This window comes from Salmo salar, chromosome 23 (genome assembly GCF_965601325.2).
Source record: "Salmo salar chromosome 23, fSalSal1, whole genome shotgun sequence".
Taxonomy (NCBI): domain Eukaryota; kingdom Metazoa; phylum Chordata; class Actinopteri; order Salmoniformes; family Salmonidae; genus Salmo; species Salmo salar.
The window spans coordinates 35341006-35404067 of NC_138313.1; the positions used below are offsets into that span (position 1 = coordinate 35341006).

The window sequence follows — 63062 nt, forward strand, 5'->3', positions numbered from 1 at the left end:
CTTGTGCTGTCAGTTATCCATGTACATTCCCATTATGTCAATACAGTCCTCTGTTTGGAACACGTTGGAGGTTGCCTCGTCTCTCTAACAGGAGATAGTTGTCAATAAGCCACAGACCAGCTTATTCTGGAGGCTCCACCCTAAAAAAAAACATTTCCCTCATGTTGACTGATACCCACCTTAATAGCTACAGGAATCAGATGCTCTTTCTCTGTACCATCCCCATTAGGGGCGTCTGTGTAGCTCCTCTCCCTGGTTTCATGATGGCCCTCGTCCTCCTCATCCTCTTTCCCCTTCCACAGCCCCCTAAAAGTCCCCAGGACACCCTTTAGTCCCAGGATCTCCCAGGCCTCCAGCATATCCTCTCTCTCCATCTCCTCCACCAGGGCCTGGAAGGCTGTGTCCTCCACGCTGTCCACCCTGGCCCATCCCCGGTACACCTGAGCCACGCATCCTGACCCCACAGGCTCCCTGCCCTCAAACACAAACAGCCTCCTCCAGCCCTCCCCGAATGCCCGGCGCAGACACTGCTTGGTGTGGGCCCAGCAGTGGGGACGCACATGCACGTGCAACCTGGAAAAACGTTTGCAGAAGTCCTGGGAGAAGATGTCCCTGCGTGTGCTGGCCCACTGGCCCAGCTTAATGAAGGCAGGACCAGAGGTCTCAGTGACCCACAGCAGGGCATCCAGCCAGCGAGAGGCCCAGTAAGAGGAGATGACAGTCAGAGGATAGAGCAACAGGAGCGGGCCGAACTTCAGGATTAACACCAGGGCGCGCAGGCTGAGGCGCAGGAAGAACACCAGCTTGTGCACCTGGACTTTGGCTACAGACTTCCTGTCTGTAGTCTGGGGTGCCAGGGAGGCCTCTTGGCATCTTGCCACACAGGATGTGGCATTCACTGCTCCCCAGCACAGCAGGGTGACTTTTGGCATCTGGGATAAAATCTGGCCTCTTTTGACAAGACATGTTCTGGTGCTAGGTATGAGTCGGACTCTTACAGAACTTCCAACTCTATGGACGGTGTACCTTAGGTTTAAGAGGAAGCTTCTGGCACTCAATGCAGCCATAACTATGATGATAATATCGCTAACACTTAATTTAAAAAGTAGATTTGAAAAAGTCTACAATTATAGATAAAACATTGTCCACAAGTTTTCACAATAATGACTAAACATAGATATTACTGTTTGGAAGTTATCCACATTATGGCTTAATTTGCTGACAGATATTGATAATTGGCTTCCAATCATTGCCCCTTAGAACTGCTTGCTCACAATTCCACAGATGCGTCATAGTTGAGGACAGACGTAGCCCACCTATGTCTTCTTTGAAAACATGTCCCACTGCAAATCAAGAAGAATTCCAAGTAAGTTCAACTAGCCAGTATCAAAGGACTGCAAGGTATATTTTGACATTAATTTAAGGGGCTACAGTCGTTAAGCCTAGGCTATATAGCTGAAATGTGATACAGATGCTTGCTTAGCTACGTTAGCTAGCTATTAGTAATATGACTAGTCTATTGCCATGTAAACACATATTACCTCAAAATGAGTACGTGACCAATCAAACCGTCATGTCCTTTCTTCAGTCAACATGCAGCACGCTCAACCCTAGCTAATATATTATCAAATCATTCAATAGAAGATATCAATCTCAACTAGCATGTATTTTCATTGAAACCATAATTGCAAAACAACCGACAACTTCCGGGTGTTTACGTCACTTTATAGGGGTGTAATCATGAATCCAAATAGTTGCAAATGTTTTCTTTTGCAACAGTAACTAGCGTTTCTATTGGATAGGTTCATCAAACAGGGCGGGACCTAGCCGAATCTGTCCAATAGAAACGCTAGTTTTCGTTGCACGTTTGCAACTGTTTGGCGTAATGAGTATACCCCAGATGCCGACGTCTTAAAGCGATAGGCACCTAACAAAAAAACAGCCACATCCATATAATAATGTAATGGTTTGGGGAAAAATCCTCGTGAGGTAATATACTCCTGACATGATCAAGTTATTTCAATACATTAAGCTTAGTAGATACGTTTAAAAAAAAAAATGATAAAATATATATGTTTTGTGCAGGAATTCACACATTCACTGTGCAGATGTTGGGTTGTCCAAAAGAGGGAGACAGAGGAGAAGGTGAGATACAGACAATGGTTTCAGTGCTTAGAATAGCTGTCCAAGTGTTTGCATTATCATTAGATCAATTATTTAATTGAACATGTTGTCATCGATAGGGCTTCATCTATCAAAAACTGATAGTGTCATTCCTAGTCATGGTGCGTGTCTCTGGACAGAGGGCCTCCACATCCCAGCTGTTGAGTAGAGAGGACAAGGAAACGGGGATCTAGCCACACAAAAGTTAGGAGAAATGCCAAACAGATGTTATTGCCACCATCCTGTCCCCTCAGCCATTGATGGGGAAATACAGGCTTTTCAACTCTCTCCTGCACTTCAAAGGGAGAGGTCAGACCTTGGCCCTGAAGGTCACAGAGTTTGTTTCTCTGGTTCTATGCCATGTTGGAGTCACTGATATTTGTGAAGGGTTGCCTAGGAAAGGGTAAGGTAGTCTAGTTCAACTCATTGAACTCTCTCAGTGAGAACCCAGAGAGACTATACCACACCAGTGGAGGCTGCTGAGGGGAGAATGGAATAGAGTGAATGGAATGGTATCAACCACATGGAAGCCACGTCTTTGATGTGTTTGATTTCATTCCATTGACTCCATTCGAGCCATTATTGGGAGCTGTCTTCCCCTCAGCAGCCTCCGCTGAACCAAACTGATACAATAAAAATACACTGATACAATAAAAATACACTCCTATGCCTTTGTTAGCCTTAGTTGTCATGAAAATGTCAGACTCACATCTAACTTATATTTTCACTCAATCTGTCACTCTTTTTTTTCTGAGACAGTGGGAGTCTCACGTGTCAGTCAACTAGTGAGGGAAGTATAAACTATCTTTAGAACCATTAATTCACCTGTAATTACTGAATTACTGGAAATCAACCAAAACATTGCCATCCCATGTTAGGGCCGAGGAACAGCGAGCCATCTATCGCTACCAAAACACATAGCATTAAACACATCTGTAGCTACCAAAACACATAGCATTAAACACATCTGTAGCTACCAAAACACATAGCATTAAACACATCTGTAGCTACCAAAACACATAGCATTAAACACATCTGTAGCTACCAAAACACATAGCATTAAACACATGATGCTGCTGTGGTTCTATTTGGTGGTTTGTGGACTGGTCACTGGTCAGTAAATTAAAGCTACTATCAGAGATAAAACAGCGGAGGGCAGGAAGAGAGGGCCTTCATAGCTTTTAATTGGCTCCCGGAGGAGGCCCTTATTTATGTTTTCAGTTATTCTCAGTTTTGCCCCTTCCTGCTCCATTCCTCTTTTGAGCAGGACACTCCGTTTCCCTGGAAACCAGGGCTTCATTCTCCCAGCCAGCTGCAGATTAGTTCAGCGGTGGGGGTGGGGGTATGGGTTGAGCTGATGATGGAAATGGAGAGGAGGAGGGAGGGAGGTACTATAGGGAGGGAGAGAGGGAGGGTGCCATGAGAGGAGGGGTGGGAAAGTTTGAGAGAGAGAGAAAGAGAGAGGCAACATCATTGAAAGAGAAGATAGTCCGAGTGAGTGTTTGAGAGAGAATAACTGAAAACATTTAGGCTGAAAGGGGAGGGACTGCCTAGTCCTTTTTCAAACAAGTTTGTGGAGAAACTTGGAGAAGCTCTTTGGCTGCTTGGAAAGAAGAGGCAAGGGGCTATGCTAAGTGAGAGAGCAGCTCTGAGGCAGGGGTAGGGGTGCAAAACCGAAGGAGAAAGGGGATAAAGGACATTTTGATCTAAAGGAAATCATGCGAGTGAATGCTGCCTCATCCAGTGTCAGATTTCACAAAATGAGAAACCAGTGCAAGAGCACTTCTACAGGGCTCATCCAGCTGAGAAAGGTATGGCAAAATAAGCCTTTAAACAGTGTGTTAACTGTGTGTGTATGTGTTTCGGTTTGCGGGGGATTTCCTTTTGTACTTTCTGTGAATCTTTTTTTTTTACTATGGGACTGAAACAGTAACATGCATATTTAATGTGTATTTATTGTAAGTTTGACAGTTTTGTATATTTTGAACTCCACACACTATGCACAGGTATAGTATCTTTGTGTCAGTTGTATGCTTACACGTCAAATCAAATCAGAAAAATGTTCCAAACATTTTCATGTGATTAGTAACAGAATAAAATAACAATAACGATACTATACAAGGAGTACCGGTACTGAGTCAATGTGCTGGGGGTACGAGGTAGTTGAGGTAATTGAGGTAATATTATGTACATGTAGGTAGGGGAAAAAGTGACAAGGCAATCAGGATAGATAATAAACAGAGTAGCTGCAGAGTACAGCGTCTGTGTGTGTGTGTGTGTGTGTGTGCGTGTGTGTGTGTGTGCGTGTGTATAGCATCAATATGCAGAGTTCAGTGAGTGTGCATAGAGTCAGTGCAAGAGAGTCAGTGCAAATAAAAAGGGGGTTAATGCAGATGTGGGTGTGTGCATGCTTGTGTGTGGCTGTGTGCAATGCATGCATGTGAGCTTGTGTGTTTTCACATGTGCTTTTGTATATGTTTATACAGTACTTTGATAGCGGTCATTTCCATGTAAAAGGCCCCTTGAGCACCAACAGGTGAAGTTCATATGAGCATGTCAAATTGGGTATCAAATGAAAGCTGGCATATATAAAAAAATATATACAATTTTCCATCCTAGATATTAAGAATAAGCAAGGGCTTTGATTTCTTGTCAAACAGATGAAAAGGGGGTCTTAGAAAACATCTTCCAGAAAAACCATCTTCCAGAAAGACCAATCATAGACATCTATGTTTCACAAGTTTGGACAGTACAGTACAGTAAAGTACAGTACAGTAGAGTAGAGTACAGTATTGTAAAGAAAGGAAAAGTATAGTTCAGTACAGTACAGTAAAGACAAGTAGTGTATAGTTCGGTACTGTCTTGTACTGTACTGTACTGTAATGTACTGTACAGTAGAATAGAGTGGAGTAGAGTTCAGTAGAGCACACTAGAGTTGAGTACAATAATGTACTGTACTGAACAATACTCTACTTTACTGTACTGAACTCTACTGTGCTGTACTCTACTGAAAGAGAGAGAGAGAGAGCAAGGGAGAGAGAGAGAGACAGCAAGGGAGAGAGAGAGAGAGAGAGAGACAGCAAGGGAGAGAGAGAGAGAGCAGTTCAGCCCTGGCTGTGCATCTCATTCTCTGGAGGAAGAGGTCTGTTGACTTTTCATTAAACCTGTGAAGGTAATCTCTGGGTAGTATAGCACAAGAGTTTGTTGCGATATAAACTGTTTGGTGGAAACAATGGTGGCTGGAGAAGTAGGGTGAACTGAAGTTAACAATGCTGCTACACAATAAAATTACCATAAAACCAACATTTGGAGTTGGGGGCTTCTTCAAGGAAAGCTGGACTGAATTAAAATATTGGCAGTAGAATGGCCTTACTAAAGAGCTCAGTGACTTTCAACATGGCACCGTCATAGGATGCCACCTTCCCAACAAGTCGGTTCATCAAATTTATGCCCTGATAGAGCTGCCCCAGTCAACTGGAAGTGTTGTTATTGTGAAGTGGAAATGTCTAGGAGCTAAGTGGTGAGTTCCAAACTGCCTCTGGAGGCAAAGTCAGCACAAGAACTGTTCGTTGGGAGCTTCATGAAATGGGTTTCCATGGCCGAGCAGATACACACAAGCCTAAGATCACCATGTGCAATGCCAAGCGTCAGCTGGAATGGTGTACAGCTCACCACCATTGGAATCTGGATCCGTCGTAACGCGTTCTCTGGAGTGATGAATCTCGCTTCACAATCTGGCAGTCTGATGGACGACTCTGGGTTTGGCGGATGCCAGGAGCACGCTACCTGCCCCAATGCATAGGGCCAACTGTAAAGTTTGGTAGAGGAGGAATAATGGTCTGGGGCTGTTTTTCATGGTTCGGCTTAGGCCCCTTAGTTCCAGTGAAGGGAAATCTTAACACTACAGCATGCAATGACATTCTAGACGATTCTGTGCTTCCAACTTTGTTTGGGGAAGGCCCTTTCCTATTTCAGCATGACAATGCCCCTGTGCACAAAGCGAGGTCCATACAGAAATGGTTTGTCAAGATTGGTGTATAAGAACTTGACTGGCCTGCGCAGAGCCCTGTCCTCAACTCCATCAAAAACGTTTGGGTTGAATTGGAACGCGGACTGTGAGCCAGGCCTAATCGCCCAACGTCAGTGCCTGACCTTTACCTCAATCATGACTAGGTCGGTTAGTGGAAATAAAAGTATAGGGTTTGTCGCTGGCAATACATTACACATATAAAGAAAAGTAGACGAAAAACGTCTTGGTTTGAAAGATGTACGAGAGACATAGAAAGCTCTGTGTGATGTCATGTCGTACAGTTTACCAGGAACCTCTCCAGAGTTTTTACAGGACTTACCTTTAAAAGATAGCTATCAATCATCATCTTAAATGGTTTTGACCTCCCCCCAGGTCCTCACTAATTCCTACTGTGCAATGTTCCATTTGCTTTTCTATGTTCCTTCATAAACAACAGGATTTTTGTGGAACATTGACAACTGGAGTTCCATCAGACATGTCATGAGTCTTCCCATTGGGCACAGAAGACAATTTAAGGTCTAGTTTACGTTGATTCAACCAGTGTGTGCCCAGTGGGTTGCTCTTTTGTGGTGATGATAGCTAGTTTGATATTTCGAAGGTCTTGATTAGCTCTTTAGTTAATTAAACCTGGAGTTCTGTACTGCAGGGCACGTTTGTACTGTTTCAAGGGTGCATTTTGTTCTGTGGTGAGAAGTACTGTAGACCATTAGTGAGAGAGTCTGTTTTTCTGTTTTGGTTTGTAACATAATATATATAATTTGCCATTTAGCAGAAGTTTTTATCCAGAGCGACATACAGTCATGCATGCATACATTTTAAGTATGGGTCCCAGGAATCAAACCCACTATCCTGGCGTTACAAGTGCCATGCTCTACCAACAGAGCTACAGAGGTCATGGTACTAAATTACCTATAATCCTGTAGTAAGTCAGGACTGTTGGGGAGCAAGAACCTTTTATTTGTTGTTATCAGACAAATACTGCACCAACGGCTGTTTGATTGGAAAGGCTGTTAACATTCTCTGGAGTGGAGAGAGAGAATAGCAGGATGACTGCTATGTGGCGCAATGCTGCTCACTGCTTCCCTTTGTAGATTTGGGTTTTCTCAGCCAGACACTTACTCAATCATTCACACACACTCACACAGATATACTCATGCACACACACACACACACACACACACACACACACACACACACACACACACACACACACACACACACACACACACACACACACACACACACACACACACACACACACACACACATATATAAAACCAAAAGGCAAATAAAAGAGCTCGTGCAGTCTTAAATCCCAGTAGATGTTTGGAGAATGTTTTCTCAATATGCAGCGACATTGTAAACCTATTTTTCAAGGAACTCAAAAGACAGATGTTTAATATCGTGTCAACTGTGTCATATGTCACAATTGAATCCTAGCTGGTTTGTGAAACCATCTTGTATTGGATAAATGGATCTCTGTGTATCACATGTGTTGAGTCATAACAGTGCTGGGCCAGAAGTCATAAATTGTTATCATCGGTGCCCACTGGGACTTAGTCAATGACAGAGCGAGCTGTCTCTTCGCAAGCAGTAGGGTTATGCGGTGCATTTATAGTGTGTGTGTGACATGTGTGGCGTGTCCCCTCTCACCAGAGGTCCATTATTCTGAGTTTAGAACAGTGACAGCAGGTCTCTGAGATGGACACGGCCATATCGCCCTCTTACAGGAACCAGCCTTTGACAGGCACCCTGGAGGGCACCCCCTGTGGCCGAGGACATACTGGGGCCCACAGACTGCTGCCATGGACAAGTTGCTGTGGTTACCATGGCGACACAGTCAGAATGTGTCCTGCGGTGTTAGTGAAGGAATTCCTGATGTGCTTTGGTGTATTGTCTGAGAGGTAGGGCGAGCCCAAAGCTTTAGTCATTATCACACTAAGGCTTCAGAATGATCAATAATGTTTTGTTGTTGAAAGCCCACACTCACCATACACATACATGCATGCAGGCATGCACTCACGCACGCACGCACACACACCATCCAAGACCATATCAAAATACTGTCAGGACAGCGTAGCCTGTTAAGTTCCACAGCGACTCAGTGCCTCAGTGCTGTGTTGAAACGTGCCGTAAAAGGAAGACAGACTGTGGCTGTGGGGAAATTGGTGCTGTGATTTCAATGAGATCATTTAGCAAGACATGACAGCCAATATCGCTTCCCTGCTGTTTTGTTTGCATAGAGTAACTACAGTACATTATAGTAGTGTAGTGTAGCCTACCAGGGGAAAGAAGGCAGAGTCAGGTAAGTCTGTACCGCACCCTGTTAGATGTGGGGTAGAAGAGCTAACCAGTCATAATGTGGCCCATCCAAACCCCAATGTTGTTGGCTGGCTCTGGGCAACTCTGCAGCTTGTGTGTCTACTGGCAGTGTCTCACACACACATGTGCGGACACACACACACACACTTTTTTTCCCTGGGCTTCAGTCCCTTTCGCCACCACCGCCATAGAGGGAGAATTAGAGTATTGGGCACGTTCTTGTTTGGAAGGAATGTGTGTGTTTGGAAGCGGAACTGGCAACTCTACCCAGAGGGTCGTTCTCGTGTTGCTACACCGAGGACACAGCTTGTTGACTTTGGCTGATGTGGCCATGCTCTGCGCTGGGCTCATACTAAAGGTGGAAAATATTACAGAGCATTTTGTATTCCTTATTCCGTGTATAATAAACCATATGTAGCCTACTTTCGGCTCTCAGTTGTTCCAACTACTACAATTAATGGAATATACCATCTTGTTTGGAGAATAGGGGGCATCTTAAGTTATTATTTTTGACACAATTTGTAGCACTTTCTATTCCAATGTTTAAGTTAAAAGATACAAATAAACCAAATATAATGTAAAACTTCTACTTTAAAACCAAAAAAAAACATAAAACAGAAACTGTTGAAAAGAATGCTGCTGACAATTACAGATCCACTGTTTGATGAGAATTCAAAGAATGTCTGGAGATTCACCCAGGTGTAACACCTTAATGAGCTTGGCTTTAGTAGTCTAGCCAGTAGACACACACTGCTGATTGGCACCTTTGATCATGCCTTTGATCGCTTGCAGTGTCTGTCTGTCTCCAACAAGATCACACTACCTGCTGCACAACTATTTTCTTTCAGTTTTCTATGAGTTCTCTTTTGGCTTACACTGTGTTGTGTTTTATTTAGTTTTGTCTCTCTTGAGTTCTCTCTTGGCTTAAGCTCACAGTTACCGGTCTTTGGGTGTGTAGGGGTCAAAATCATCTGCTCTGCTGCGCTTTGTCTCCAGAAGACCATTTTCCCAAGCTCTCACCTCGCACTAGCCCTCTGGGAGCAGCCAGGGAATTATAAAAATCGGTTCTGCACAGGCCTGCGGAGTGGGAATGGGATGGGATCGGGAATTCTGCTGGGAATTCTCAGGCAGAACCCCAGAAATGTGGCCGAAATTTGTCAGTGAGCTCATCTGGGAGAGACTGTGGCTAGGAGGAGAAAACTGATCCTGGACCAGAGAACAAGTGAAGAAGTTCCAATGTACCATATACACTGTTGAAGGGATATGCAGGACTATATCAGGTCTAATTGATTGGCCGTAGTGAGAACTAGCAGCAAGGGGTTTATGTCGGTAGTGTTCTAGTTTCAAAGTAACCCAACTCATTTCAAGAGACAACAGTTCATTGTTAATAAAACTTGTTTTTCCATCAGCTGTTTGATCTTGGGTTAGAGTATTGAATAGCACATTTCCTTTGTGGAGCAGTTGGGTCTTCCAACAATAGGTACTAGCATTATCTGAAATATAAGACATGTTTCTCACTCCTCTCATTGTGGTTGAGGGCAGGTGAAACCTCATCTAGCTTCATCAGGTGTGTGAGTTGCATATTTTCTTACCTGTTGCTGCATAGCGTATCCCACCCCTTGTGAAACCCATATCCACAGCCTCAGCTCCACACAGGAAACTCACAGCCAGGAACACTTCCATAACTTCCAACGCTGCTTTTATTTGGCAAGCCCTTTAGTTAATGGCCTGACTGTCACTGGGGGATTTTTTTTTACAGCCCTATGAACTTTGCACTTTCACTTACATTACAGCTTGATGTATCCACAGCAAAGCATTGTGTTGTGCAATACTTTCTGATTGATGTTGTGCATCTAGAAAAGACACCTCTTGAGTAATTCTGATGCAGGGAACACGAGCAGGATTAGATTAACTAATGCAGCGTCAGACAAAGTTGTAGCTTTATTAAGAAGGCACTGCAGGTTTGGATCAGCTTATGCATGCCGAAGTTGTAGCTAGATGTATTTACAAAGAAATCTCGGATCCACTAAAGAATGCTAGAGTTGTAGGCGTAGGCTATTCAGTAGAGCAAGCTTGGATCATTTAATATAGGCCAGAGCCTGGTTTACAAGCGCCTTTGTAGTGTTCAGATCATCGTCAGAACCTCTTCTAACGATGTATCTTTAGTAGCCGAGTTGTTTCCCAGAGTCTTCGTTAGTGACATGGCTTTTAAAAACCGTCGTACTCTTAGAAAAAATGGTTCCAAAATTGTTCTTCGGCTGTCCCCATAGGAGAACCCGTTTTGGTTCTACATAATACCCTCTGTAGAAATGGTTTTACATGGAACCCAAAAGGGTTGTACCTGGAACCAAAAAGGGTTCTACCTGCAAACAAAAAGGGTTCTTCAAAGGGTTCTCCTATGGGGACAGATTATGAACCAATCAATCAAATCAATCAAATGTATTTATAAAGCGCTTTTTATATTAGCAGATGTCACAAAGTACTTATACAGAAACCCAGTCTAAAACCCCAAAGATCAAGCAATGCAGATGTTTATGCACAAGGTTTTAGATATACTCTTAGAAAAAGAGGTGCTATCTGTCTGACTGACTGCCGATAACTTCAGAATGAACTACATATACAGTTGAAGTCGGAAGATTACATCCACTTAGGTTGGAGTCATTAAAACTCCAACCACTCCACAAATGTATTGTTAACAAACTATAGTTTTGGCAAGTCAGTTAGGACATCTACTTTGTGCATGACACAAGTAATTTTTCCAACAATTGTTTACAGACAGATTATTTCACTTATAATTCACTGTATCACAATTCCAGTGGGTCAGAAGTTTACATACACTAAGTTGACTGTGCCTTTAAACAGCTTGGAAAATTCCAGAAAATGATGTCATGGCTTTAGAAGCTTCTGATAGGCTAATTGACATCATTTGAGTCAATTGGAGGTGTACCTGTGGATGTATTTCAAGGCCTACCTTCAAACTCAGTGCCTTTTGCTTGACATCATGGGAAAATCAAAAGAAATCAGCAAAGATTTCAGAAAAACAATTGTAGACCTCCACAAGTGTGGTTCATCCTTGGGAGCAATTTTCAAATGCCTGAAGGTACCACGTTCATCTGTACAAACAATAGTACGCAAGTATAAACACCATGGGACCACGCAACCGTCATATCACTCAGGAAGGAGATGCGTTCTGTCTCCTAGAGATGAACGTACTTTGGTGCGAAAAGTGCAAATCAATCCCAGAACAACAGCAAAGGACCTTGTGAAGTTGCTGGAGGAAACAGGTACAAAAGTATCTATTGCCAATGTAAAACGAGTCCTATATCGACATAACCTGAAAGGCCGCTCAGCACGGATGAAGCCACTGCTCCAAAACCGGCATAAAAAAGCCAGACAACTGTTTGCAACTGCACATGGGGACAAAGATTGTACTTTTTGGAGAAATGTCCTCTGGTCTGATGAAACAAAAATAGAACTGTTTGGCCATAATGACCATCATTATGTTTGGAGGAAAAAGGGGGAGGCTTGCAAGCCAAAGAACACCCTCCCAATCGTGAAGCACGGGGGTGGCAGCATCATGTTGTTGGGGTGCTTTGCTGCAGGAGGGACTGGTGCACTTCACAAAATAGATGGCATCATGGGGCAGGAAAATGATGTGGATATATTGAAGCAACATCTCAAGACATCAGTCAGGAAGTTAAAGCTTGGTCGCAAATGGGTCTTCCAAATGGACAATGACCCCAAGCATACTTCCAAAGTTGTGGCAAAATGGCATAAGGACAACAAAGTCAAGATATTGGAGTGACCATCACAAAGTCCTGACCTCAATCCTATGGAAAATTTGTGGGCAGAACTGAAAAAGTGTGTGTGAGCACGGAGGCCTACAAACCTGACATAAGTTACAGCAGCTCTGTCAGGAGGAATGGGACAAAATTCACCCAACTTATTGTGGGAAGCTTGTGGAAGGCTACCTGAAACGTTTGACCCAAGTTAAACAATTTAAAAGCAATGCTACCAAATACTAATTGAGTGTATGTGAATTTCTGATCCACTGGGAATGTGATGAAATTAAAGCTGAAATAAATCATTCTCTCTACTATTATTCTGACATTTCACATTCTTAAAATAAAGTGGTGTTACTAACTGACCTAAGACAGGGAATTGTTATTAGGATTAAATGTCAGGAATTGTGAAAAACTAAGTTTAAATGTATTTGGCTAAGGTGTATGTAAACCTTCGACTTGAACTGTACAAGTTGTCAAGTTGTCCCTGTGGCTCAGTTGGTAGAGCATGGTGTTTGCATGAAATGAAATGAATGAAATGAAAATGCATGAAATGAAATGAATGCATTCACTACTGTAAGTCGCTCTGGATAAGAGCGTCTGCTAAATGACTAAAATGGAATGTCAAAGTTTTTGCAATCATTACCAAAAAGGATGAAAGGATAAAATTGATAAAATTATGCTTCAAATGAAAACCGAAATGACTGCATTTCAATATACATAGGCTACATGGGCCTATATAGCCTATTTCAATCATATTGAAATAAACTTTGTGTTCAATCAATTGAGTTCTAGTTTGCGACTAGGCCTGGGACTGCCTGTCATCTTTGCCTCAGTGTCTTTCATGATCAAATCAAATGTTATTGGTCACATACACATGGTTAGCAGATGTTATTGTGAGTGTAGCGAATTGCTTATGCTTCTAGATCCGACAGTGCAGCAGTATCTAACAGATAATAACAGGTCAACAATTCCACAACAAAAGGAATGGGATAAGAATATATAAAATATATGGATGAGCAGTGACAGAGTGGCTAAGTTCAATAGATAGTGTAGGATACAGTATGCCTATATGAGATGAGTAATGCGAGATATGTAAACATTCTTAAAGTGGCTATCACGCTTGTTGGAATGATACCAAGGTGCAGCGTACATTTTACTTTTAGGCGTACATTTTACTTTTATTAAAAATGACACCGGAGAAAAACAACAAAATACAAAAACGAACGTAAAGCTATATGCAGTGCAGAAAGCAACTACACACAAACAAGATCCCACAATCACAGGTGGGGAAAAAGGGCTGCCTAAATATGATCCCCAATCAGAGACAACGATAAACAGCTGCCTCTGATTGGGAACCATACTAGGCCAACAAAGAAATAGAAACATAGATATGCCCACCCAAGTCACACCCTGACCTAACAAAATAGAGAATAAAAAAGGCTCTCTAAGGTCAGGGTGTGACAGTGGCATATTAAAGTGACTAGTGTTGCATTTATTAAAGTGGCCAATGATATCAAGTCTGTAAGTAGGCAGCTGCATCTCTGTGCTAGTGATGGCTGTTTAACAATCTGATGGCTTTGAGATTGAAAAACAGCTTCTATCTCTCGGTCCCAGCTTTGATGCACCAGTACTGACCTCGCCTTCTGGATAGAAGCGGGATGAACAGGCAGTTGCTCAGGTGGTTATTGTCCTTGATGATCTTTTTTGCCATCCTGTGACATCGGGTGTTGTAGGTGTCTTGGAGGGCAGGTAGTTTGCCCCGGTGATGTGTTGTGCAGACCGCACCACCCTCTGGAGAGCCCTGCGGTTGTGGGCGGTGCAGTTGCCGTACCAGGCGGTAAAACAGCCCGATTGGATGCTCTCAATTGTGCACCTGTAAAAGTTATTGAAGGTTTTTGATGACAAGCCATGTTTTTTAAGCCTCCTTAGGTTGAAGAGGCACTTTTGCGCCTTTGCCACACTGTCTGTGTGGGTGGACCATTTCAGTTTGTCGGTGATATGTACACCGAGGAACTTAAAACTTTCCACCTTCTCCACTGCTGTCCCATCAATGTGGATGGGGGGTGCTCCCTTTGCTATTTCCTGAAGTCCACAATCATCTCTTCTGTTTTGCTGACATTGAGTGAGAGGTTATTTTCCTGACACCACACTCCAGAGCCCTCACCTCCTCCCTCGTAGGCTGTCTCGTCGTTGTTGGTAATCAAGCATACCACTGTTGTGTCGTCTGCAAACAGTCGTGGGTGAACAGGGAGTACAGGAGGGGGATGAGAACGCACCCAGTGTTGAGGATCAGCAGAGTGGAGATGTTCTTTCCTACCTTCACCACCTGGGGGCGGCCTGTCAGGAAGTCCAGGACTCAATTGCACAGGGTGGGGTTGAGACCCAGCTTAATGATGAATTTGGAGGGTACTATACTATTGAATGCTGAGCTGTAGTCAATGAACAGCATTCTTACATAGGTATTCCTCTTGTCCAGATGGGATAGGGCAGTGTGCAGTGGAATGGTGATTGCATCGTCTGTCGACCTATTGGGGAGGTAAGCAAATTGAAGTGGGTCTAGGGTGACAGGTAGGGTGGAGGTGATATGATCCTTGACTAGTCTCAAAGCACGTCATGATTACAGAAGTGAGTGCTACGGGGCGATAGTCATTTAGTTCAGTTACCTTTGCTTTCTTGGGAATGATGGTGGCCATCTTGAAGCATGTGGGGAAAGGCAGACTGGGATATGGAATGATTGAATATGTCCGTAAACACCAGCCAGCCAGCTGGTCTGCGCATGCTCTGAGGACGCGGCTAGGGATGCCTTCTGGGTCAGCAGCCTTGCGAGGGTTAACATGTTTAAATGTTTTACTCACGTCGGCCACGGAGAAGGAGTGCCCACAGTCTTTGGTAGCGGGCCGCATCAGTGGCACTGTATTATCCTCAAAGTGGGCAAAGAAGGTGTTTAGTTTGTCTTGAAGCAAGACGTCGATGTCCGCGACGGGGCTGGTTTTCTGTTTGTAATCCGTGATTGTCTGTAGACCCTGCCACATATACGTCTCGTGTTTGAGCCGTTGAATTGCGACTCCACTTGGACTCTATACTGACACTTTGCTTGTTTGATTGCCTTATGGAGAGAATAACTACACTGTTTGTATTCAGCCATATTCCCAGTTGTCTTGCCATGATTAAATGCGGTGGAACGTGCTTTCAGTTTAGCACAAATGCTGCCATCCATCCACGGTTTCTAGTTAGGGAAGGTTTTAATAGTCACAGTGGGTACAACATCTCCTATAGACTTCCTTATAAACTCGCTCACCGAATCAGTGTATACGTCAATGTTAGGGCCTTCCCTGTGGCTCAGTTGGTAGAGCATGGTGTTTGCAACGCCAGGTTTGTGGGTTCAATTCCCACGGGGGGCCAGTACCAAAAAAAATGTATGAAATGTATGCATTCACTACTGTAAGTCGCTCTGGATAAGAGCGTCTGCTAAATGACTAAAATGTAAATGTTATTCTCTGAGGCTACCCGGAACACATCCCAGTCCACATGATCGAAACAATCTTGAAGCGTGGAATCCGATTGGTCAGACCAGCATTGGATAGACCTAAGGGCGGCGCTTCCTGTTTTAGTTTCTGCCTATATTAAGCGAGCAACAAGATGGAGTCAAAAAGAGGGCGGAGGAGGGACCAGACATCGCGGAAGTTAGAGTGTGTTACTCGCTCGTGTACTGCATTCAATATGCTGATAGAATTTAGGGAGCCTTGTTCTCAAATTAGTTCTCAAATTAAAATCCCCAGCTACAATAAATGCAGCCTCAGGATATATGGTTTCCAGTTTGCATAAAGTCCAGTGAAGTTCCTTGAGGGCCGTCTTCGTCTTGGTTTGAGGGTGGATATACACTGCTGTGACGATAACCGAGGAGAGTTCTCTTGGGAGATAATACGGTAGGCATTTGATTGTGAGGAATTCTAGGTCAGGTGAACAAAAGGACTTCAGTTCCTGTATGTTGTTACGATTACACCATGAGTCGTTAATCATGAAACATATACCCCCACCCTTCTTCTTACCAGAGAGATGTTTATTCTGATTTTTGTCTTAGCGAATTAATTTAGTTTTTTGCTGAATTCCTGGGGGCAATTAAAATCCCTTCCTGGACAGTTTTGGCCTGCGGGCTGCCTGGTTTCGACCCCTGTTCTAGAAGCTGATCCATCATCAGTATTGTGGAATAATTCTAATGTTAAGGTAAGATTTGAATGGAGAAAGCTGATCCGAGAGCAGCGCTGCTTTTCTTTCGATCCTATCACTATCTATACATCGTCTAACAACGCACTTAGCGAACATTCTTTCTATGTGCTTGTTTGGGAAACACTCTAAACATGCTCTGGTACAATCATTATAACCCTTAAATTACATTGCAACTGGGAAACGAGGGCCAGATTTGTAGCTAGCTAGATGTACTCAGTAGAGCAGGCTTTGTGGTTGGCTGGCATTGGCTGTGGTCAGTGGAGCCAGGAGGGTAATTGATATCAGATTGAGATGAGTGAGGAGCAGCACATGCAGGAGTCTCTGCCTGCAAGGAGGAGGGGAATACAGGCCTGTAGAGGAGGAGATGGAGGGAGTGTGTAGGAGTGTGATCCAGATGGGTTGAATAGGGATCGTTTACTTCTCTGCTTCTTTCTCTCACCAATTCATCTTCTTCTCCTTCTCTTGTTTTCTCTTCCATTCTCTTTCTATTCTCTGTTCTGTCTCTTTTCCCTTGTTCTGTTCCTCTTGTCACCTCTCCTCTTGTCACCTCTCCTCTCTGCTCTCAAGATAACTCTTTCTATTTGGGATGAGGGTTTGAAATAATTTCCCTATTCGAAAAGTAGAATTCATTTTTGTCTGATATCTGAATATTCGAAATAGATGTGTTTTTTTTAAACGTAGCTATGTTTTTAACCTGAGCACTGCTGTACGAGGGAGAGGCTGGTGCTCTATTGCTGCAGCTGGCTGTGGTTATATAGGGTGGTGTGTGTAGCGAGCAGACGGAGGGAGAGCCAAGACTAGCTAACTTTGCCACAGCCAAGACTAGCTAACTTGTAGCCACCACAATGTTATTTGTAATCTCATATAGCATTGCCTGTCTTAACTGGAGTACCCTAGAGAAGCTAGCTAGCTAAGCTAACCAACTATAGCTAGTTAGGCTAAATGAGGCCACATGCTGTGCTTTCTCCCCAACCCCATTCAGATAGCCTACTCCTTCTCATTTTGCTAACTTTTAATTCCGTAATTTTATTCTCACTTCACTTGCTACACATTGAGCCTCTTTGCCACGTTGATTGGCAAACATAAACAAATCAAATAAAACTTTATTTGTCATGTGCGCCGAATACAACAGGTGTAGCCCTTACAGTGAAATGCTTATTTACAGGCTCTAACCAATAGTGCAAAAAAGGTATTAGGTGAACAATAGGTAGGTAAAGAAATAAAACAACAGTAAAAAGACAGGCTATATACAGTAGCGAGGCTATAAAAGTAGCGAGGCTACATACAGACACCGGTTAGTCAGGCTGATTGAGGTAGTATGTACATGTAGATATGGTTAAAGTGACTATGCATATATGATGAACAGAGAGTAGCAGTAGCGTAAAAGAAGGGTTGGCAGGTGGTGGGTGGCGGGACAAAATGCAGATAGCCCAGTTAGCCAATGTGGGGGAGCACTGGTTGGTCGGCCCAACTGAGGTAGTATGTACATGAATGTATTGTTAAAGTGACTATGCATATATGATAAACAGAGAGTAGCAGCAGCATAAAAAGAGGGGTTGGGGGGGCACACTATGCAAATAGTCCGGGTAGCCATTTGATTACCTGTTCAGGAGTCTTATGGCTGGGGGTAAAAACTGTTGGGAAGCCTTTTTGTCCTAGACTTGGCACTCCGGTACCGCTTGCCATGCAGTAGTAGAGAGAACAGTCTATGACTGGGGTGGCTGGGGTCTTTGACAATTTTTAGGGCCTTCCTCTGACACCGCCTGGTGTAGAGGTCCTGGATGGCAGGCAGCTTAGCCCCAGTGATGTACTGGGCCGTACGCACTACCCTTTGTAGTGCCTTGCAGTCAGAGGCTGAGCAATTGCTGTACCAGGCAGTGATGCAACCAGTCAGGATGCTCTCGATGTTGCAGTTGTAGAACCTTTTGAGGATCTCAGGACCCATGCCAAATCTTTTTAGTTTCCTGAGGGGGAATAGGCGTTGTCGTGCCCTCTTCACGACTGTCTTGGTGTGTTTGGACCATTCTAGTTTGTTGTTGATGTGGACACCAAGGAACTTGAAGCTCTCAACCTGCTCCACTACAGCCCCGTCTATGAGAATGGGGGTGTGCTCCTTTTCCTGTAGTCCACAATCATCTCCTAAGTCTTGGTTACGTTGAGGGATAGGTTGTTATTCTGGCACCACCCGGCCACCTCTGACCTCCTCCCTATAGACTGTCTCATCATTGTCGGTGATCAGGCCTACCACTGTTGTGTCGTCTGCAAACTTAATGATGGTGTTGTAGTCGTGCCTGGCCATGCAGTCGTGGGTGATCAGGGAGTACAGGAGGGGACTGAGCACGCACCGCTGGGGAGCTCCAGTGTTGAGGATCAGCGTGGCAGATGTGTTGCTACCTACCCTCACCACCTGGGGGCGGCCCGTCAGGAAGTCCAGGATCCAGTTGCAGAGGGAGGTGTTTAGTCCCAGGATCCTTAGCTTAGTGATGAGCTTTGAGGGTACTATGGTGTTGAATACTGAGCTGTAGTCAATGAATAGCATTCTCACAATAGTGTTCCTTTTGTCCAGGTGGGAAAGGGCAGTGTGGAGTGCAATAGAGATTGCATCATCTGTGGATCGGTTTGGGCGGTATGCAAATTGGAGTGGGTCTAGAGTTTCTGGGATAATGGTGTTGAAGTGAGCCATTACCAACCTTTCAAAGCACTTCATGGCTATGGACTTGAGTGCAACGGGTCTGTAGTCATTTAGGCAGGTTGCCTTTGTGTTCTTGGGCACAGGGACTATGGTGGTCTGCTTGAAACATGTTGGTATTACAGACTCAATCAGGGACATGTTGAAAATGTCAGTGAAGACACCTGCCAGTTGGTCAGCACATGCCCGGAGCAAACGTCCTGGTAATCCGTCTGGCCCCGCAGCCTTGTGTATGTAGACCTGTTTAAAGGTCTTACTCACGTCGGCTATGAAGAGCGTGATCAAACAGTCGTCCGGAACAGCTGATGCTCTCATGCAAGCCTCAGTGTTGCTTTGCCTCGAAGCAAGCAAACAACTGATTTAGCTCGACTGGTAGGCTCGTGTCACTGGGCAGCTCGCGGCTGTGCTTCCCTTTGTAGTCTGTAATAGTTTGCAAGCCCTGCCACATAAGACGAGCATCGGAGCTGATGTAGTATGATTCAATCTTAGCCCTGTATTGACGCTTTGCCTGTTTGGTGGTTCGTCGCAGGGCATAGCAGGATTTCTTGTAAGCTTCCAGGTTAGAGTCCCGCACTTTGAAAGCGGCAGCACCCTTTAGCTCAGTGCGAATGTTGTGTTGCCTGTAATCCATGGCTTCTGGTTGGGGTATGTACGTACAGTCACTGTGGGGACGACGTCCTCGATGCACTTATTGATAAAACCAGTGACTGATGTGGTGTACTCCTCAATACCATCGGAGGAATCCCGGAACATGTTCCAGTCTGTGATAGCAAAACAGTCCTGTAGTTTAGCATGTGCTTCATCTGACTATTTTTTTGTAGACCGAGTCACTGGTGCTTCCTGCTTTAATTTTTGCTTGTAAGCAGGAATCAGGAGGATAGAGTTGTGGTCGGATTTATCAAACGGAGGGTGAGGGAGAGCTTTGTACGCGTCTCTGTGTGTGGAGTACAGGTGATCTAGAGTTTTTTTCCTCTGGTTGCACATTTAACATGTTGATGTTAACAACAAGCTACACGCCAGTTGGCTACCGGGCTTTTTTATGGTTTGCATCGTGCACATCATAAAACTACACTGAAAAGTTTGCTTTATGAAATGAATCATTAGAAATGACATGGTATTTTTTATTATTTATTTTTTCACCTTTATTTAACCAGGTAGGCCAGTTGAGAACAAGTTCTCATTTACAACTGAGACCTGGCCAAGATAAAGCAAAGCAGTGAGACAACAACATCAACACAGTGTTACACATGGAATAAACAAACATACAGTCAATAACACAATAGAAAAAAACTATATACAGTGTGTGCAAATGTAATAAGATTAGGGAGGTAAGGCAATAAATAGGCCATAGTGACGAAATAATTACAATATAGCATTAACACTGGAGTGATAGATGTGCAGATGATGTGCAAGTAGAGATACTGGGGTGCAAAAGAGAAAAAAAGAACAACATGGGGATAACGTAATTGGGTGGGCTATTTGCAGATGGGCTGTCTACAGGTGCAATGATCGGTAAGCTGCTCTGACAGCTGATGCTTAAAGTTAATGAGGGAGATATAAGTCTCTAGCTTTCCGTTCCAGTCATTGGCAGCAGAGAACTGTAAGGAAAGGCGGCCAAAGGACGTGTTGGCTTTGGGGATGACCAGTGAAATATACCTGATGTATATCCTTGTATGTAACAATGTCACATGGATATTCAAATTTCATTTAGAAAAAGCCTTTTCAGTGTTAAAATCTATAATAGGCTAGAATTTTTTTTCTCGCAAAAAATTATGTTCACACAAAAATTGGAATACTAATGTCCGTTCAGATATTCTAATATTCTAATAACTGTACACATCCCTACTTTCTATACTTACGACCAAGGAGTAGAGTTGAGCCTACACCAGTTTTCTTCTTCTTATTATTATTTTCTCTGCTTATCAGACCGTGATGTCAGTAACTTCACCCTAAACCTCTGCATCTGGAGCCTAGTCTTTAAGCACATTGTTAGCCTGCTAGCCACACCATTTTCAGCGCCAGTCGGATGTGGAATGGCTGCACTAGGAACAGAAGAGAAGCCCTTACTATTAAAAGCCTGTTACGGTTTCCTGGCTGATAACTGTGGGGTTTTCTGCACATTTACAAGCTCAGCTCTGACAGGTGGAGAGGAATCAGGCCTTTTTCATCGACCATGGAACCTCCTTCTGTATCCTTGTGGAGAGCAGAGCAGAGGAACTGTCCCATTTGTCAAAAGAGGTCTCTGAGTTCTCACTGCGGGAGTTTATCTGCCTACACCATAGTGAGGTGGGATGGCGAGGGCACAGGAAGTAGTGCCCTTAACCCACATCCTGCCATCCACACTTCCTCTCTGTCTAAGTGTCTGTCATCAAAAAACACAAGGACAAACAAAACAATACATGGCTTCTGAAATGGCAGAGTGGTTAGTCTCTGGGGTTATGGCTGTTCATTATAATTACTCTACATCCTGTGAGGTTGGCTATTGGGGACCCATTGTGGTAATGTTTCATTCACTCTTACAGTTTTTTTGTGGGGTAGACACTAAACACTCTTGTCATAGAAGGGACTACTTACAGTTGTATGCAGGTAGCCTAGTGGTTAGAGCTTTGGGCTAGTAGCTGAAAGGTTGCTGGATCAAATCCCACAGCTGACAAGGTAAAAATCTGTTGTTCTGCCTATGAGCAAGGCAGTTAACCCACTCTTCCCCTTTTCGCCGTAGATGTCGAATATGGCCCCCCGTACCTCTCTGATTCAGAGGGTTTGGGTTAAATGTGGAAAACACATTTCAGTTGAATGCATTCAGTTGTACAACTGACTAGGCATTCCCCTTATACATTACATGCGGTACTTGGGTGTGAAAAATACATGTCAAGGTTATTTTTAGATTGGATTGAAACATTGTGTTGTTTATGCTATCCTCTTGAGTTCCTGTCTCATTCTGTGGCGAACCTAGTTTTGTTTCTGTCTGCTGTCCATCCTTTACCAATGGCTAACAATGGAGGGAGGAGGCAGAGGCGACAGGGCTGAGCAGGGGCACTACATGCTAGGGGGAGTCCCGCTGGGCCTGGGCAGCGGGGGGGGGGGGGGGGGGGGGGGTGTGTGTGTGTGTGTGTGTGTGTGTGTGTGTGTGTGTGTGTGTGTCCTCTGAGTTCCCTTGGGTCGCCTAATAGGGATGTTTACTACATCCAGTTAGGAAATGCAGGGATGGTTGGAGAGGGGTAGATGGCAAGGGAGAGAGAGAGAGAGAGGGAGAGAGAGAGAGAGAGAGAGGGAGAGAGAGAGAGAGAGAGAGAGAGAGAGACGGGATAAAAAGAGTGAGAGGGGGAAGGACAGGGAGAGAGAAGTCCAGAGGCCTGTTGCACTTACGGTCGACCTGCTTGGCTGCTAGCCAGACCCCTGCTATGGAATCAGCTTGGGAAAGAAGCTGGGGCCCAGGACAGGACAGGCAGTAGAGAGGGGGAGGAGGGGAGAGAGCGAGACTGACTGAAATTCCATTGTTTATTTGCCCACCCCCTCTTCCTTCACTCCCTCATACAGCCTTCACCTTCACCAGCCTCTCTCCCCCCTCTCATGAATCTCTGTCAGACTGAAGCAGGTCAAGTCAGCATGTGATCCGGTGAAATCCCCAGCACATCATTTGAACCGGCACATCGTGTCATATCTTGCTTGTGATCCTGCAGGGCTGACAGCAAATTGGCTGAGCATTACCTCTGGCATACTCTTGAACGCTAGGAGTAGTTCCTTCAGAGTAAAAAGAAAGACAGGATTAGAAATCCCTCTATCCCTCCATCCCTCCCTCTCTCTCCCACATACATCCCATCATATTGCTTTCCTACAGTGAAGGAAAGGGATGGGAAGAAAGAAAGAAAATCATGTTTGCAAAGTTCACTGTTCCGCAGAGAGCTTGCTAAATGTGAAGTGGTGCGTTAAATTGATTGCAGACGAGGCTTTAGCATGTGTTAAAGAAAACCACATCGTGTGAGGATGTATAAGGCCCTACACTGAGAGAGAGAGAGAGAGAGAGAGAGACAGAGAGCGAAAAAAACCTGCAAATCTCTTCTGCAGTTTTGAGCAGCTCTCTCCATCTGGCTCTGCTGCTCTGCTACTGTAGTCCGTCTCCTTGGGGCAGCAATTAGAGTTCAACCACTATAGTGAATCATCATCCAGGACAGTCCCTCTTTGGCGTAGTGGCCCTTCTGGCTAGCTGGGATATCTGGGGCCTTGTCCTTTTTAGGTATGTGGAAATTACTGGGCGCTCCCCTATTCTGGAGGCTCCCTGAGAAGAGAGGTGATGTCATGGCGTTAGTTCCTACGGGACAGGACGGTCAGTAGGATGAAATCTTTATGTGAAGCAGCTGTGAAGAGCTCCAGGCAGGCCTCCAGAGCTCTAAGACACTGGCCATGCAGATAAAACTGACAACCCTACTCACAATAGCGAGACTTATCACTGGCAATATTACTGACAACTCCACTGACCACTTCAAGACTTCACACTGACAACAGAACAGACAACAGCAAGACTCAACACTGACAACAGAACTGAAAACAGCAAGACTCAGCACTGACAACAGAACTCACAACAGCAAGACTCAGCACTGACAACAGAACTGAAAACAGCAAGACTCAGCACTGACAACAGAACGCACAACAGCAAGACTCAGCACTGACAACAGAACTGACAACAGCAAGACTCAACACTGACAACAGCAAGACTCAGCACTGACAACAGAACCGACAACAGCAAGACTCAACACTGACAATACAGGACCTTTTATTTATTTATTTTTATTTAACTAGGCAAGTCAGTTAAGAACAAATTCTTATTTGGGGCAGAACGACAGATTTTTATCTTGTCAGCTCAGGGATTCAATCTAGCAACCTTTAGGCTAGTGGCCCAATGCTCTAACCGCTAGGCTACCTGCCTCCCTCAGCACTGACACTGAACATCACTTCAGGGACCTTCTAGATAATTTCACTGACATCACCAGAGCTCATCACATCAAGTCATAAATGCTGATTCCACACCAATAAACACACCAGTCATACTGGCAACTGACAAAATCACTGACAAGCCCATGGCTAACTCACTGTGAGGCGCCGGGAGGTTCCGCGAGGCAACAGGAATGCAGACTCGTATTTAGTCAGATGTCTTGAAAATCAGGAATCTGAAGTTGACAGTGGAGAGTCTCAATTGTGCTATTGTTGTGGAATGTCATGATGCCTCCTCTTTGCTATTATTGTCTGTTTCCTTGACCTGGCTGCATGTATCCTGGGTTGTATTCACTATGACCCGGTTTTGTTCGTGTCTCATGTAAAGCAGGACAAGTTCCTCTGTGAAAGGCTGTCCAGGCCATCAGTGGGTTAGCTAGTCAGTGTGCCGCTGATATTGTCCACATTGCTCAGGCAGGTCAGGCCCAATAGTGTGATTTGTGTAGGTTACAGCAGTGTTTGTCTGCAGCTCTTTGTGTAACAGGGATTTACAACATCAACGCAGATGGTCACAGTCCCCCATCTCTTCTTTGAACACATCCTATGCTCCCCTTCTCTTCCCTCTCTTTTCTACACACATGTACCAGTGAATATATCACCCGCTCATACAACACTCAAACATTTTTGTTTTTCACAAACACACTTGAATACATCACGCACAAACACACATGCAGTACGAGTCAAAGGTTTGGACACACCCAACTCATTCCAGGGTTTTTCTTTATTTTTACTATTTTCTACATTGTAGAATAATAGTGAAGACATCAAAACTATGAAATAACACATATGGAATCATGTAGTAACCAAAAAAGTGTTAAACAAATCTAAATCTATTTTATATTTGAGGTTCTTCATAACAAATCCAACAGGACAGCAGGAGATTCCGATCAGCGGATGGATGGTCACTGGGTATCTGGAGGCGGCTACAGTTACATAAACAACACAGGAGTGAGCCTAGTAGGAAACTGCAGGGGGTTGGAGTCACTGTAAGACAAGGAAGATGGTATGTGAATGTTAATATAGGGACATAAGGTCGATAACATGTATTTAGTATGTATGTACAGTACCAGTCAAAAGTTTGGACACACCTACTCATTCAAGAGTTTTTCTTCATTTTTACTATTTTCTACATTGTAAAATAATAGTGAAGACATAAAAACTATGACATAACACATATGGAATCATGTAGTAACCAACATTTTTTAAACAAATCAAAATATATTTTATATTTGAGATTCTTCAAAGTAGCCACCCTTTGCCTTGATAACATCTTTGCACACTCTTTGTATTCTCTCAACCAGCTTCATGATGTAGTCACCTGGAATTCATTTCAATTAACAGGTGTGCCTTGTTAAAAGATAATTTGTGGAATTTCTTTCCTTAATGCATTTGAGCCAATCAGTTGTGTTGTGACAAGGTAGGGGTGGTAAACAGAAGAGAGCCCTATTTGGTAAAAGACCAAGTCCATATTATGGCAAGAACAGCTCAAATTTGGCGCTCCCGAGTGGTGCAGTGGTCTAAGACACTGCATCTCAGTGCAAAGGCATCGTTGCAGTACCTGGTTCAAATCTAGGCTGCATCACATCTGGCTGTGATTTGGAGTCCCATAGGGTGGCGCACAATTGGCCCAGCGTTGTCCGGGTTTGGCCAGGGTAGGCTGTCATTGTAAATAAGAATTTGTTCTTAATGGACTTGCCTGGTTAAATAAATAAAAAAAGAAAAGTTGTTATGCAACTGATGGGTCCTGATACCCTGCTGCTGACCCTATCTCTCTTGCTCCAATGGATTTAGTTACCACAGTAACAGCCCAGGCACCAATACAACTGCCTGGCAACACTGTCAGATTTACAGCATTATTAGGTATGGATTCACTGCCTGTCACATTCAGAGTGAAGGGGAGTTTCATATGGAGCTGCCTGCTAGTGCCAGGTTTGATGACTCATTCAGAAACCTGGAGCCTGTAATGGTCAACATGAGTTACACTCAACATTCAACTCAACAATAAAGTGTTGCTCAGGGTCCATGGAACAAGTTCAACTGTAGGGAATACTGTGCTTCAGTGAGCCAAACAGAACTCATAGAACAGCACTTTGTATTCTCACCCTGGGGCTCAAAACAATGAATGACAGCTGGAACCCTCAACTTATTCACAGTGTAACATTATACTCATAATATTCTTCACAATATCTACTTTCCTTCCCTCTTTCCTCTCTCTCTCCCTCCATTTACTCTCTCCTCCCCTCTGTTCTCCTCCTCTGTGATGCTCACCCCCCTCTTGCTGACCCAGAAAATAAATTAAATGTAAAACTACACTTCATTTTTCTGAGGTTACATACATTCTTCTTATGTCCCCTCCCCCCATCCCCGTCCACTGGAGTTCTATTCTGATTTTTTCCCCTGTTTGGTTTCAGTAGAGAAAGAAGAGGCAGAAGAGAGGGAAGGGGGGAAAAATGTTGATGTTTCCCCTCAAACATGTAACCAGTGCTTAGCTCACAGCTGAAAATAATTTGGGTCTGCAGGCTGGCAGGCGAGGGGCTGAAACAAACCTCCTCCTCTCTCTCTGGGGGCTAGCCCAGTACTGCTCCAACAGATACCAGAGAGTGGGAGAAAGGGAGGAGAGAGGGAGGGAGGAGTAGAGAGAGAAAGAGAAACTGAAAGAGAGACAGACAGATAAACCTCTTAACCATAACCAAGTACATTTTATCAGCCAAAAGCATAATTTCTCCACAGTGTCAAGTTATAATTACACACTTAAGTGAAGAAAAAAAAAACAACCCCTGAGCTGTGCAGTTTCAAAAAGCTGGACAGACCCACTGGGCCAATTACACAGTTGACTCAGCCAAGGAATAGTTCAGCGAGTCAACAACTTTAACGTAATTCAGCCAAATTGTGACTTGTTCAGCTGTTCTGGGGACAGCAATGTGTGGAATTTGACCCGACTGGGGAGGCAATCGCTGCATATTGAGGGTTGGGGAGGGATGGCAGCAGGGTTAGCTGATGCATATTTATTGGGGGTTGAGGGAGCGTTTGTTGGAGTGGGCAGTGCTCAGGAAATGTTTAACGGCCCATGGATGCCTTGAAGCCCTCTAGCACATCTGTTCACGCACGCACACACACACGCACATTCCCCTATCTGTTGGACGCTGTCTTTCCAGCTACGTGTGTGTGTGACATGCGTGCGTGCATGTCTGTCCGTCCAGCTGTCTGTCTGTCCGTCTACCCGCCTGTCTGTCTGTCTCTGTCTGTCAGTGTTTACTCACACCAGACTTGAAGACAAAGTGCTAACAGGCGTTTGCCCAGACTCGTCCCCTGCCATGTTAACACCTGGGCCAAATCAGGGGCCGAGACCTGGGGCCAAATTCAAGCCAGGTCACTTTATCAGTGTTTATGGGCCTAGTTGTTGAGTGCTCTGCTTTGGCCAGGTCCCAAATAGCACCCTTTTCGTAATTCCCTATGTAGTGCACTACTTTTGATCAGGACCCATAGGGCTCTGGTCAAAACTAGTGCACTATATAGGGAATATGCTACCATTTAGGACATATCCCCAGTCTGCATTGGGACTGGGAGCATAGTAACTGTGAGATGAGGGACTTAGAGCTTGTGTGGTTACGGCCCAACAAGTCCTGGCTTCATGCTTTGACTAATGGACCAAGTAATGATTTCAAACTGGCTCAGCATGTCTTTCACACTAACCTTGGCACTGTTTTTTGGATGGAGGGGTAACAAACTAAAACAATATGGGTCAGAACCTCTGTTAAAAACATTCCAGGTCCTTGCTTGAGAGATTTTGGAGAGGTAGTCAGTGAAGAGGATAGATTGTGTGATACAGTAGGTTATCAAGTCAACAACGTTCCTCTCAAGTTGAACTGAATTCCCCTTCTTCTGGGTTGGAATGTTGCTGACGTTTTCTTAATTGGCCTTAATTGCATTACAGTACATGGGGGAATTTCCAGTATTTTCCAAATGTTTCCTTCTGTGTGCCAGATGGACTCAGAGTCGTCTCTTTTGTTTACTCCTGCAGGTTCAACATCATTTAAATCTTTATTTTCAAGTGTATCCTCCAATTACTAATCAAGTAGGGATCTAGGAACTGCAGTTTGGGGCGATGCCTCAGAACCCGTGTGGTCTGTTCCTCTGCAGTCTGGGATTAGGGGAGTTTCATGGCTCAGAAATCAGCTAGAGGCTTAAAACCAGTATACACCCCATTATTCTGTATGACTCCTAGTATTTACTTATGTCTCAAAGGAGGCGTGACAACAACGTGATTTGGAGGTATGGCTATGCAAGACTAGTCTCTGGGTGACAGGACAATTCTTTGACTGACTTGACTTAAACTCTTTTAAGGTACTCATGGGGAGCATACAGGTCATCCACAACACTCTGTTATTTAACAGATCAATAGCAAATAAAATAAAATGTTATTGGTCGTGTATACATATTTTGCTGATTGTAATCACAGGTGCAGAGAAATGCTTATGCATCTACCTCAAACAGTGCAGTATACCTAACAATACAAAACAATAAGCCAAATACCAGAAGTGAAGAAATATCAGAATGAACAATGTCAGAGTCCGGAATATAAATATGTATACAAGTGCTTTCAGAAAGTATTCATATCCCTTGACTTATTCCACATTTTGTTGTGTTACAGCCTGAATTCACCTATATCCCATTATGGCAAACTGAAAACATGTTTTTAGACATTTTGGCCAATTTATTGAAAATGAAATAAAGAAATATCTAATTTACATAAGTATCCACAACCGTGAGTCAAAACATGTTAGAATCACCGTTGGCAGCGATTACAGTCTTTATGGGTAAGTCTCTAAGAGCTTTGTACATCTGGATTGTACAATATCTGCAAGTTATTATTTTAAAAATTCTTCAAACTCACATTATAAGCGTAGCAATGCGCACACACTAGTAGCCTATAAGCGCAAATGTTGTAAAAGGCAATTAATTAGCGGAAAAACACTATTCTCAAGTGACCACAAATGAGCTGCGTATGTATGCCAGTTAGGCTCTACAACCGTTGTACAGCGTTTAGTTGTGATACAAACCTTATCAAAACATATAGGCCGATGGCCGGTTCGACAATGATTTGAAAAAGTCGCAAAAAAAAGGCATGCACTGTTTCTTGCCTTACTGCACACAAGCTGGGCGTCATTCACAAGTGATAATATATACATCACAAGTGATAGGTTAATATTGTCACCCATCAGACCGTTGTTGATTTAATCTTGTCTTTACATATACTAAATAATATATGTGTGAAATGTGTTTAATTTAGAATGGACCATTATCATGCACCGGTCTCGAAACAGGGGCAGGAAAAAAATAAAATAATTTTTTCGGGTACAGGAGAAAGAAATACAGCGAATGGAGGACGCTTTTCCTGTGGTTCACTTTCATGCCAGCCAGGCAGGCTATACTCCTGTTTTAAAGAGAAGCAATGTGCTTAATGTTAGGAAAGTTGAGATATAAATATAGCAGGCCTAGCCTATAGAAACCTGATGGGATCCTCCTCTTTTTTTGTATAGTTTTCTCATGCACATAGAAATGTTAGCCTATAGAAAGGTTGCGCAACATGAGCTCATGGGCTCTCATGAAGTGTTTGATTACAATTTTTATTACATTTTCATTGATGTCAGGGTGATGATAGGGACAATAGAGTGCTGAGTACCAGGCAGTTAGCAAGTTTGGTAGGCTACTAATGACCATCAGCAGCATCAGACCTTGGAAAATCCAAATTAGCCTACTGACTAGAATACAGTATATACTTTAAATATGAAGTGGGTAAAACAGCATGGAAACATTATTAAAGTGACCAGTGTTCAATGACTCTATGTACAGTGCATTTGGGACTTTTTCCACATTTTGTTGCATTACACCTTTAATCTAAAATATATATTTTTGTATCCCTCATCAATTTACACACAATTCCCCATAATGACAAAGCAAAAAAAAAAAATTGCATTTTTTTTCCCCATTTAAATAAAATGTAAAAAATAAATATCACATTTACATAACTATTCAGACCCTTTATTCGGTACTTTGTTGAAGCACCTTTGGTAGCGATTACAGCTTAGAGTCTTCTTGGGTATGACGCTACACCTCTGCAGATCCTCTCAAGCTCTGTCAGGTTGGATGGGGAGCGTCGCTGCACAGCTATTTTCAGGTCTCTCCAGAGATGTTCGATCGGGTTCAAGTCCGGGCTCTAGCTGGGCCACTCAAGGACATTCAGAGATTTGTCCCGAAGCCATGCCTGCATTGTCTTGGCTTGGTGCATGTCTCGCCCCAGTCTGAGGTCCTGGGTGCTCTGGAGCAGGTTTTCATTAAGGATTTCTCTGTACTTTGCTCTGTTCATCTTTCCCTCGATCCTGACTAGTCTCCCTGTCCCTGCCATTGAAAAACATCCCCACAGTATAATGCTGCCACCACCATGCTTCTTGTTTCTCATGGTCTGAGAGTCTTTTAGGTGTCTTTTGGCAAACTCCAAGTGGGCTGTCATGTGCCTTTTACTGAGGAGTGGCTTCCGTCTGGCCACTATACCATAAAGGCATGATTGGTTGACTGCTGTAGAGATGGTTGTTCTTCTGGAAGGTTCTCCCATCTCCACAGAGGAACTCTGGAGCTCTGTCAGGGTGACCATTGGGTTCTTGGTCACCTCCCTAACCAAGGCCCATCTACCACGATTGCTCAGTTTGGCCGGGCGGCCAACTCTAGGAAGAGTCTTGGTGGTTACAAAATCCCTCCGTTTAAGAATGATGGAGGTCACTATGTTCTTGGGGACCTTCAATGCTGCAGAAATGGCTTGGTACCATTCCCCAGATCTGTGCCTCGACGCAATCCTGTCTCGGAGCTCTACGGACAATTCCTTTGACCTCACGGCTTGGTTTTTGCTCTGACAGGTGCTGTCAACTATAGACAGTTGTGTGCCTTTCCAAATCATGTCCAGTCAAAAGAATTTACCACAGGTGCACTCCAATCAAGTTATAGAAACATCTCAAGGATGATCAATGGAAACAGGGTGTACCTGAGCTCAATTTCGAGTCTCATAGCAAAGGGTCTGAATAATAAAATATTTATGTTTTTATTTTTAATAAATGAGCAAAAATCCTATTTTCACTTTGTCATTATGGGGTATTGTGTTTAGATTGATATTTAAAACAAAATGTTTCATCAATTTTAGAATAAGGCTGTAACGTAACAAAATGTGGAAAAAGTCAAGGGGTCTGAATACTTTCCGAGAGTACCGGGTGGTAGCCGGCTAGACCAGTGTCTAAGGATCAGGACAGGGTACTGGCCGGAGGCCGGCTAGTGGTGACTGTTTAACGGTCTGATGGCCTGGATATAGAAGCTGTTTCTCAGTCTCTTGTTCCCAGCTTTGATGCACCTGTACTGTCTCCACCTTCTAGATGGTAGACGGGTGACCAGGCCCTGGCTCGGGTGGCTGAGGTCCTTGATGATCTTTTTTGCCTTCCTGTGACACTGGGTGCTGATGATGTCCTGGAGGGCAGGCAGTGTGCCCCCGGTGATGCCTTGGGCTGACTGCACCACACTCTAGAGAGACCTGCGGTTGCGGATGGCACAATTGCCGTACCAAGCGGTGATACAGCCCGACAGGATGCTTTCAATGGTGCATCTGTAGAGGTTTGTGAGGTCTTAGGGACCAAGCCGCTATTGTGCCTTCTTCACCACACTGTCGTACACGCCAAGGAACTTGAAGCTTTTCACCCTCTCCACTGCGGCCCCGTTGATTTGGAAGGGGGCGTCCTCTTTCTGCTGTCTCCTGTAGTCAACAATCAGCTCCTTCATTTTGTTGACAGTGAAGGAGAGGTTATTTTCCTAGAACATTGTTGGCAATCAGGCCTACCACTGTTGTGTCGACAGCAAAGTTGATGATTGAGTTGGAGACTTGCGTGGCCACGCATGGGTGAACAGGGAGTATAGGAGGGTGCTGGGTGTTGAAGATCAGCATGGCAGAGGTGTTGTTGCCTACCTTCACCACCTGGGGTTGGCCCATCAGGAAGTCCAGGACCCAGATGCACAGGGCGGGGTTCAGACCTAGGGTCCTGAGCTTAGTGATGATCTTAGAGGACACTATGGTGTTGAAGGCTGAGCTATAGTCGATGAACAGCATTCTTACATTGGTATTTCTATTGTCCAGATGGGATAAGGCAGTGTTCAGTGCAATGGTGATTGCGTCCTCCATGGATCAGTTAGGGCGGTATGCAAATTGTAGTGGGTCTAGGGTGTCAGATAAGGTGGAGGTGATATGATCCTTAACTAGCAGTCCAACTCTGCTAACTGGACTGTGTCGGTCTGTCTGTGTCTCTCTCTCTCTGTCATTCCAGGATGCCAGCTGCTAGCACAATGACTGGTGGGAGGGCCCTGCTGCTCTGTACCAACACTGACAACTGTATCTACCAATCAGTCAACGGGTATGTATTGCATTGCTACTGCCTGTATACATTTTACAATCCACTCCATGGAACCCCTTAGAAACCGTCTGAGGCCAACAGTGCCAGGCAGACTGTCCCATGTGGTGTTCCAACAATGGAAGGGCAGCAGGGCAAAGGTTTCCATCTGGCAGCTGGATACTGTTACTGGGCACCCTGCTGTCACTAGTGCTAGTGAAGCCCTTAGCCATAGATGGCACAGCTTAAAGAAATACCAAAATATTTGAAAAGTCCAATCAACAGAGATCAATTTTTCCCCCTCATGCAACTCCTCTTCACCCAGTTGAACCTGTTCCCCTTGTCTCCTCCTCTGTCTCCTCATTCTCTGTTGCTCCGCACCCACCTTCTGCCTCCACCGTTCCCCTCCCCACCCCTCCTTGTCTGTGGGTGAGAGGAAGTCTTCCCATAGTTCCCTGCTCTTAGCCAGGCTCTCTTTATGAAACTGGCCATTCCCCTGCCAAGAAGAAGAGAACACTATTGATCCCCCCTCCCTCCCTCCCTCCGTCTGTTGCTCTTCAACCCTCCTCTCCTCCCCTCTACTCGCACTCTCTTTCTCTTTTTCTTGGCTTTGCAGATTGACTTAGTTTCCCCCCTCTGCTGCTCCATGCTTCATAAAAACTATAGCCTCAACTGAAGGCAGAGAAAGCAAACTACTAATAAAACTATGAGAATCTGTCCCCCCCAAAATCAGTCACCTTTCCTTGTTGTCCATAATCGTAATTTTGTAATATTTCAACACCCTTTATCATTCAAATGTAAGGGAGTTGAAGGGAAATTGTAATATAGTTATGTTTTTTCACGAAGGCTGGTCTGAATGCTTGTCTAACTTCATCCAGTAATACAAACAAATCATCATCATCAGCATAGCTTCCTGTTTCTTCTCCTCTTTCCTATTAGCCATGTGTGGAATGTCATTCACCTATTTACCTTATAGCCTATAAGCACGGCACAAAAATGCACATTCCTCACGCTTGTTGTTCAACCCTGGGCTCACTCTTGGAATTATCACCTTCCTCTCTCTCAACCAATGGGCGTAAATCTTGGGATGTACTGTGTTCATATGTCAACTTACCCTTATTCTCTCATTTGCCGTTTTTCATCAACAGTTATTGACAACTATCCACCACCAGCTACCTTAAGCTCCGTCATTGGAACTCCTTTCCCCAAAAATTCCATATTGCCTTCCATCTTTGTTGTTCATTCAGTTAAGCCTGTACTCGATTGAACAGTCCGTTTCCTTTAAGTTTCCCTCAAAATTGCAGGACTTTTCATTTTCATATATACAATAATGCAATATCATCAGAAATTGCAGTCAGAGGCCATGTTTCCTCCGTCTGTTTTAAAGCCAAATCATTTGAACTGGCTTTGATCCAAGATGGAGTCAGTTAGTGGTTTAGCTTTAGTTTAGACAAGATGCATGCCTCTACCCCAGCCTCTCCATTTGCTGTGTACACTTTCATCCTCCCAGAAATGGCTGTGCTGCTTGTAAACTTTGACCTAAAACCTTGAGTTCAAACTGTCAGCACCCAGTCATCATGCAGAAATGACACAAATTGAGTTCTACTGGGGGTTGTAGTTTTACGAGAATTCCTACTCATTTACTCCATAAAATCAAGTTGTTTTGTATCTTACGTGGCGAGACAGTTATGACAGAGATATTATGTGGATATCCAGAATTAGGAGCTGTCAATAACTACAGTACTTTGTGTACTCAAATATATGTCCTTCTGAAAGCTGTCATGCACACTAATAACTCAATATTAAACTGATTAGGGCAGTAGGCCGAATATGGAAATAGTCCTGTAAACACCTTACTCTGCTTATCTTAATTGGCATAAGGTCAAAATCAAAGTGAGCATACGCCGGTTAAAACACCTGGTTTTCTGAGCAATCTTTTGAATTATTAGGACACGTAAACAGCATAATCGTGTTCCAGCGGAGTACTTGATCTGTGGATGTACCAGCAGCCGGTAGCCTCTTATTTGCGAGTGAAGTCAGTTCGGAAAAACTGAAACTTTGCATCATAGTTTTCACATACAAACTTTATATGTCCGACCTCAGAATCAAATAGGCTAAGAAAAAATGTCATGGTCATTGTGGTAGAATGTTTATTTTGATTGGTGATTTTCTACATTTATCAAAATGTATGATTTCAGATGTGTCCATGTAAACAGGATTATTAGGGAAATCGTTCTTGCAAAGCATGTAAATGTTTTAAACAAACTATTATATTAATCTGACAATCCACAATTGTATTCTTGTGTGCATTTAACCGTGCTCAGTAATTATATGTCCACTCATATGATAAATAGTGTGGTGCTCACTGTTATTTTCTCCAGGAAGGGTTTGGCACTGCTTTCTCTAATCTCTCTCTCTGTGTGTGTGTGTGTGTGTGTGTGTGTGTGTGTGTGTGTGTGTGTGTGTGTGTGTGTGTGTTTGTGTGTGTGTGTGTGTGTGTGTGTGTGTGTGTGTGCAGGCTTCAGTGCTGCGGCTTGAAGGTTGAGGCTCAGTCTGTGGTCCCCCAGCGGCCAGACGTGGTGTGCGGGGACAGGGACACCTCCAAGCGGCCCCTCTCTCCCCTTGTTTCCTCTCTGGACGGGCCAGGCACCATTGACACAATGCTCGCTCACAAAAGAACCACCTCAGACCCCCGCACCACCATGGAGAATGGACTGGGCGGCTGTAGCAAGCTCAACAAGACCCCGGCGGGTCTGAAGACCAGCGCCAGCATCCGGGACAAGATCTCCCAATGGGAGGGAAAGAAGGAGACCGCCCCTACCTCCTCTACCTCCCCTGTAGTTGGAAGTGGTCCATGCCCGCTGAACACAGCACAGAAGGAACCAGAGACTGTGCGAAAAAAGGAGACCACCAATACCTCAGAGGTCCACAGGTCCGACAGTAAGTGGTTGGCCAGCTGGGATGGGCAGGACTCTGGGAAGGAGAACTCAGGAAAGCTGGGGGATTTACGGCCTAAGTCTCCTGAGGGCCCCACTACCAGGGACAGAGAGGTGATACTGGATAGAGGACCCCTCAGAGGCAGTAGTAAATCCACTGAGACAGCCAAGGACAAGAAGTCTGTTTTGACTCACATTAAGAAACTGGAGCAGGCAATGAAAGAGGGTTCCACCAAGCCCTCCTTGGTGTTGCCTGGGAACTATTTCTGCCCCCCTTCCCAGGAGGAGCAGGAGGAGGCGGAGAGGAAGGGGAACGAGCCCATATTTGGGACGCTGGAAGTTGCGGGGTCAACGCGCCGGCGGAGGTCAGGTGACCCTGAGAACGTGTACACTGAGCCTGGCGCTGCCAGTCCCTCCATCAACCCCTTACCCAAACCCCAGCGCACCTTCCAGCACCACACCCCACCCAGCACCCCCGCCTCAGGCCTGGGCCTTGGCAAGGGGAGACGTAACCTGCCCCCTCTGCCCTCCATCCCCCCGCCTCCCCTACCCACCTGCCCCCCTCCAGGAGTCTGCAGGAGACCCTGGGCAGACAGAACCAGAGACAGCAGCAATAGGTAAGAGACCAGACAGAGATGAAATGAGACGGAAATGGGAGGGAATACAGCCCCCTCAGATTCAGATTAATTCATTGCTACACATCAAAAGGTTGGTGGTACAGTATTTTCTATCCGTGCAGCATTTTAAGTAAACTCTGACAAAGTTCTTAGTGACATCTTTGCCCGTACATGTTTTTCCCCAACCCCACATACTTTATCCTGTCATCCAGTTTAGCTTCTCATTCTGCACATCTGCAATGAATCAGAGGAGGGGGTGATGATGTCATCCTCATTCTACTCATCACAGCATTCTAGATGATGAGGTCATTGGTTGGAGCTGTGGAATGTACACATGGACCAATGAACCATGCCAAGAGTCTCCTGGCAGGAAACAATAACATATAACATTGTGTGTCTGTGGTCAAGTGGCCCTTGGAATATCAATGGCTTATGTTTGAGTAGTTCTATGGCTCTATCATAACATTGCATTAGAGCACCTTCCATTTTCACCTATGAGCAGCTAGCCATGAAGTGTCCGTGTGTAATGTGTGTTCGTAAACTGTCCTAGAAGAGACCCAAAAGGCGCATGTTGGCATTTATTTGGATGACTCATGTATTGGAGGCAGCTCTGAAAGGTAGTCACTAGCTGGCACAGCCACAAAGTCATAAAATCTGATTTGAAACCTAACCCTAACCTAAACCCTAACCTTAACCACAATGCTAACCTTAGTCCTAACCCTATATGTAAAATTAAAGACAAAAAGCACATTTTGGTTTTCAGGAATTTTGATAATACATTGCCAATTCTGACTTTATAGATGGCCTATCTAGTGGAAATCATTCATCCCAATAAACTCAACCTGCAAAAACAAAAGGCTTCTAAAGACACAATACATGTTTTCAAGTATCCAACGAAAGTACAAATGTGGATTCAAATGTTTCAATTGATTTCTTCAGTAGACTGCATTATTGTTAGCCCAAGTCTGGCTGTGTAACATTCCAAACCATATGTGGAGGCTTCACACTGCTGAGGTCTGTATTTTCCAAAAACTTTGTGAAGTCAACCTCAGTCATAGTGTTCCCAAAATGGCACCCTATTCCCTAAATAGTGCATTACTTTTGACCAGAGCCTATTTTGGACTCTGGTCAAAGGTAGTGCACTATACAGGGAATAGGGTGTCATGTTGGGTGCAGCCTTAGTCTTTCTCTAGGAGTTTTACAGTACAATAGCTGGGCTATTGGAAGAGATGCTGTCTGTTTCCCCACTGGGCCAGACTGTTAGGCAGCTCTGGAGAACACACAGAGACGGGCATTCAGAGCTGTCCAAGAGAAGAGTCTGTCTGTCTGTCTGTCTGTCTGTCTGTCTGTCTGTCTGTCTGTCTGTCTGTCTGTCTGTCTGTCTGTCTGTCTGTCTGTCTGTCTGTCTGTCTGTCTGTCTGTCTGTCTGTCTGTCTGTCTGTCTGTCTGTCTGTCTATCTGTCTCTTACACACAACACACGCATGCATGCAGGCACACACTACACACACACACACAAACACGCTTGCGCTCGCACACACCTTTTCCATCTACATAGATGGGTATTTATTCGAGACAGAAATAGGTGTCTTTCTTAGCTCTTACCCAGGTCCCAGAAGTAGAGAGAAAATATGCAAACAGTTCATCTTGCGTTTTCACCACGAGCCAATACAGTTGAGCCAGAGCCAGATTATTTGTGCAGGTTAGCCTTTTTTTCATGAATCTTGTTCCGAAGGCAGCTCTGCAGTGTGGTCACTAGTTGGCACAGCCACAAAATCATAAAATCTGATTTTAAACCTAACCTTAACACTGCTACTTTGCAACTGGCCTATCCAAGGGGAAATTGCTCAGTTCTGCCTCCAGGACAACACTCATGACAATAAACGCCAACCTGCATTATTTGTGACCCTTATAGTAAAATATTATGAATAATAATAATATAAGCCATTTAGCAGATGCTTTTATCCAGAGCGACTTACAGTCATGCATGCATACTGGTAGAGCACATATGGGTGGTCCCGGGAATCAAACCCACTACCCTGGCATTACAAGCAGCATGCTCTACCAACTGAGTTACAGAGGACAAGAGATAATGACTCACGCTTCCGCAATTATATATCTCCCACCTGGTTGATCTGTGTGTGTGTGTGTGTGTGTGTGTGTGTGTGTGTGTGTGTGTGTGTGTGTGTGTGTGTGTGTGTGTGTGTGTGTGTGTGTGTGTGTGTGTGTGTGTGTGTGTGTGTGTGTGTGTGTGTGTGTGTGTGTGTGTGTGTGTGTGTGTCTCCTACAGGAAGTCCTATGAGTTTGAGGATCTGCTGCAGTTGTCGTCAGAGAGCAGCAGGGTGGACTGGTACGCTCAGTCCCGACTTGGCCTCACACGCACTTTATCAGAGGAGAACGTCTATGAGGATATCCTAGGTAACACACTCTGGTCTTAAATATATGTTTGTATAACATGGGCTTGATGGCTCAGTTGGTTGAAGTTGTTGGTTGGTTTGCAACACCATAGTTGTGGGTTTCCTGCATGGACCACATGTGCTGGTATTCCTATATGTTCCTAACACTGTAGAACAGTAGAAGCCCTCTGTAAGGGTTGACTTGGGCCATGGGCCCCTCTGCTCAAAGAGTTCAGAGAAAACTCACTGCCACAGAGTTCGAGGTCATGTTCAGTAGGGTACACCGTAGCAAAACACTTTGCAGTGAAAAACAAAAAAGCTGTGTTTTTATTGGACATGTTTAGGCAGCACCTCCCCATTTCACTCTGTATCAAAATGTTTTCTACCTACTGAACATGACCCAGGTGTAACTAAGGTTATGTTTTCTTTTGTGCATGTTCTTTTTGTGTTTCTGTAGCTTTTTCATTTAGAAGAGGCACGCTGCTTCAGAATTGTTATTAGTAATGGCAGGTGGTGCGCTTAACTACGTTCCTGCATTATTGTTTTCTCTGTTATACTAACCCCACCTTCTGCCTTTTCCATGTTTTGTGAGGTCTTAGGTGAGCTGGTCTGCGGTGTGATTGTCTCTGAGGCTGCTGTGGGGGGCATATTTGCGTGACTTAGTCCCCCGGGGAATTTTTAGCAACATGATCCATATTTCTATGGTTTTCATCACTCACACTGTTGTGTTATGAGGATTGCTTGTTACATGTAGGGTATATTCAGGTCAGTGCTGTAGAGGTTAACCATAACAATCAAATGGTGTTTTTAATTGCATTTAGATGATGCCTATACTTAGTCTGTCGTTTCTTACAGTGTCACAGTGAAGTACTTAGAGTGAATTCTCAGACATGGTCCACCGAACCCCCAGCCCCCCATGGGTAAAGTAACTCATAAGTGCCAATGGGAGAAAGAGCTAGAGCTGGAGCTACAGAGAGAGAGAGACAAAGGCGGGACAGTGCATTTCAATAACTGGTCTAGGTCTGAGTGTTTTCTCATAGGGCTGTCTATAGTCTACACCATACATACTCCTAACAACTCTACACAACTCCAGTCTGCTGTTTCAGATAAAGAGAGCAACAACTGTCACTAAGTTAAATCTCAGTAGCACAGACTTCGAGTAGTATAGTCAGTCAGTGATATTAGTCACTTGAAACAGTCATTGATATAGCTGATTCCTTGATTTTCTGAGAGGAGAGGAGGGGAGGAGGAGGAGAGGAGAGGAGGGGAGAGGAAGGGAAGGGAGAGGAGCGGAACTGGCTGTCGCGGTCCCTGTCTGATGTCCCCCTCCAACCGGTCCATCTGGTGGATGAATTGACAGGAGAGAGAGACAGGGAGAGAGACAGGGAGAGAGACAGGGAGAGAAGAGATGAGCCCCGGCTCTGGAAAATGGGCCTCTCTGTCCCTGCCTCAATCTTATCTGCACACACAGCCATGGTTAGAGTTACTGGTAGCATCAGTCGGATACTGATGCAGTTTATCCTGGTGAAATATTAGCTTGGTTGCAAGCAAGCACTGCTGCTGGCAGGTCTGTACATACGCACATCTGGAGCAAACAACCAAAACATACCATCAATGAATTAGAGCACTCATCTGAGAAGATTACCATCAAATGAATAACGTTGGACATTAGAACCGTGTAGGATCACAGTGTGTCGCTGAGTGAAGAATGGAGGTGACAGTTGCTGTGTGTTAATGGGATGTTTTCTGTTCTGATTCCTCTGTAGACCCTCCGTCAAAGGAGAACCCTTACGAAGATATAGAGTTGGAGAGAAGTTGCCTTGGAAACAAGTGGTCTTTACCCATCTCCTCCCCGTCATGCCCAGTCCCCGACACACCAACCAAGGTACGTAAGACGTTACACTAGAATGAATTCTCCTTGCTAGTAATGTGCATTCTGCGAATAGTGAATGGGGTTACAGCATAGTGATAAACCTCTTATAGTGATTAGATTGTGAACTAATCTTCAAAGGCAATAAAGGCCCACTATACAATTTCAGGAGAAGTGAACAAACATACATATTGATACATGTCTCCTCCTCCTGCTCTTCCTCCTTTATCTCCCACCAGCTCTCCTCAAAGCCAGTTTTCTTCAGGCAGAACTCAGAACGTCGCAGCTTCAAGCTCCTGGACCCGCGCAAGGCCAACCGGGACACCGGCATTTCCTCACCCTCCCGCATCAGCCCCCCCTCCACCCCCAGTAGCCCTGATGACACCCCAAACCTCTCAGGAGACCCCTACAACCGCAGGCGCAGGAAGATCCCCAGGGTAAAGGAGGGGGAAACTAGGCTACTGAAACTTCCCCCCATTCCCACTGATATCCAGGCAGTCTACTACTCTCATATGTCCCAATCTAGTGCAAAAGTACAGAGACAGTTAAAATGATGTGGTTAGACAGGAGACAGACAGTTAAGAAGATTTCTTTTGATAATATATTTCCTCTAGAGAAAATGTCTCCCAAAAGCTCTGAATAGCATTATGTGGTTCCTGCCAGTCTGGCTGCCAGTCTGCTAATGCCTCTGCCAACAATACCTCCGTAATTGCCTTTTTTGGCATGGTAATGACAAACGAGCTGGCTAATAAAGCAGAACTAGCCTGGCACCCAGTCCCAGGTTAATTATGTAGTGAGTGGGTGGTTCTGAGAAGCTAAGATTGCTGACTGTTGTTGTGCTGCTTCTCCTCAATACAGATGGTGCTGAAAATCAACAGCATCTTTGAAGCAAGGAGAGGGAAGAAACGCATGAAGAGGGTGTCTCAGTCTACTGAGTCCAACTCAGGGAGAGGTGAGGCTGGGGGAGACCTTCCAGGAACATCAAGGGGGATTTCAAGTTAACAAGAGCTATACCCCCCCCCCCTCCTCCCACCCATAATCCTACCCCCTAGGCACTCATTTCACTGCAGCCATCACTACACAGTTTGGACAGCCATGCCTCATATCTCCATAAAAGGAACAACACTCCGCCATACTGTATGTGTCCACTTGTCTTTACAGGCACATGTACATTTTGGGATCAGTTGTGTTTGACCCATTCTTCATTGTTGTGTTGCTTTATCAAACACAATGTGGAATGAGTGTATTGTGTATGAGTACTATGCTGTGTGTGGAAACTTTCTGGAATGCCTCAAATGTTCTCGTTCACATTGTTTACCGTGTGTTTGTATTCTCACTATTTTTTCTCTTTGATGCAGTGACAGATGAGAACAGTGAGTCGGAGAGTGACACAGAGGAGAAATTGAAAGGTGAGGAGATCTCAAATATCTGTGTGTGTGTGTGTTTTTGGTTTTACTATCCTTGTGGGGAACAGAAGTCCTCACAAGGATATTAAAACAAGGAACATTTGGACAAGTGGGGACATTTTGCCAGTCCCCACAAAGAAAGTTACTATTTTAGGCTTAGGGGTCAGGTTTAGGGTTAAGGTTAGGAGTGTCGTGTCTTTGGGTCACCATTAAACTGAAGATATGTTTATCAAAATAACTCTCTGTAATTATTATCACGCGATTAAACTGATTAATCGTTTAACTATAATTAACTAGGAGATCGGGGCACCAAGGAAAATATTCAGATTACAAAGTTATAATTTTCCTAATATAACTTTCCTATATTATAATATTATAGTATAGGCCGATTATCTTCTGGTTTAAATGGTGTATTTTACCTCGCGTCCAGTCTCATTCCAAACGTCGTAAATTGTTGTATCTGCACGAATCCAGCCTTTACTAAAGTCATCCATACATCAATTGTCTTAAAATCATTTATTTACTAAACTAAGTAATTCACAGAAAGCATACAAACAGTAATTATCATCACAAAGAATTGGTAGAGTAATGTGCCCTAGTGGGCTAAACAGGCATGGCTGGTGTCTTGTTAAACAAAGGGTCATAAATGGTCAGCTGAGGAGGCACACAGAGTTCATTAATATTAACAATTGATATGCTAAGCCTTTGCACATGAACGCTCACTCATTTGGGAACAATTGCAATCAATATATATTTACGCTCAGTGTGTCGTCAGGATCCTTGTTGGAGAGTCGTTCTCTCTCTCTCTCTCTCTCTCTCTCTCTCTCTCTCTCTCTCTCTCTCTCTCTCTCTCTCTCTCACTCTCGGTTAGAATGGATCTTTCAAAGCGACATTCATTAATGTCGTTATAGAATGGATGTTTCGTTGGTCTTCGCGTTCAATGATATAATTTACTTAGCTGCAGACTAATAATTAATATCAAAGACTTGTTCTTATTCTGTCGGTATCGATAGTCTAAAAGTTAACCACGTGGTATAGTTCACTTTCAGTATAGGAATTGGATGGTCAAACCTATTGGCCAACTCGCAATGGAGTGGAGGCCTGGTCTAAAGAAATAACTTCTAGGTGGGGTTTTATATGTGAACGTAGAACAGGCTTGTCACATGACGCCTTGTCCTGTCTGTGTCCCTGGGGGCGTGCCGATGACTGATTTAATCTTTGAACATAAATACATTCTATCACCTTAACATCAGTACACAGCATCTCAATGTATCACAAATAGCTTTATCCTTATTAATACATTCTATACAACCATTTGGATGCAAGTCCCATAGCTGAGGCTATTATATAAACAGTTTTATGGTAATATCGCTATATTGTCTCTTCTGAGTATCACAAAATTGTACCAAGCGGACCAGTTCGTAGCTGGATTCTTCACCAATCTTCCATACCTTCTCCAGAACATAAATGTCATTCGGTTCCCCAATTCTGTGAGTTGGAAGGATGTCCTTCCTTTGGTTAAAGTGTATGTTTTTGTTCCAGCTCACAGCCAGCGTCTGTCGTCAGTGCAGTCCATGTTGAGGCAGACGGGGCGGTACCGGACCCTGGAGAGGGACCTGATGGACCTACAGGACAGGAAGCTGTTTGAGTACTTCATAGTGGTGGCCCTCCATAAGTCCAAGGCTGGAGCTCCTTACCTACCAGAAGTCACTCAGCAGTTCCCCCTCAAGGTAGACAGAGCTGACACTTAGTCCTCAACCAACTGGATATGTATTGTTCATATAATCAGTGAAAAAATGATTTATAAAACAAGTAAGTGTCAGGTGTTTTTGTATGTGACCTACCAGACCAGAATGTGTCTTTGTGGGTTTTGCACATGCATCTCTGTAGTTGTGTTAGATTGTGTGTGCTCTCTGTCTAGAGCTTGTGTGTGAGATAATATCAGATGTGGTATTGCAGCTGACCTGTTATTCTCCCTGTGTCAGCTGGAGAGGAGCTTCAAGTTCATGCGGGAAACAGAGGACCAACTGAAGGTCATCCCCCAGTTCTGTTTCCCTGACGCTAGGGACTGGGCCCCCGTTGACAACTTCCCCAGGTCAGACACAAACACACACGAACTCAGCCCATAAATAAGGTCTTGACTAATTCTGAATGGTAGGCTAGTGAGCTGCTAATAGTGTGTATTAGTCCCTTACTCCTCGTATTAGGAAAGCACCAGTCACTTCTGCATTACCCAGTAGCACCTAGACCCAGGTCAATCTCTCAAGCACTGCTTTGTTCCCAGAAGTGACATTGTGTTTTTGAGGGGAGACAGATAATAAAATCCCTCTAGTATATACTTGAAGGGTACGGGTCCTACAGGGGCCATTGGAATGTTAGCACAAGCAGACAGACTGCATCCCAAATGGCATCCTATTCCCTGTACACTGAGTGTTCAAAACATGAAGTACACCTGCTCTTTCCATGACATAGACTGACCAGGTGAATCCAGGTGAACGCTATGATCCCTTATTGATGTCACCTGTTAAACCTATTTCAATCAGTGTATAGATGAAGGGGAGTAGACAGTTTAAGGAAGGATTTTTAAGCCTTGAGACAACTGAGATATGGATTAAGTGTGTGTGGCATTCAGAGTGTGAATGAGCAAGACAAAAGATTTAAGATCTGCCTTTGAACAGGGTATGGTAGTAGGTGCCAGGCGCATTGGTTTGAGTGGGTCAAGAACTGCAACGCTGCTGGTTTTTTCACGCTCAACAGTTTCCTGTGTGTACTAAGAATTGTTCACCACCCAAAGGACATCCAGCCAACTTGACACAACTGTGGGAAGCATTGGAGTCAACATGGGCCAGCATCCCTGTGGAATGCTTCGACACCTTGTAAAGTCCATTCCCCGACAAATATTTTGACCATAGGGCTCTGGTCAAAGTAGTGCACTATATAGGGAATAGGGTGCCATTTTAGATACAGACAGAGCCCCCTCAAACACACACCTGCAGGGTAAAGACATTGAGCTGGCTGACACACTGCCTGTCAGAGAGCCAGCGTTGGTCAACGCACACCTGTCAGGCAGACTGGTGCTGTCTTTGGAGTTGTCTTTGTGTGGGTGCTTGCAGAGTAAGTCTGCCCTGAGAGTAGGACTGAAGAACAAAGTAGGGTCTTATTGGTTTTAACGACATCAAGCAACGATTGGCAGAATGGCGCCGGAGGAGATGGCTGCCATTTTATGGGCTCCTAACCAATTGTGCTATTTTGTGTGTTGTTTTTTGCTTTGTTTGTAACTTATTTTGTACATAATGTTTCTGCCACAGTCTCTTATGACCGAAAAGAGCTTCTGGATATCAGAACAGCAATTACTCACCTCGAACTGAGTCGGACGCAAAAGATTTAACGCTTGTACCAGGCCAGGCCCAAATCCCCGTCATTCGCTTGAAGAAGAGAAGCCGATACAGGGGACGCAGGTCCGGGTGCCTTGTGAGAATTCGTCTGCGAGTGGGTAACCCGCCTCTACCATTCGTCCTATTGGCCAACGTGCAATCATTGGAGAATAAACTGGATGAGCTCCGTTCAAGACTATCCTACCAACAGGACATTAAATACTTTAATATCTTATGTTTCACCGAGTTGTGGCTGAACAACGACATACATAATATACAGTTGGCTGGGTTTTCCATGCATCGGCAAGACAGAACTGCCTTTGGTAAGACAAGGGGTTGCGGTCTGTGTCTATTTTTCAATAACAGCTGGGGCGCGAAATCTAATATTAAGGAAGTCTCAAGGTTTTGCTCGCCTGAGGTAGAGTAAATCATGATAAGCTGTAGACCACACATAGATGCATACAAAGCTCTCCCTCCCCCTCTGTTTGGCAAATCTGACCATAATTCTATCCTCCTGATTCCTGCTTTGAATCCTACTACACCGGCTCAGACGCTCGTTGGATGTGGCAGGGCCTGCATACTATTACGGACTACTAAGATAAGCCCAGCCGCGAGCTGCCCTGTGACACGAGCCTACCAGACGAGCTAAATTACTTCTATGCTCTCTTCGAGGCAAGCAACACTGAAGCATGCATGAGGGCACCAGCTCTTCTGTATGACTGTGGGATCACGCTCACCGTAGCCGATCTGAGTAAGACCTTTAAACAGGTCAACATTCACAAGGCTGCAGGGCCAGATGGATTACCAGGATGTGTACTCAGAGCATGCGCTGATCAACTGGCAAGTGTCTTCACTGACATTTTCAACTTGTCCCTGACCGAGTGTGTAATACCAACATGTTTCATGAGACCACCATAGTCCCTGTGCCCAAGAACACCAACGTAACCTGCCTAAATGAATACCAACCCGTAGCACTCACATCTGTAGCCATGAAGAGCTTTGAAAGGCTTGTCATGGCTCACATCAACACCGTCATCCCAGAAACCTTAGACCCACCCCAATTCGCATACCACCCCAACTGATTGTCAGATGATGTAATCTATATTCCACTCCACACTTCCCTTTCCCACCTACGTGAGAATACTGTTCATTGACTACAGCTCAGCGGTCAACACCATAGTGCCCTCAAAGCTCCTCACTAAGCTCAGGACCCTGGGACTAAACACCTCCCACTGCAACTGGATCCTGGACTTCCTGACTGGTCACCCCAGGTGGTAAGGGTAGGCAACAACATATCTGCCATGCTGATCCTCAACACAGGGGCCCCTCAGGGGTGCGTGCTTAGTCCCCTCCTGTACTCCCTGTTCACCCATGACTGTGTGGTCAAGCACAACTCCAACACCATCATTAAAGTTTGCCGACGACACAACGATGGTAGGCCTGATCACCAACAACGATGAGACATTCTATAGGGAAGAGGTCAGAGACCTGGCAGTGTGATGCCAGGACAACAACCTCTCCCTCAACATGATCAAGACGAAGGAAAAGGAGGGCCGAGCATGCCCCCATTCTCATCGTCGGGTCTGTAGTGGAGCAGGTTGAGAGCTTCAAGTTCCTTGGTGTCCACATCACTAACAAACTATTATGGTTCAAACACACCAAGACAGTCGTGAAGAGGGCACGACAACACCTATTCCTCCTCAGGAGACTGAAAAGATTTGGAATGGGTCCTCAAAAAGTTCTACAACTGCATCATTGAGCGCATAGTGACTGGTTGCATCACCGCCTTTTATGGCAACTGATCGGCCTCTGACTGCAAGGCGCTACAGAGGGTAGTGCGTACGGCCCAGTACATCACTGGGGCCAAGCTTCCTGCCAACCAGGATCTCTATACCAGGCGGTGTCAGAGGAAGGCCCTAAAAATTGCCAAAAACTCCAGCCACCCTAGTCATAGACTGTTCTCTCTGCTACCGCATGACAAGCAGTACCGCCAAGTCTAGGTCCAAGTCTAGATCTCTTAACAGCTTCTACCCCCAAGCCATAAGACTGCTGAACAGCTAATCAAATGGCTACCCAGACTATTTGCATTAACCCCCCCCCCCCCCTTTTTTTACACTGCTGCTACTCGCTGTTTATTATCTATGCATAGTCACTTTACCCATATCTACATGTACATATTACCTCAAGTACCTTGACTAACCTGTACCCCCGCACATTGACTCAGTACATTGACTCTACACCTGTTTTATCTACACCTGTTGTATGTGACAAATACAATTTGATTTGGTTTGATTTTAACAGGGTGGTTGGATTTTTCCTCAAAGCAAGGTCAATGAGCTGGCTATGTAGCCAACTGTTCTAGATATTAAAAAACTCAATGTTTAGTTGATGAGTAAGATCACCATAAAAGAGGTGTGCTGTAACTGACTCAACACACACAGTCAGTGACCTAAATCAGAAAAAGCAAGGAGTACATTTTTCAAAGTTGGCTGGTTGAGGTTGTTTTTTGAAATACAACCCTGACAGTGGTTTGAGTGCTCTATTCTCAACACACAACTCACTCCATTTCTTAGCAGGTTTATTGTTCCAATATATGATTAGTTTCCAACCTGCGTGAATTATGTTATTTTCCAGTGAAACGTTCTCCTTCGTCCTGACCGGTGAGGACGGGAGCAGACGGTTTGGATACTGTCGTCGTTTACTGGTAGGCAACTAAAAATGGCTACTTTTTGAATTTCCACCTTATCCACTTCCATGTGTAGGCCTGTCACCTACCTGAGTGATGATAGTGATTGGAAAGGCAGTGTTACTCTATTTATCTGAATCAGTTCTTGACATTTTCTACTGCTTGAGCTCCTGTTCCTCTTTTAGAATATTAGCTCAAAAGTATTGTGGAGCTCCTGCACCTAAATAGAAATACTACCGGTACCCAAAATGAGTACCAGCATCTACAGTATTTCAGCCCAGGTAAAGCACTGATATAAGTTCAGCCTTATTTCCACAGGTTTAATCCAAGTATTGTCCAGGTACTCGTGTCTTCTGATGTGCTGTTATTTCTGACCCTGTCTAACTATCTGTCTGTGTCCTGCTGTGTGTCCACAGCCCACAGGGAAAAGCCGGAGGCTGCCAGAGGTTTACTGCATCGTCAGTCGGCTGGGCTGTTTCGACCTCTTCTCCAAGGTACAGTATACTATGCATACACAGCAAATTGGCCAGTTTTACATAGTGTTGATTTTCCAATGTAACATTTATAGTGTTGATTCAAGAGTTAAATTAACTCTGTAAATGTTAAATTAACATTCATTGGTTTAAAAGAACCCCAGTGGTGTTGTTAATAAACAGAGTTGAACCAAAACCAGGTCCATCATTATTATATTTCCCAGCATGCTTTATTGCAGGTAGATTTAAAAAATATATATAAAATTATCTATCTATATATATATAAAATTATCTATGTTTTTGCATGTACATTGGACTTATTGCACCCGTAACTGAAATGTTTGTTCCAGTTTAGATGCTTTAGGTAGTCTTTTATCTTAGTCTTCCTAACCATGGCAGTCATTCTGAATGCAGGTTGAGTTCAGAAAGACGCCCAGGCTGGATACCAATAGGAATTACACTTTACAAGCCAGCATATGGCCACTGTATTAGGGTATAAGTAGGCCCTCAAAATAAGGCCCTATGAAATACGTATTGTATTGTCTTAAATAATTATATTTTAATTATAAAATATTTGCCTAGGATCTCACTTGGTGAAGGCCACACTACTGAAAATGAATGAATGCAACAACCATGTCTCTGCCACTAACAAATACAGTCAGTCATGGGTGGTAACTCAATTCACTCGAAAGGCGCACTGGGAAATATGCAAATAAGGCTTTACACTAAGCAGTGTTTTCATTTAACACTGAAAAGTGTGGACCTGTATAGACCCTGGAACACTGTTACATTTAACACCCTCAGTGTTGATTTAACACTGGAAATTTGCTGCGTATAGGTCTATGGACCTAGGTCAAAGAGAGAGAGTTTTTCCTGGTCAGGTCACATGGTCAGGCCAAACTCCTGGGAAGATCTCAATTGCATACTCATCGCATCCTCTCTCCATGCCTCCTTCTCAAAACCCATTGGAGGAGATGGACCTCTGGCTTTCTCCTCCAATGGGTTTTGAGAAAGAAGTGAGGAGACAGGACGCGAGGAGTATGCAATTGAGATTCTCCCCTGGCCTTCAGGATAGCCACCCACAGCCTCCCACAGGGAGAGGGACTGGAGCCAACATAAAGGACCCCACAGGGAGGGACCACCCTATGCATCCACAGAGCCCCACCCTCCCTCTCCCTGGTTGCCACTTTCCCACTGCGGCTTTTTGGGCTGCTGCCCTGGCCCCAGTACACAGACACACATATGAACCCCAGCTGAAGTGGTTACCGCAGTGGAATAGTGGGATAGGCTCCCCTGTAATGAGCTACTGATTCATCTGTGTGAACGTGCATGTGCAAACATCTGTGGATGTAGGGGAGGGTGTGAGTGTATAGTGTATACAGTATGTATTGAGAATGCTTAGTTTACTTTGTAATGTACTCTATTCCATATTGAATTATGTATATGTTGTGTCTGACTCCACAGATCCTGGATGAGGTGGAGAAGAGGAGGGCCATCTCTCCAGCCCTTGTGCAGCCCTTCATGAGGGGCATCATGGAGGCTCCATTCCCAGCCCCAGGAAGAACCATCACTGTCAAGAACTTCCTGCCTGGCTCAGGCACTGAGGTGAGGGGGAATAGCTGTGCACAGCAGGGTTGGGGGGCTAGAGCACAGACCTCAACTGGCCATGTCACTTTACTGTATTCAAAACATAATTGACTTGAGGTCTTCTTTATCTAGTTAGTATGTCACTTTGTCTATGTATGTGTATTAGGTGCTTAACCCTGTGTGTGTTTATGAATCCTGTCTAGATGTGTATAGGGTGTTTATATAGATCTCTCTCTTGTTCTCCATCCCTCTCTCGCTCTCTCTTCATCCCTCTCTCCCTCCCTTTCCTCTCTCTCTTTCCTTCTGTCTCTTGCAGGTGATAGAGCTGTGTCGTCCGTCAGACTCTCGTCTGGAGCATGTAGACTTTGAGTGTCTCTTCTCCTCTCTGTCGCTGCGTCTACTCCTCAGAGTCTTCGCCTCTCTGCTGCTGGAGCGCAGGGTCCTCTTCACCGCTGACAAACTCAGGTGGGAACCCCCTAGCCCCTTCCCCGCTCCCTCTCCCCTAGACCCTTACAATAGCCCCTATATAAGGAGGAGCTATTACCATATACCATAGCTTACACCTACCCAGCTCATTCAAATCTTTAAAAAACGGAAACTTCTGGGGGCTATTGGGACAGGGATAGGAACAAGGGGCTTGGGGGTTTATGACCAGGCTATGGATCAGTCAACCTTCTCTAGCTTCTCCTCTACTGACTTGGGACCTGTGAGGTGGGATCAGGTGAGAGGCAGAGGACAGTGAAAAGGATATGACAGAGACACACAAGACAGACGGACGGTCAGACATGCAGACAGACAGACAGACACACGAGACAGACGGCTCCTGGACGAGAGACAGAGAGACAGAGTGTGTTAAGGAAGGAATGCTGTTGTGTTATACAGTTGTCTAGGGAACAATAATTTCTCTCTGGAAATATGTCATGGAAGCCAGAGACAGGGTTAGTGTAGAAAGTTAAGCTGTAAGAATGGCGTTTGTGCAACCAATTGACACACTAGCATCCACTAATCACCTGCTATTGATGGGTGCCTTGAGATAAAACCTTGAATTGCTACGCTGGTCTTTCTTGACATGCTAAATACTGTAGGCTTTCTTGGATATACAGTACATTGCTCTGTGTAGAGTGTACTACTTCATTGCTTTTTAAAAGCCCACCTGAAATGCCTGTGAATCCACAATAGATTGTGTGTCGTTCCACTGTGACATTTTTCTACTGTTGCATTGAAACGAGTGGAAACCTGGCCACGCAATCACTGATTGTTTTTGAATTAATTAAATGAAAACAGACACACATATTGGAGGCATTAAGTTAACAGTGTGGGGTTAGTTCATTCGCTCCCGCGGTATATATTTTATAGTTTTAAATCCCGCTCCACTTTTATAGTGTTAAATCCCATTTGACTAGATTTTAGTAGTTGACACCCTGTTCTCTCTCTCTTTCCATATATACATCTCCCATCTCTCTCTCTCAATTCAACAACTGCTTTATTCGCATTATTGGGTGGTTGCCACAGCAATATATATGAAGTATTACAAATGAGCAATGTGTTTGATCAACAATAGTCATCTCTCTCCCCTCTCTTTCCTCTCTCTGCAGTACTCTGTCTCAGTGCTGCCATGCGGTGGTTGCTCTACTTTACCCTTTCACCTGGCAACACACATACATCCCCGTGCTGCCCCCTGCCATGCTGGACATAGTGTGTACCCCCACACCCTTCATTGTGGGTCTGCTATCCAGCTCCCTGCCCAGCCTCAAAGAGCTGCCCATAGAGGAGGTGAGACCAGACCCCCGAGCCCAGCTGACTGACTGTGTGTGTGTGTGTGTGTGTGTGTGTGTGTGTGTGTGTGTGTGTGTGTGTGTGTGTGTGTGTGTGTGTGTGTGTGTGTGTGAACCCCTGACCTCAACTCTTTCCTCCATTAAACAATGGTCTCTTTGGCTCTACTCTGAGAAAGGGCTGAGGCTGCCAAACTGACAGGAAATGACATCACCCTGCCCTTTGCTCTCTCCTTAGGTCCTGGTGGTCGACCTTGGCAACAGCCGCTTCCTCAGACAGGTATACACCTCTAACAACAGTACCTATAGCAACAGACCAACAACATACGGTATATATCTTAAACAGTTGTCTACAGCTATAGATGTAGCAACACCTCTGTGCTCATGGGACAAGGTCATCCTTTCCTCTCACACCTCGGTCTTTCCTCTCCAGCTGGATGACGAGGACTCCATTCTGCCTCATAAGCTGCAGGCTGCTCTGGAACATGTTCTGGACAAGAGGAAGGAACTGGCCAGTGAGATGCCCACCGGTAAGTCAGTGCTACTATATTAACACGTCTCGCAGAAGGGTCTTGTTGTGACCGATACAGCCTTGACGAAGGTCTATGTGACTACTGATATTTTTATTATGCATGCATATGACCTCCGTGTTGAAAAGCTCTCTTTCTCTCTCTCTCCCCCTCCCTCCCCAGACTCAAGCTCCCTCAGTACTGTGGTGTCGGAGGCCTTTGTATGTTTCTTCGTAGAAATGGTGGGCCACTACCCTCTCTTCATGGGCGGGGGGGATCGAGAGGATGAGTCTGGAGCCCCCTCCCCCACGCCGTCCTACTTTCAGCGCGAGGCCTTTCGCAAGGCTGTCACCTCAAAGAGTCTGAAGAGGTTCCTGGAGGTCTTCATGGAGACCCAGATGTTCGCTGGGTTTGTCGCAGAGAGGGAGCAGCGCAGGCAGGGTCTAAGAGGTACGGAGAGAGGGGGTATAGCCAGGCAGGGTCTAAGAGGTACGGAGAGAGGGGGTATAGCCAGGCAGGTTCTAAGAGGTACGGAGAGAGGGGGTATAGCCAGGCAGGGTCTAAGAGGTACGGAGAGAGGGGGTATAGCCAGGCAGGGTCTAAGATGTACGGAGAGAGGGGGTATAGCCAGGCAGAGTCTAAGATGTACGGAGAGAGGGGGTATAGCCAGGCAGGGTCTAAGAGGTACGGAGAGAGGGGGAGCAGTACCTGGTTATGGGCACCGCCATAAGTCTGTCTGAAATGCATAATTATATGACAATTTTGCACAATTGTCTAACAGTTGTATGTGTTCTCATTATTCTACTGTTGTTGTTGTGTGTCCAGGTCTGTTTGAGGTGAGGTCACAAGACTACCTGGACTCTCTCCCAGGGAGCGAGCAACGTGGAGTCAACAAGTTCCTCAAGGGTCTAGGTGAGGCCCAAGTCCTCTCCCATACACCCTATCCACTCTAGTACCTACATAGATCATATCCCAAGTCACTCTGCATAATAGTTTCTGATTCAATTGTCATTGTAAATTGTGATACATTAGTGAAACTACATTCCTCCTCAATGTATGAAAAGGTTGCCAGAACTTGCCTCTCACACCAACGTTTTTTTGATTCGGTTCTGTTGCCTGTTTTCATTTTCAGGAAATAAGATGAAATTTTTGTCCAAGAAATGATGCATCGGGAAGGAACTCCATGAGAGAGAGAGCATGTTCAAGAGAGGTAGAGGAACAAACCACTTCGCCTAAAGACGTCTAAGGACCCAAACTCCCTGTGGAAAGCATGGAGTAGGGGATTGTGTGTGTCCACAAGCTTATGGACACATACTGGGCAAGGACTGAACACTCCCGGCAATATTTGGACTGAACGTGAAGGACTTGAGGGTGTTGGGGTTTAAGAATCGGACCAAAAAACATGAATATTGTCCTAGCCTGAAGACACAGACCCATTAAGGAACATCGTTCTCCATTGAGGTTACTGAGTGTCTTTCCGTTGCCTCTATTGTGGAGAGCTTACTTTTGTGAAGCGGTCAGTCTTTATAGTGTACATTGATGTACTGTATAGCACAGCCCATTTCCCTTCCTAGAGTTGGTATATAGAGTGTCCTCCCTCTATGTCACTCAGGAATGACTGACTCCACCCTCGATCCCAAAAGGCATCAATGAGAACATGAGGATGTTGCTGGTGGCTTAAGAATAATTCAATTTTGTACAGTAGCTTTTAAACATTCCACATATTTCTTTAGTCTTTTTAAAAATAGTACAACTTCTTTGTTAACAGGAGGCTTATACGTTAATTTATACTGTATAGTTTCTAGAATAACTTTCTCTTCCTTTTTATCTCCTTCAAATGAAAGCAAAGAAATCTGTAGTTTGTGATGGACTTTATGTAGTCTGATCAGACGATCGATTGTAGAGCACTCTAGGTTACTATTGAGGAAATGTACCACTGTGATAGGAGAGTGAACTATGGATTGGACTGGGTGTACGCCAAAAAGAGGAAAAAGAGAGGGGAATGATTGGAAAATCATTCCTGGATGAAGGAAAAAAATGGATCGAGTGGGAGAAGTGTGAAATCAGATCTCATGAAAAGAGGCGTGTTTAAGATGGACTTGATGTTGAAGAAAAATATGTTCAGTATGTCAATCTAAAACACCACTAGTTTCACCATAAACGTGTATTATTTTTAATTAAGAAATACCCAAAGTTTATTTGATTGTTTGATCTTGCAGAGGATGTTATAGACAAAACAGCTATCACAATGTTATAAACTGCTTATTCAAATATGTTATGTGTTTTATAGGTCACATAATTGTTTTCATTTTTAACAGACATGCAATAGGTTACTGACTTGATTTCAGATGGAACTGTACAATGCACAACTGAAACCTTACCTGTTAGGTAATTACCTATATTATCCACTGGAGGGCGCTCTATTATCTATTTAATTCAAACCTGACAGGCTCCAGTTGTTCAGAGTTCAGTTAACCGTCAGTGCTCAATTTATTATGCTTTCTGTAAAGATGAATTGCACAATCGATTTTCCTCGTTTGCTATAAATAAATGACTAATGATATCGAACGAAAAATCATTATGCTAAACATATTTTGCCAAAGGTCATTACACATTGTTTTTAAGTACACGGCCTAGTTATAGGTAAAACCCTAGTAATGTGTACTATTTATACCACGTATTATTCGAATAGTGTCATATAAACAAATAAAATAGCCAATAGGGGTATTTTAAATCTTTATTTAGGGTTATTTCACAACTTTAGATAATTATAAGAGGGCTGATAAGGTTTCGCAATAGCTTTGTCCCTTTGTCCCTCTCCTTACAGCGGCAATGATAATCCACCCGTTTTTCTTGATGGATTTCCTTTTTCCCTTCCGAGGCTGGCTTTCTTTTGCTTTTCGGAGCCCTGGCCCTCCCCTCTGATCCCCCTCCCTCATTACATGTTGACCGGTCAGTCCTGCCTCCTTCTTTCCCCTCGTCTTTTTCTCTGCCTTCCAGGCTTCATGTCATACCACAGCTAATTCCTGAAATTCCAGCCCTCCATAGCGCTTCCAAGGGGGTACAAATACTGATATTTCTTCACAGAAACCTGCCCCAAAAATTCCACTTCCCTGCCTGACCCACCCACCGGCATTGTCTGTTGCTTGACCTTCAACAGGTAAGTTTCCAAAATATTCTGTCTATTTGTTTTGTAAGTGAACATACATCAGTGTTCTTTAAAAAGCAGTACATTGTGGGTGACCAAACTTTCTGTTTCAGCGTTAGACTGGTCAGTTGTATTCTATGTACAGTTGTCTGCTGGTTACGTTGTTTCTAACACGCTTTCATTCACTGTACGAGGTAAACATTCTTTACATTTCTGACATTTTTCTCTCGAATTCCCACATTTTTATCCCTGCACTACTTCCTGCGTTTCGGCCGGAACTTTTTAAAGGAAACTAATAACGTCATAGGCACGCAGTTAAATATTAGCGCTCGTCTGGGTGAGGCGACTAATATGTTTACGAAATAGCTGTTTCAATTGCATCATTTTTGAGAATGTCACATGTCAGAATGTCAGAGAATGTTTCCGAAGTAATAGCCACATGTGTATGAATTGTTTTGGAGTTTTTTTGTGCCATAAAATAAAATATCAGCCTATTAATAATAACAACTATGAATGACTGATACTAATAATAACTACAGTTATTACTAGTCATATAATACATGAGATATATTATACTCAATAAATATACTTAATGTGCATTTTAATTATGGTTATTATGATTAGGCTATTATTATTGGTATTCGTTATTAATATTTTTTATTTTATTTGTTATAAGCCTATGACATTAGTTCCCATGATCATACATGTTAATATATTGTGTGAAAAGTCCACATACCATACATTTATAGAATGCCTGTTACATAAACAAAATGTGTTTAACTGTGTATTGTATCTGTGTCCAAGCAAAATGTATTTACTGTATATCAGGCTAACGTTTTTCTAGAGTTTTAAAACGTCCACATTTAAGCATCATTTTATTTTTGCTTGGTTCATGATGTAAGGTACTTGGTATGTTGTTTTCGAGTCACCAATCCAACCACTGCTACCTGGCATATGTGTGTTTGTGTGCATTGTGTGTGGGCAGTGAGAGACGATCGGCACACACACACACACACACACACACACACACACACACACACACACACACACACACACACACACACACACACACACACACACACACACACATGGGGTTTGGTAGTGGAGTGAGTGGATAAACTGTGTAGATTTGCTGGTCATGGTGGTGCTGTGGTGTGTGAGGGAGTATTTTTGGTCCGTGTGCAGGGTTAGAGTGGTGTGTGTGATAGTCTGTCCTCCCGCGGGACAAGGGACAGGGTGTGTATTCCACAGAAGCAACAGGTGGATTGGGCCAGGGGAATGGCCAGGTAGGGGCAAGATGAGGTAGGGGGCATGGACAGGTAGGGGGCAAGAAGAGGTAGGGGGCATGGACAGGTAAGGGGCAAGAAGAGGTAGGGGGCAGGAAGAGGTAGGGGGCAGGAAGAGGTAGGGGGCAGGAAGAGGTAGGGGGCAGGAAGAGGTAGGGGGCAGGAAGAGGTAGGGGGCATGGACAGGTAGGGGAAAAGCACACACCCTTTAGTGCACTCTCTTAAAACTAATGTATGACAGCTAAGGGATGTTGATTTTCTTTACCCTTCCTCACTTCTTTGTTTTTCTGTCTTGGGGTCTCTGGGTTCACTCTGTCCTTGTCTGTTTTTACCATACATTAGCCTACTAATGATGAGGTTAGGAGTGAAAGGTATTGCTAACTTGCTTTGTGTGCCTTGTGTCTGTGACTGCGACATTGTAATCAATTTATCAAAACTCATTTTGTGTGTGTGTGTGTGTGTGTGTGTGTGTGTGTGTGTGTGTGTGTGTGTGTGTGTGTGTGTGTGTGTGTGTGTGTGTGTGTGTGTGTGTGTGTGTGTGTGTGTGTGTGTCTGCCCTGAGACTGGCCCTGTGCTGAGGAGACTGTTCAGTGTGCTCATCCCACATAGCGAGCATTCCTCCACCACTCGCATGACAGAGCAGAATAATGTCCTAGATATGAGTCCTACAGGACAAACAAATCCCCTGGCCTCCAAGCCCCACCAACTCTACCAACCATCCTCCTCTCTAGGCTGTACATACTGTATGTCCAACAGGTCATCGGGCTGTAGTAGTATACGTTCATATTAGCCAGAAGTGAACATCTCTCTTTAGGGATTATCTTGGACTGATCTCATGCAGACCAGTCTCCCTCTTGACCTTTAACCCTGTACCCTATGTGATTATTATGAGGTATGACTGGAATATAGTGTAGGATTTTCATTATGGGTTAGGTGTTGGGTTAGTGGAGGTACATGGAGGGTTGGGGTGTTTACATATAATAAAGGTGGGCAATGTCTTTGATTCTGATCAAATCAAAAGTTTATTTGTCATGTGCGCCGAATACAACAGGTGTTGACCTTACAGAGAAATGCTTACTTACAGGCTCTAACCAATAGTGCAAAAAAGGTATTAGGTGAACAATAGGTAAGTAAAGAAATAAAACACCAGTAAAAAGACAGGCTATATACAGTAGCGAGGCTACATACAGACACCGGTTAGTCAGGCTGATTTGAGGTAGTATGTACATGTAGATATGGTTAAAGTGACTACGCATATATGATGAACAGAGAGTAGTAGTAGCGTAAAAGAGGGGTTGACGGGTGGTGGGTGGCGGGACACAATGCAGATAGCCCAGGTAGCCATTTGATTACCTGTTCAGGAGTCTTATGGCTTGGGGGTAAAACTGTTGCCTTTTTGTCCTAGACTTGGCACTCCGGTACCGCTTGCCATGTGGTAGTAGAGTGAACAGTCTATGACTGGGATGGCTGGGGTCTTTGACAATTTTTAGGGCCTTCCTCTGACACCGCCTGGTGTAGAGGTCCTGGATGGCAGACAGCTTAGCCCCAGTGATGTGCTGGGCCGAAAGCACTACCCTCTGTAGTGCCTTGCGGTCAGAGGCCAAGCAATTGCCGTACTAGGCAGTAATGCAACCAGTCAGGATGCTCTCGATGTTGCAGCTGTAGAACCTTTTGAGGATCTCAGGACCAATGACAAATCTTTTTAGTTTCCTGAGGGGGAATAGGCTTTGTCGTGCCCTCTTCACGACTGTCTTGGTGTGTTTGGACCATTCTAGTTTGTTGTTGATGTGGACACCAAGGAACTTGAAGCTCTCAACCTGCTTACCACTGTTGTGTCGTCTGCAAACTTAATGATGGTGTTGGAGTCGTGCCTGGCCATGCAGTCGTAAGTGAACAGGGAGTACAGGAGGGGACTGAGCACGCACCCCTGGGGAGCTCCAGTGTTGAGGATCAGCGTGGCAGATGTGTTGCTACCTACCCTCACCACCTGGGGGCGGCCCGTCAGGAAGTCCAGGATCCAGTTGCAGAGGGAGGTGTTTAGTCCCAGGATCCTTAGCTTAGTGATGAGCTTTGAGGGTACTATGGTGTCAATGAATAGCATTCTCACATAAGTGTTCCTTTTGTCCAGGTGGGATAGGGCAGTGTGGAGTGTAATAGAGATTGCATCATCTGTGGATCTGTTTGGGCGGTATGCAAATTGGAGTGGGTCTAGGGTTTCTGGGATAATGGTGTTAATGTGAGCCATTACCAACCTTTTAAAGCACTTCATGGCTACAGACGTGAGTGCTACGGGTCTGTAGTCATTTAGCCAGGTTGCCTTTGTGTTCTTGGACACAGGGACTATGGTGGTCTGCTTGAAACATGTTGGTATTACAGACTCAATCAGGGACATGTTGAAAATGTCAGTGAAGACACCTGCCAGTTGGTCAGCACATGCCTGGAGCACACATCCTGGTAATCCATCTGGCCCCGCAGCCTTGTGTATGTTGACCTGTTTAAAGGTCTTACTTACGTTGGCTATGGAGAGCGTGATCACACAGTCGTCTGGAACAGGTGATGCTCTCATGCATGCCTCAGTGTTGCTTGCCTCGAAGCGAGCATAGAAGTGATTTAGCTCGTCTGGTAGGCTCGTGTCACTAGGCAGCTCGCGGCTGTGCTTCCGTTTGTAGTCTGTAATAGTTTGCAAGCCCTGCCACATAAGACGAGCGTCGGAGCCGGTGTAGTATAATTCAATCTTAGCCCTGTATTGACGCTTTGCCTGTTTGGTGGTTCGTCGCAGGGCATAGCAGGATTTATTGTAAGCTTCCGGGTTAGAGTCCCACACCTTGAAAGCGGCAGCTCTACCCTTTAGCTCAGGGCGAATGTTGCCTGTAATCCATGGATTCTGGTTGGGGTATGTATGCACAGTCACTGTGGGTGACTGATGTGGTGTACTCCTCAATGCCATCGGAGGAATCCCGGAACATGATCCAGTCTGTGATAGCAAAACAGTCCTGTAGCTTAGCATGTGCTTCATCTGACTACTTTTTTATAGACCAAGTCACTGGTGTTTCCTGCTTTAATTTTTGCTTGTAAGCAGGAATCAGGAGGATAGAGTTGTGGTCGGATTTACCAAATGGGGTGCGAGGGAGAGCTTTGTACGCGTCTCTGTGTGTGGAGTACAGGTGATCTAGAGTTTTTTTCCCCTCTGATGTGTGTGTGTGTGTGTGTGTGTGTGTGTGTGTGTGTGTGTGTGTGTGTGTGTGTGTGTGTGTGTGTGTGTGTGTGTACATGAGTCTGTGTGTGTGTGTGTGTGTGTGTGTGTGTGTGTGTGTGTGTGTGTGTGTGTGTGTGTGTGTGTGTGTGTGTGTGTGTGTTGATTCAGAGAGCAAAGTTGCTCTGCTCCTTTCAGGGCAACACAGTGGGACACCGTGTCAGAGACCATGTGCTCTCAGCAGAAAACATGCCATACAAATACGTTCCTTTCTCTCCCGATGCTTTTCCACTCCCCTCCCAGCCTGATTCCTGATCATCATATGAGAGAGTATTTTCTTTAGGGATGATGGCCAAGGCGTTTTATGAGAGTATGTTTTCTTTAGGGATGATGGCCATGGCGTTTTATGAGAGTATGTTTTCATTTGGGATGACGGCCATAGCATTATATGAGAGTATGTTTTCTTTAGGGATGATGGCCATGGCGTTTTATGAGAGTATGTTTTCATTTGGGATGACGGCCATAGCATTATATGAGAGTATGTTTTCATTTGGGATGACGGCCATGGCGTTATATGAGAGTATGTTTTCAAGCTTTACATTCCGGTCCTGATTAGAGGAGATTGTGTCCAGCGGAGCCCCTCCCCCTCTCTGCTGCCCCCATACACGACTCCAACTGCCAACCCTCTCTGGCGTGGCCCTCAGTTGGTGCCCCCTGCAACCCATAGACCTTCCCAACCTACAGCACACTGAGTGGGCTGTGGGCACCGGTGCCAGGGGGAAACTGATGAAGCTGTTACCTCTTATGGATGGGGGGGGGGGGCGGCAACACACAATAGTTTGAATAGGTGGGCCTATGTGTATTTCTGTTTTCATAATGAAAGTGCATGTATGCGTCTGTATGTGTGTGTCTGGAAGGGGCCCCTGAGCGCAGCACCAGCTGGGGGATTATCCCGCTGAGCAGGCCCAGGGGAGAGGGGCCGAGGTAGGGGATAAGGGCGCTGTGGAAGGGGCAGCCTGGTTTAAGGGGCTTAGGTCAATTAACCCTGCTGGACACTTTGACTTAGGAACCTAACCAGCACTCTAATGGCTAATGCCCCACAGCTCTCGCTCTGACAGCTCTCGCTCTGACAGCTCTCGCTCTGCTCTAAACATTCTCTTTCCTTATCAGTGTTGGACTATTACATTGTAATTACAGTTGTCCTTTAGTCCAAGTTACTTTGTGAGCAAAGTTATGAAACATACTCTCTTGAAGCACAGCAAAGATACAATGACCACAAAGACCATTTCACCATAGACCCCTTATTTAAAAAGTTAAAGGTTCACCACCAGAGCAAAGAAAGGGGCTCTACAGTGTAAGTTTGCCCTCCTCAGTTGTTTTACTTGGTGTTATTATGACAAGGCCTTAGCAGGGGTTTGGCCAAGACAGATATTCCATTACAACAAGTTTCAGAACTATTCCAGAAAGCCCACCCTAAACAAACTGATTGGAGTAAACACTGTCACACTCATTTCAGTATGGTGTGCTTGACAGAGCTTTAGTTCAGGGCTTCTTTAGGGTCAGTCAACGGTAACGAGACATGGTATGAATTCTACCAGAGGGGTGCTATAAAGCAGGATCAATTAGTTAGCCAGCTAACTTGCCTAAATATTCTGACATATCTTTCTAAAAAATAAAAAGTTACGTTTGAAATGGGAATGATCCAGTTTACTCAACAATGATAAACACATATTTAAGTTTAGCTTTCTTAATGAACCATAACATTTGCAGTTATTTCTGGTTGTTTATCAAAGTTAGCTGGCTAATTCATTGATCCTGCTTTGTGGTATACCCCTCTGTAGTGTTATCCCCATTGTTCAGGTTTTTCAATTAGGTTAATATAGTGTCCATGTAGCCTGTACATTCTTGGGTTCTTTTGTTAACTCACTAAACTATAGTTCAGTATGGAGAGTCCAGAGAACGAGGGAGGGGGGGAGGGAAAGAGAAACAGAGAGAGAAAAACAGAGAGCAAAAATTGAGAGAGCGAGAGGGAGGGAGGGAGAGAGAAACAGAGAGACAGACAATAGGGAGTGAGAGACTGAGAGAGAGAAACAGACAATAGGGCCTAGGCTGTCATTGTAAATAAGAATTTGTTCTTAACTGACTTGCCTAGTTAAATAAAGGTTAAATAAAAAAATAAATAGAGAGGGAGTGTGAGGGTCATTACCTGTTGTTTGTGTATGGATGTTGATCTGTGTGTGGTCAGTTTGCCCCATGGCCTCTGAATAGATACATTGTCTCGTGTGTGTTTGTGTATTTTAGTTATCTCGGCCATGTGTGTGCGTTTGTGTGTGTACGTGTATGGTTAACTGGCCAACTCATTTACGGGAAGCCCATTGGTACGTCAGGGAGCTCAGAGGAAGAGAGGGTGACTGGCTGGATGGAGATCGTTACTCACTCAGGGTTTTTCTGCACAGAAAAGTAATGGGCGGGCTTCCTAAGCATTTTTTTATCCAAACAGTAAATCGTAATTGAAAAATATTTTCAGTGTAAACTTAAAACAGCAAATGTTATCTCAGCCACATGGCTAAATGTGTAGAATTTCAGGAAATGTGCTTTAAATATTGTCACTGTGGCGAACAGAAGGGCCGAATACAACCAGACAAATCATGCCTCATACTGACTAACAATGTCAATAGCCTTAATTGGCAATTGGCAGCCCAGATTGCCTCTGGAAGAACACAAACAATGATTGAGACTCATCCGTTTCTTGTGATGAGACATTTGTAGAGCTAGAGTTTTTCCCTGACACAATGTCCTGACCAGTTCTCAAACATCTAGCCTGATCATTTCCTTGAGTGTTTCGAAGTGTAATTGCCTAAATAGATAGAGATGATTGAGCCTCAAAATAACCCTGATATGATCTCCTCCTTGATATGTCTGACCAAGTGTCTGTCTATCCCCAACCTGGGTTCAAATACTATTTGAAATCTTTCACATACTTTGAACGTTTGCTTCAGCTTGCCTGTAGACTGCCAGATGGGCGGAGTTTACAGTTTTGGTACTATTCTATTGGTCCATTAAGCCAGGCAAGCTCAATCGAGCACAGATAAAGTATTTGAAAATGTCCATGGCGGTGTGTTTGAGATCCCAGTTTAGTGTATTTCCCAGTCTGTTGACTTAGTTACTCCTCTGCCGTCCCCTCGG

General features: G+C 44.5%; 2 protein-coding genes across 2 annotated transcripts in view; one reads left to right on the top strand and one right to left on the bottom strand.

Annotated features, from left to right (window-relative positions):
• The window catches only part of adck2 (aarF domain containing kinase 2), a 9626-nt gene extending 7901 nt beyond the window's left edge, over positions 1 to 1725 (bottom strand). The window contains exons 1-2 of the mRNA XM_014169831.3: positions 1542 to 1725; positions 180 to 1343 (exon numbers count right to left, since the gene is read on the bottom strand). Of these exons, the coding sequence (XP_014025306.1) occupies positions 180 to 1067 (888 nt within the window). The 5' untranslated portion in view covers positions 1068 to 1343; positions 1542 to 1725. The remainder of the gene's footprint in view (positions 1 to 179; positions 1344 to 1541) is intronic.
• A 1895-nt stretch (positions 1726 to 3620) lies between these two features.
• Positions 3621 to 54812, top strand: si:dkey-82f1.1 (DENN domain-containing protein 2A). Its single transcript, XM_014169829.3, has 20 exons — positions 3621 to 3974; positions 32563 to 32649; positions 35144 to 36178; positions 38467 to 38594; positions 40339 to 40457; positions 40682 to 40879; positions 41301 to 41394; positions 41801 to 41851; positions 43391 to 43578; positions 43834 to 43943; positions 47857 to 47926; positions 48325 to 48402; positions 49846 to 49986; positions 50285 to 50433; positions 51564 to 51741; positions 51979 to 52020; positions 52174 to 52270; positions 52433 to 52699; positions 53075 to 53161; positions 53382 to 54812. Exons 2-20 carry the CDS (start codon positions 32564 to 32566, stop codon positions 53411 to 53413), a joined length of 3150 nt encoding a protein of 1049 aa, XP_014025304.1. The 5' UTR covers positions 3621 to 3974; position 32563; the 3' UTR covers positions 53414 to 54812.
• Positions 54813 to 63062: the final 8250 nt, after the last annotated feature.

What these genes read in the sequence shown, in the direction of transcription:
- si:dkey-82f1.1 (XM_014169829.3), top strand. Translation starts at nt 32,564, where the DNA reads ATGCCAGCTGCTAGCACAATGACTGGTGGGAGGGCCCTGCTGCTCTGT. An exon ending in ACCAGAGACAGCAGCAATAG is followed by an intron (nt 36,179 to 38,466) that starts GTAAGAGACCAG and finishes TGTCTCCTACAG; the next exon opens with GAAGTCCTATGAGTTTGAGG. An exon ending in GATACTGTCGTCGTTTACTG is followed by an intron (nt 47,927 to 48,324) that starts GTAGGCAACTAA and finishes GTGTGTCCACAG; the next exon opens with CCCACAGGGAAAAGCCGGAG.